The 70,975-nt window shown below is 36.7% G+C and overlaps 4 protein-coding genes across 4 annotated transcripts; 2 read left to right on the top strand and 2 right to left on the bottom strand.

Moving 5' to 3' along the window:
* Positions 1–7,290: 7,290 nt before the first annotated feature.
* FMO1 (flavin-dependent monooxygenase 1) lies at positions 7,291–10,610 on the bottom strand. The gene is made up of 5 exons (XM_089164231.1): positions 10,152–10,610; positions 9,231–9,474; positions 8,372–8,550; positions 7,873–8,231; positions 7,291–7,758 (listed from the first exon to the last, which is right to left on the bottom strand). Exons 1-5 carry the CDS (start codon positions 10,608–10,610, stop codon positions 7,416–7,418), a joined length of 1,584 nt encoding a protein of 527 aa, XP_089020357.1. The 3' UTR covers positions 7,291–7,415.
* A 24,191-nt stretch (positions 10,611–34,801) lies between these two features.
* LOC149011994 (uncharacterized) lies at positions 34,802–35,982 on the top strand. The gene is made up of 2 exons (XM_089162807.1): positions 34,802–35,368; positions 35,848–35,982. Exons 1-2 carry the CDS (start codon positions 34,802–34,804, stop codon positions 35,980–35,982), a joined length of 702 nt encoding a protein of 233 aa, XP_089018933.1.
* Positions 35,983–39,720: 3,738 nt separating this feature from the next.
* On the top strand, positions 39,721–40,756 carry LOC149011993 (Plant invertase/pectin methylesterase inhibitor superfamily protein). The gene has a single exon (XM_089163254.1). The coding sequence runs from the start codon at positions 39,970–39,972 to the stop codon at positions 40,567–40,569; it is 600 nt and encodes a 199-aa protein (XP_089019380.1). The 5' UTR covers positions 39,721–39,969; the 3' UTR covers positions 40,570–40,756.
* A 1,232-nt stretch (positions 40,757–41,988) lies between these two features.
* On the bottom strand, positions 41,989–62,660 carry LOC149011992 (3-oxoacyl-[acyl-carrier-protein] synthase II, chloroplastic-like). The gene is made up of 14 exons (XM_089161791.1): positions 61,836–62,660; positions 61,327–61,529; positions 61,047–61,250; positions 60,401–60,511; positions 60,203–60,298; positions 59,697–59,742; positions 59,517–59,596; positions 58,957–59,025; positions 58,754–58,838; positions 56,030–56,184; positions 55,858–55,938; positions 44,025–44,084; positions 43,206–43,337; positions 41,989–42,589 (listed from the first exon to the last, which is right to left on the bottom strand). The coding sequence occupies exons 1-13, from the start codon at positions 62,221–62,223 to the stop codon at positions 43,221–43,223; spliced, it is 1,695 nt and encodes a 564-aa protein (XP_089017917.1). The 5' UTR covers positions 62,224–62,660; the 3' UTR covers positions 41,989–42,589; positions 43,206–43,220.
* Between the last annotated feature and the right edge of the window lie 8,315 nt (positions 62,661–70,975).

Here is a 70,975-nt window from a genome sequence, read left to right as displayed (position 1 = left end):
CATTTTTGAGAAACGGAAGGTTGACTGTTCGCAGTACAATGCTACGCATTAAATGCATAGCATTAAAGTTGAGCTCCTAAGGAAACAGGGAAAAAAGATTTAGATGAAAGCACTTAAGAGCGGAAGAGAGGGGGCAGTTGAAAGGAAATCAAATACAAGAAAATTGCAATGGCAGAGCAAGAAGCACCATGATTTCTTAGATCAGAGGTTTGAAATGCTCTTTTGTCTTTATTGTACCTACTGTTTATATACACTTTGTTTTGTGTGTGGTAGAAACCTTATAAATGGGCTATCTATCTATAAATTGTTTATATACATTATTAGGTACAAACTAATGTCATTTAAAACTTTGTGAAACTGAGGAGAAAAAAGAAAAACCATACGGAAGATGCATTTTCACATGGTGTCAGAGCAATTAAGAATAAACATTATCCTTGATAAATCAATTTGAGTTTCGAATTAAGCTTCAAACGACTAATCTTCAATTCGAATTTTGAATTCTTTCGAACTCAATCGTTATAACAGTTCTTCAACTTTAAAAACAAATATTGACTCATATAATTTGTTAAGATCAATATTTGTATTTGATTAGGATTGTAACTAATCATAATTAAAAATACAATATCCTTTACATGAGTAATTCAATGGGAGAAGTTTTCTAAAAGGTCAAATTACATATAGGTCCCTTGGCTTTCTAATCAATTACATCTATTACCTTTGAAGGAAAAAAAATATCAATTACAAATGTCCCCCTACTATTAAAGGTTGAAGCTAAATGATGATATCATCACTTGATAAATATAAGAAATACCAATCCTACCCTCCATTGTGTTTTTTACAATTCCTATCTTGCCTCTTTAAACCTATTTTCTCTCCCCTGTTGATTGTTCCAACAACACCTCCCTCATCGCACCAATCAAATTCTTTTGTTTTTTCAGAAAGGCTGCAACAGAAGTGTTGAACTGTCGAGCAATGATAGAGAGATCTAAGAAACAAACTAGTGGCAGTGCGGAGCGGGATTGGCTAATGAAAAATGAAACAAAAATGGAGTGGAGAGCTCGAGCGAGAGTTTGTCAAAAGATGAGGAGAGGAGTTTGTCCAATCCTGAATTCGATGAGTCTTTTTACTCTTTAGTATCTAAATCCAAGGGCTTTCATAAGGAGAAACAATAAAATAAGAAGATAAAATGAACTTCCCTAGAAAAGGAGGGGAGAAGAGAAAAAGAGAGATCGCTTAGCAAAGAATATGATTTCTCTTAGAACATTTCTTCATTCAATATTCATCTGCATGTAAAGCTTTAACTAAAGGATGGAAGCATTCTATTTTTTATTATATTGTCATTGTCTTTGGCTCTTTGCGATTTACTTTGATAGAGGCGGAACGGACATTGTTGTTGAGGATTTGATCCTTTCAAAACTAAAGAGAGGAAAAATAGTCATCTCATCCAGGTTTTTTACTTTCAATTCATTTTTGATTACGTTTAATCTTTAATCCAAATTAAACAATTTCTCCCCTTCTCTTCCTTTGCAAATCATTTCATTAAATTTTCTTGTGAAGAAACATTTTTCTTTCAAAAGCATGAAATCAAAACTGTAAAACCCTAGAAAAATTAGGTAGAGAAAAATATACATAGAACCACCCCAAGGAAAACTTGTTAGGGAAAATTTAAAAGAAAAAAAAAAGTTGAAAGAGGAGAGAGAATTGAATAAGGGACGAGGGTAAAATTGAGAGTGTAAAAAATGTTTGAATAGAAAAGAATAAAATGAATGGTAAAATTAGTATTTCATACATTTAATTAGTGTTGATATCATCATTTATCTTCAACTCTTAACCATGGGGAGATATTTGTAATCAATTTTTTGCAGGGGTAATAGATGTAATTGCAAATCTAGGGTGCCTATATGTAATTTGTGCTTTCTAAAATTGAATCATATTTTCACATGGTATCAGAATTGTTAAGGATAACCAATATCCTTAATAAATCAATTTGAGTTTTGAATTTTAAAATTCAAAAGACTTATCTTTAATTCGAATTTTGAATTCTTTCAAACTCAATCATTGCAATAGTTTTTTAAATTAAAAAAAAAAAAAACCTTATTAATGAGCTATCTATCTATAAAGAAGCAACAACTGGCTGATCATACACCAAAAAAGCTGTTGGAAAAATGTCATGTTAGCATTGTCACGTTAGCTTCCATTAATTTTGTTGATACCAAACACAAAACACTAATGGCTAGTTCAATATAAGAGCAAGTTGATCAAATCCAACTCAACACCTGATGCCCAAGCCCAAATCAAGGTAAAGATCAAGCCAAGGTGGACACAAAGCTTAAGTCAATATGAACATAAAAAATGGAGTACAATAAGACTTAAGAATGTCAATAAAAATCAACTCAAGCTCATGCAATAAGACTTAGTAAACTAGGACCTAGGACTCTTTATTGCATAGAAAAATGTAATTGCACTCATTTACATTAAAATCATGTACATCATGTTACATCATGTTATTAGATTGACTTAAGACATGTTAGGAGAGTGTGTGTAGACATCGGATTGGCTATGTTTTAACCAAATTCCCTAAGAATTCCACTAGGCTTCAGATAATGAGCCATGTGATTGGATTTGATTATGTGGATCATGCATATATTGTTGAATTATTTGTTGAGTTTTTTGGAACTCATCCCTTGTGGAATTGTTGTTTTAGATTTTGTTGCAAATCATAAAATTTGTCTAAGACTACTTGCATTGGTGTCTCTAACCCTCACCCACTTCTTAAAATTCATACCAAGGAATTAAAGCAAGCTTGTGGAAGCTAGGTTGCGGTGATTGAAAGCTTTCGGGTCATACTTGTGGTGCATATAATTTCTACTTGAGCATACAACTTCATCGCATCACAGTCACACCCCTTATTAAGTAATATCCTTTCATCTCTTGTAACTCGTTGGTTCAATTCGAGTCTAGGTTTGATAAGAATTGGTTAGGAGTGCTTTTGCCTAATGTAAACAAATATTTGTAAAAGGTGCATTTGCCCTATTGAACATAGATTGTAAGTGTTTGATTCTCTACCCACCGTATTGAAATAAAATAATTAGTAGAATACTCTTTTGAGGCAACAAAGGAATGGATATAAAATTGTAAACTCAAATCACTATAAAATCTTTGTGTTAATGGTTTATTATAATTGTTTACTTTCATTTAATTTATAACTAATTTTGAATTTGCAATTATACCAAAAAATTAGGCTAATCCACTAGTTATAACATATTCACCCTCCTCTAGGTTGCATTAATAGAAACAACTGTGAATGTTAAATGAAATATATAGCTCAATCTCAGTGCCACATCCAATAGCCATGGACATGGAATATAATGCGCCGTTGTGCGTTTGCATGTAACTTTTCTTGCAAGATGTGGGAGCGAAAACTAGGTGCACCTTACATCTTATCTTCTAAAGAATAAATAACGGGGCTAACGCTATGTGGGGCCCTTGATTCTTGGTTAAGCCCTATCTTGTTGGGAATGAATGGGAAGATTGGAGTAGTATCTTCATTAGCCGGAAGGAATTAGTTTCCATTTGCATCATTTGAAGAATGAGCAATAAAAGAGTTACTATTTAGGTAAGATTAATGGATGTGGTCAAATGGCTAAAGCTTTGCTAGTTTCTTGTAGACTAGAAGTCTCCATGTTGTTTTTGGGTGGGATGGTAGAGTTTTTCTTTTCCATCTGGGGCAATGAAGTTCTTGGTAATTAGCAAAGGGGAAGGAAGATCTCCACTCATTCATTCAATGCTTGTGGTGTGGCATGACCCACAATAAACAAAGGGGGAAAGCTTGTGGTAGCCCTATTTTAATAGTATGGTAATTGTAGGCTATTGTTGTAGGCTCGCTACTTCACTTAGTAGAAAAGTATGCATGTTAGCTAGGTCAATGTCAGTAGAATGGAAGAAAACTAACATGGTCATAGATAAGGACTTGTTAAGATTAGTATTTCTATTTGATTGGGATTGTAACTATAGAAAAATATGAACAATATCCATCTACTTGAGCAATTCAACGGGAGAAATTTCCTAAAACATGATTCATTTTCACATGGTATCAGGGTTTTTAAGGATAAGCATTATGTTTTAAAAAAATCAATTTGAATTTTAAATTTTTAAAATTAAAACGACTAATCATCAATTAGACAAACTCATTCGTTGTAATAGTATGTGAATGATATTTTCCTAACTCCAATGAGCTATAGAGGCATAGAAGAATTTGGTATTATAGTCTCCCTCTTTCACATGGTTTAAAATTCAAATGACTAATCTTTAGTTTGAATTTTGGATTCTTTCAAACTCGTTAGTTGCAACAGTTTGTGAATGGTATTTTCCTGACTCCTATGAGCTATGGAGGCATGGAAGAATTTGGTATTCCGGTCCCCCTCTTTCACATGGCTATTTCTTCCAATAACAAAGATATCCCCTTCTTCCTCTTCTTCTTCTTCTTCTTCTTCTTCTTCTTCCTCTTCTTCTTCTTCTTCTTCTTCTTCTTCTTTTTTGGTAAAAAAAGATATCCTCTTAACGTAATCGTTCTTATAAAATTCTTCTTCTCTAAGGGTAAAAATTCTATAGCAGCAAAAAAGGTTGGGAATGCAGTTAGCCTATTCTAACCTGGGTTGGCATGCAGAGCATCCAACGTGTACCTTATTGCCATGTGGCTACATCTGTCTTCTCTTTAAGTATTTTCCTCCATGAAAGGCATAACAATGGGCAAAATATTACTGCAAACAATATTTGAAACTTTATCAAGGCAAGTTTTTCCAACTATGGGGAGGTCCCAAAATTCATCCAAGCCGGGTTCCTCTTCTATCTTCAGAATCGTGTCTAACAAGATGGGTACGAGTGAGTGATTGTCAATTCTCCCAAATAAATGAAAACTTCTAGGCTTGCCGATTCTTTCCCCAACCTCTTTGTTGTAAACGCACTTCCAAAGTTCAATTACTTAGAAGGCAACTCCTTCTTGTCATTCCTCACCACATTTGAAGTTAACTGAATGAGGCCGCCAATGTAAGGAGAAGCGCCCCATAGTAAGTTGACAAGATTTCTCTTGCTCTAGTCAAGAGGTAGAAAAGGCATTGAAGGGCTGCTTCTTGTCTCCTCAAATCCCTAGTCTCTATTCTCTCATCTGAGTTCTTATTCTTCTTCATTTCTCTTCCCCTAGTCAAGATTAATTCTCCCTAATAGCAATAAATGGCATTGAATTGAAGAGGCCTTATTGTCACACCCCGGGAGTTGGTCTCACCTAAAACATCAGATGACCACCCACGATTTATGTGTGCCACTAGTTCCATGAAGTGTTTTGGGAACATTAATTGCATATTATCTTCGTGATGAATCAGAACCTCTGACTAGCTGAAGAACACATGAGTCATTGATTTTCCTTAGTAGAAAACTCAATAAGCAATGCTTGGTTTCTTCCGCATAGTCTTTTGGAAACATATGTTTTATAGCTTTCCTGTGTCTTTCTTTCCTTCCCTGTGTTCTATTTTTTTTTTTTTTATGGGTGAAACATATGTTTTATAGCTTTGCACAAATCATGATGTCTTTTAATGAATACTAAGTCATGTTTGTACCATAGTGTAACATTTCGCCGAATTTTGGCCATTTCGGTTTGTGGGCAAAACGATATAGGGGGCGAAACTAAAATGGTCCAAAAAACGCCAAAAATGCGGCGAAATTTTGCAATATATCACTGAATCAACCAATATATCACAAATTTCGCGATATATCGTCAAAATCTTGATATTTTGGATATATCTCACGATTCTATAGCGGAATCTTCAAGGTCAATGGACAATCTTACCAATTTTGTCACAATGATTCAAGCCTCAAAAGGCAATGTGCCAAATGTGGTTAGAGAGGAAAATCTACATAGAATAATTCCTAGAAATAATTCAAATTAAGAAGATATTTTGTAGCAAAATATTCAAGATCAATAAAGAATCTTATCAATTATATCTCAATATTTTGTCCTCAAAAAGCAACATGTCAAATGTGGTTAGAGATGAGTATATACATAAAAAAATTTATGGAAACAATTTAAATTATAAAGGGATTCTGGAATCTTCAAGATCAACGGGTAATCTTTTCAATTATGGCCCAATGATTTAGGCCTTATAAGGTAACATGTTAAATGTGACTAAGAAGGAGAATTTTCATGAAAGAATTTATAGGAAATATTCAATTTTATTAAGTATTGGCATCAAATTAGGGTAGACACCAAATTTGAGCCCAAAATAACCAAAAATATCCCCTGAAATGGGGGATCGGAATCTATCAAAACAAGGGCCAAATCTCGTTGAAATTTTGGCTAGATTTTAGTAGTTCGCCCGGTTTGCTAGGTAGCAAACCGGAAAACTCTTGCGAAATTTCTTTCATTGGTTTGTACTAGGGATATAGAAATATACTTTTGTCTTTATTATACTTATTGCCTATATACATAGGCACAAACTAATATTATTTAAAACTTGGTGAAACTATAAAGGTAGGCATATGGAAGATGCATTTTCACAAGGTATCAGAGCTATTAAGGATAAACATCATTTTTGATAAATCAATTTGAATTTTGAATTCTTTTGAACTCTATCATTGCAACAGTTTTTCAAATTTAAAAATTGAACCTTATGTACTCACATAATAACTTATTTAATTTGTTAAGATCAATATTTGTATTTGATTGGGATTGTAACTAAACAGAATTAAAAGTATAATGACCTACCTGAGCAATTCAACGGGAGAAGTCTCCTAAAATTGAATTATACTTTCAACTACTCAATAAATCAGTTTGAGTTTTGAATTTTCTTAAATTCTAATGGTTGATTTTCAATTCGAATTTTAAATCCTTTCAAACTCAATCATGGATAACGGGTAATTTAGCATTTGGAAGAAGTGAGCAATTAGTAAATTTTCCCACGTAAGAGTGAAAACCACAAGTTGACGACAAGTAAAAAATTCTATTATATATCATAGTTGATTATTCATTAATAAATCATAAACATAAATTTAAGTTATGCCCAAATAAGCCTATGTCATCCCACAGATTTATTATTTTCAATAATAACCTTCGAAAGGGTTTAGGATGTCCTGAGCTTAGGAAGCCTTCTACCAATTAATCTTTCCCATCTCTCACTTTCACTTTGACGAATTGTGGTAATGGGGAAGCATAGAATTTGCATTCTTCCCTGCACAATTAAGTTTTGAGGAGAATCTGTGAAAAATAATCAAGCATTTCTCAAAGCTTAGGCGAATTGATGATAATGATTCTTATTAGTGTTTATAAATAATTAACAATAATGATAACAACTTACTTAAACATAGATTATCAAATATTAATATCTTAGTTATTACAAGGTGGTGATAGGGGGAATGAGTTTAGATCACTTTTCTTCTTCATAGTCTTGGCTATTGTAAGGACTGAAGGCTTCCAAGAACCAATTTTTCTTTCTCCATGAATGCCAACCCATCTCTTCACATATTTCATCACTGTGGTTTATACTGAAAGTGGAAATGCAGTGCCTCTTGTAAAACCTAGTGCTCTTCTTCATGATTTCTATCTCTTTAGTTGTTTGGTCCAACATCTTTTCCACGCTTGGGAGCTTGAATCGATCTTCCACGAGTCGAGCTAACCATTTACAACGTATCTCTGCTGTGTGTAGATTCGACACGCTCTCAATATATCCAACAAAGGCCATATGTGGAATCAAAGGATGGATGGTTCCCCTACAGTCATAAAGAACTCCTTGTTTAGATTGAAAGAAAAAAAAAAGGTTTACTGATGTTCAGGATAAATATATTAAATTGCACCAGATTTGGAAAATTGTTACCCTTAATTACCTGTATAAAGGCATGATGCCAGAGGAGTCTGTTACTAAACTACGGAAGGGTTCAGGGAGCAAAGACCTCAGTTTATGCTTGCCATCAAAACCAGTTGCAAGAAACACAACATCAGCATCAAGCTTGGTGCCATCCTCGAATTCAATCCCTTCATTCCTAAACCACCATTCATTGGAGGGTGATGTCCTCTTGAACTTGATCATTCCCTGATCAGCCAATGAAAAGAAGTTATCTGGCAAGATTGCCATCTGGCATGATGCGTAGTCCTCCTCAAAAGGGTGATCTGGTTTCAATCCATACTTGATTAATGGAAGTTTCCACACCAGATAGGATTCTATGAACTTCGAAATCCCTTTCCTCTGTTCCAACCATAAACATTAACACATGCATGCACCAGTCAAAACTCAGGTGTCATAATATAATCTCTAGCTAGGTTCTTGTTGGAGATATTTGAAATATGATGTTGTAAAGATGGAGTGGTTAGGGAAAGATAATTTACCAATGGCGACAGAAGAGTGCAAAGGAGAGCCCTAAGCAGACTTAGGTTTGGCCTTTCATGTAGAAACTGTGAAGATCTTGTTGAATAGAACAAGAAAAAGGGTAACCCCCAAACCCAATATGAAGGAACCGTCCAATGAAGTGTCCTTATCACCATAGTGCATGGCTGCTGATCTGGTCCTGTCAACAAATTAAACTTCTAGCCATCATCACCACTATCAAATAAAAATCAATTAAAAACATAAAAAAAAAATTAGCAAATTGCTATCAATTTAAATACAATTAAACATGCAAATTGGTCTTTTGGAGAAGTTCCATAAGAGGAAGACAGTTTTTTTTTTTTCCTCAGTTGACAGTGAAGTTGAAAAGTTGTTTTAAAAACAGGAAGACCATGAAGTTATATGTGACTTGACTTCTTCAAAGCCAACACATAAGTGATGGAAGCACCGCCACAAGAAAGAATTCACATATGCATGTTTTTCTATAGCCCCAATTCATTTAGTGCCTCTTGCATTCTTGGTTCACAAGCTTGAAACTTTATTTAACTGGCAATTAATTTTTCTGGGTAATTACCAAACACATACACCAAAACTTCTCCTTTCATTCTAGGAAGTAAAATCCATGGAATACTCTTCCTTTTGGACGTTCACGTATATAATAAAAATAATTTTTTTTTAAAGCTTTCCACCTTCCAACCCCCAAAATTGATCTAAGGAGAAAGAAGGACAATCATAATCTCCCTCGATTGTGAAATGCCTTGATGGCTAGTGTATATAAGTAATCACATTAGTAACAAACAAATTACTAACTCTTTCACTCTTTTTAATTATCAAAAGCAAGGAATTGAAAGAACTAAATACCTTGTTGGTTAGCTTCTGCACACTCAATAGCCAAGTCAATTGCAGACTTCTTGTAGCCTACCACAACCACCTTCTTCCCTTGGACTAGTTCAGTAGAGTTTTCCTTATCAAGCTTGCAGTAATCCAAGGAATGCAACACCTTTCCACGGAACACTTCAGGGCCTTTGTTTTCAGGAAAACTTGGCATCAATGGTACATCTCCATATTTTCCAGTGCATACCACCAAAAACTCAAAAGCATACCACTGAAAAGGGAGGAATACACATAACAAACCAAACATATCAGTAAGAATATACAGATCTACTAGTACTGTAACAAACATGTATATTTGTTATTAATCTTTTTTGTAAAACGCAATTAATTAGATGCAATTACTATGCTTAAACTTAGTTAGCCAGGTAATTTATACTGGAGGGCTCAGGTGAAGATTAAGACTACGATTATTAGAAGGGAAGGTGAGGGGAGGAGTGTTGAACTGAAAAGTAAGCAGATTTTTTCCTTCATCATCAAAGACTTATAAGAAGGGGAATGGATTTTTCCTTGCCTCTCAATGACTCATAAGGGGGTGAACAGTAAAAAGAGGTATTAGGGTTACAGTTCCAAAACAAATTAAAGCTTCATCAAATTTGTGAGGAGAGGATGGAAGAAGGAATATGTTACCATGATTTGTGTGCTGAAGAACAAACGAAAATGAATCTTTATCATCATCAGATAAAAGATTTGGTGAGAAAAAAGATATAAATCTTTTGAATCCACCAACCATGAAATTCAAAATAAACACTTCAAAATGAAACTAGGGTTTGAAGGTCAAGAAGATCCAGAGAAAGACAGCAGTGGATGAGAATTGGGAACCATTTCAATAGATGTATAGCCAACCCAAGAAGGTAAGTTTGTGGAGAAGAAGTGATCAAGAACTACAACCTGAAGGGTCTCGGAGTGAATTGTCTGCACAGCAACCTCCCAAACTGGGCGACCACTCAGAAGGCTACCATATTCCCCTGGTCTCCGATCAGGATTGGTGGCTTCCTGATGACCAGTAAACCTGATCTCTACCACCTTTGAATTGAAGTTCACGTACTTGAGTACGTCAAAGTGCTTGGCATAGGCATGCAAGTAATCTAATATCTCAAGATAAGAAGGGAAACTAGAGTTATCTCTCTCTGGCCAAGGGAAGTCAGAGAACTCATAATCACACCGAGGGGTCTGAAGTTTGGTTGATCTGTAAGAACAATGTTTCCAAACACCCCCGATTGAATCTGAGGCCTCAAAGATTACAGGCTCGTAAGCTGAAAGCTGTTTGGCAGCTGCTAAGCCACTTATGCCAGCCCCAATGATACCCACTTTGAAGACTCTCAAATAATCATTCTGACTGGTAGCCATTAGAGATGGCTGGAGTTTTGGAGCTTCTCTCTGCAAATTAGCTTTTGCAAGATGAGATGCCTTTGAAGAACTGGCTTGGGATTCATTGCTATTTATACACACTGACATCACATTTGGGCCGTTGGAAAATCTTTGCACCATAAATTAAGAAAAGGTCATTTTGAAAATATCACGTGACTTAGACCTGTGGACGAAGGGCCTGCAGTGACAAAAACCAGTCTTTGAACGTAAGTACATGACACACATCTACCTTATTGTCTCATAAACAACTTCCTTCTGCCCAAAAAAAAAAAAAAAAATTTCTTTAATAACTAAACATGGCCATTTTAAATACATTTGAACTCATGAATATAAATCTCTCTCCCATCAAACTAAAGAATAAATGTAATTTTTGCATATGGTGAACAAGAGAGATAAGACTGGCAGCCATACTTCTACACAGAATTTCTTTTCATATATTAATGTGTAGAGTTTTTGTAGAGTTTTTAATGCATGTTAAGATAGTGTTATTCACTTTTTCTTTTTTCCTTTTGAAATGGCCATATACTATTCTTGTTGATGTCCATTGAATGCCTTCATTAGTGCTGTTTATTAGTTTATTACAAATAGTTGATAGTGTGGTAAACTGTTTTCTTTTTCCTTAGCGTGCAGACCAAGTTACTATTCTCTTAATAGTAATCTAATTCTACCCAATAAATCTAAAAGGAAAATCTGACAATTGAGTATGTATAATAGTTGGTTTTCATAGATCAAATTTTCTCTTCTTTTTTTTAAAGTGAAAATGGTTTATATTTTCTCACATGTCAAATTTTAAACAAAAATTAATTATTTATCCAACTTTTATACTTCCCCCTGTAGACCACCAACCACATTTCTTCATATACTCGTCAAGTTCAAGGATATGTTTGACATATGACTGAGTTATTTGGTAAAAGTAAGCATAAGTAGCTACCAGTTTTTTCATGTGTACTGTGAGATCAGAAACCTTCTACCATGATGGTTATTAGTCAACTATAACTTTGATTATTTTCGTCTATTTGACACCAATTACCATGAATTTTCAAAGTAGAGACCAATATCAAAATCTTCTATCGAGTTTGATTCTTGATATTATTTAATTGAACCGTTATCATTTGACCATTTTATAATTATTTATCTTACAAATTGGTTCTCCATTACCTCCCAAAGACGTCTAAAATGCTTTCTTATAACGCAGTAATGAATTCTCCTTGGATTGAGCTTAGATATTCTTATAAACTTGGCTTTGAACCATTTGTTTATTTATTTATTTAGTTATTTAATACCAATATATACTTAAAAAAATTTGTGTACTAGTTTAACTAAATAAATAGAAGGTATGAACAAGAATGCTTGTCTTCATGTGTGCCTGCGTTCATAAGTAGGTATATAACTCAACAATAAAATAAGGAAGGTGGTATTTTTCTATTTAGGTCAAGGGTTAGTAAGTGATCTTAACGGCCATTTGCTTTACAAAAGCTGATTCAAACCTATGATTTAATGAGAAATGGTTCACATCTGATATATAATTGAAGTCTAAAATTCTTTTATCATAGAATTTGGTCTATATTATTACCCAAAAAAAAAAAATTGGTTTATATCAGCACATCCTTGAGTCCCTCTCTGTCTCTTTACCAGGTAGACCAAATAAAGTTATAATTTTTGTCTGGAAGTTTGATCAAATGAACCCCCACCAACTCAGCTAGATATACATACGTAAGTACATGAATTTGCAGTTTTCCAAATTCACAGTTCACATATGTGGGCATATATGGTTCTCTGTCCTTTGCAAGACCACACAGAAGCTTTAATGATCGAGTTTTACTTCCTAAGAAAATCAAACTAGGAAAGTTTTACGTAGTGCTTCATGGAATATGCAATGGAAACTACAGAACGCTTACGTCATGAGTGAGAGTTAAATAAGAAGAGGGCATCTTTACGACTGTGGAGGAGAAAAATCGTACAAGGCCCGCCATGGAAGGATCCGAGAAATAAACAAGAAGGTGAAGAGAGAAAGAAGATTTGAAATGATTTCCAAACAATCAAACGTTCTCATGTTGGAAATCAGAGTCTCTCCCATGACTACACCTTCAACATGAATAAATCACGGGAGAATTTATAAATTAGTTGGCAGTTGACACACAATGTTTTTATGTATTTGGTTGCTTTAACGTATATTTCTGAGTTCGTACCAAAATAGAAGTTTATAATTCTGAGCTTAATACAAGACTTTGTGACCTTTTCAACACTTCAAACTTCAAGACTATTTAAGAGGACATGACTATCACCAATTCACCATTATGTTTGTAGCTTTGTAGCTTAGCGTGAGGAGTCTGGTTTGGCAACTAGAAATTGGTTGGGTAGTCCTCCATTAAGATGTCCCAAGAATGGAATTCCTTAATAGATGATTCTTCCTCGATCTTTCTTCCCCCTTTAAGTTTTGACTGTAAAAGGCCGAGTTGAAACACACCCATAAATGCATATCAGTTGGAATTCAATATATGTTACTTCGCTAACATCTATTGGTTCATAACCTAAGTACCTAGACAGGCAACACTAGGATCCATTTGTAATAATAAAGCAAATTGTTATTTTTTTGTAAAAGGAAAACAAGTAGACAGATTATATACAGGTTGAAGGCCCATAGATTTATGATATATAGGCTTCTTAATTAACCTTAGGACAAAAATGTTTACTTCCTAGAAATTGTTGGGAGTTTCTCTTCGTCGAAATTGATTTATTCAAATAGTCTTTAATTATTTTCTTTGTATTTGAAGAACTATACCAAAAAGAGGTATTTGAAGAAGTCATACTATTCCAAATAGGGAATGATTGTTAGTAAAATATATATTTGCCAGCTTAAACGTGTTTAGCTAGTTGTTTTCAGTCTTAATTATTTTGTTTAGGATCCAGTTGCAGACTTGCTTTATTTAGACAATGTATGTAGTCTAGGGCTGTTTCACCTTCCTAAATTTCAAATGAATTAATGAAGTTGCACTTCTTGACTGTAGATAAATGTATAATTTATGGGAATTTCTTTCAGGCATGTTAGGTCATTTAGAAATTTGTGTACATTATCGAGAAATGGGATACATTCTCCACTTGGTCCGAAGTCTAGATCCTCGCCGTCAAGGGCACGAAGGGTGAAATCTAGACCATACATAAGTTATAGGCTTCTTAATAGGTGTAGTATTCATGTCCTAAAGTGAAGGTACAAGTCCTTAATTTGTATGATCCAGATCTATTTTCTCACTTTCCAGGCATCAAAGATAGCAAATCCAAGTTCCTTCGCCTGCTCGTTTCAAGTGAGAACCAACTTGGTTCTACATTTCTTCTGGTCACTTTATAATTCTTTTAAAAGTGAAAAATCTTTTGGGCTCTATAAAGGCCTGCTATTGTAAAAGTAGTAGAATCCTTTAGCTTATCGCGTGATTATATTTCTCCCTTTCAAATAAGATTGATTAAGAAATTACTTTAAAAAAAATTCAAATGAAATTCTCTATATAAAACATGATGAAGTGAACAACATGTTCATGACATTGTTAATGAAAAAACTTGTCCCAAATCATAATTTTGTACTCCTGACTCTCTTTTTTTTCTTGTATAAATATATTCAGAGCGTATTCCTTTAGATCATAACATGGCAGTTGATTAATGGATGCAATGACAAATCAATTAAAATTAATTTAGAAAATATATCTAAGTAGAAATTAGAATTAATGACATTAGAATTAATGACACTTTTTTTCCAACAACATTTCATTAGAAATTCATCAAATTTTTTTTTTTTGGGGGGGGGGGGTTAAAAATGCATCATTTTCATGGTGAAAAGATGTTTAACCAAAGTGCATCAATTCATCTTCTTCAAACCTTACTAAAGTAATCACCTCATATGCATTCACAACAAGGTATAATGTTTGACAACTTCGGGGAAGGTTCTATTTTTTGGCATGGAAATTGAAAAATAATTCACCCTAGATCAAAGAAGCTTCTAAATGGGCATGTGTCTTGCATGGATGTCAAGTATGCCTTTGAAGATGGAATATTGAATGTCAAAAATAACCTATCACAAGTCAAGGATCTTGGAACATGCGTGAACAAAGATGCAATATTTTGACAATTAAGATTGAAGGAGAGCAATGTTTGAATAGTATAATATTATGGCTTAGGATCCAATTTGTGTAGCGTTCTCAAATGAAAATGGAAAGAGAAAAAACAAAATTTTGGCTGATAAAGAGAACAGTTTGAAGCAAAACTAAATTATATTACATACACATAAGTCACTATTGAGATGATTACCATCTCTAATTAAGATTGTACGTAGCTTGCGTCGCGAGCTTGGCCATCCATTGATTTCTTGATCTGGGCATGAATGAATTTCCGTATTTTTTAGCAATGGACTGAAGGTAAGTAGATCAGATGCCAAGTCCTAAGGCCAGGTACTCTTTGGTGTTGGCAAATAAGGTTCGATTCCCATTATCGTTGGGACAGGCTTTTGTTGTTGTTGTTTCTCTTCATTATCCAACTAATTTATCTGCTGTATGGGATGTATCATGCCACCCAAAAACAACAGCAGATAAATTTAGTTTAAGATCCCCCAACCATATAGCAACAAAGTACATAACCTAGTTGGGGTCAGCTTCAGCCTGGTTAAACACAACATTATTAGAGGTTAACCAAATACCATAACAGGTTATCATAAGAATAGAAACTATCCGTTGTAAAGTTGGTTTATACAGTCAAGCATCAAGGAATAGAAAGAAACATAACTATGACTAGTCTGTTTGAGTGAAAATTTGGGATCTTATCCCTAGTGGTCTTGTTGCCTAAATACGTTTGGCCTATTCATAACCCATAAAAAGATGCCAACTTGATTCAACGCTTCCATCACCACAAAACACACAATGGCATGGAGTTATATTCCATCTAAAAATCGCCTCCTTAACTCGTAACCCTGCATTAATAAGAGGCCAGAAAATATTTTAAACTTTGGATGAATCTGTATTTTGCAGAAAAATTTCCACCAAGCAGAGCAGTTATCATGCATTACTGAAAGTTGTCTACACAATATAGATTTGTAAACAAGTTTAGTAGAAAAGCCTCCATTACTAGAAAGAAGGGATTGTCGGGAATCACCATCATTAGAGAGATTGATAATCTAGATAGCAGATACAACCGAATGTTGGAAAGTTGAAGAGAGACTCCCACAGTGCACACATTTGTTAATCACCACATCAACAAGCGTGGTTTCCCTTGGCTAGAGCAGGAAGTTAACCTCCCCAACCCTGTGTCCATAGTCGAAGGGACCCAAAGGTGAAACCAAAAAGAAGTATCATGGCCATTCCCCACCTTTCTAGGTACCATACCTACACGAGAATGTACGGTCTTCCAGACACTATTCCAGGCATGGGAGCCCGAGATTTGACTCACCTTTGGATCGAAGATTGAAGTTTTTGGGAAGTATTTGGCCTTGATACATTTTTCCCAAATAGAATGTGGTGCAATGATGAGTCTCCAACCTTGTTTTAACAGAAGAGATTGACTGACCAATTCCAATTTCTTAAAGCCCAAGCCTCGATCCCATATCCCTGAGATGACAACACTTATCCCAGGCAATAAGGGTGAGATGTTTACCTGAATCATAGTGTCCCAGCAAGAATTGTTGGCACAGGGAGTCCATCTTTTTGCATATCAGTTTTAGTAATAAAGTATATTGCATATGGTAAATTAGAAGAGCCTGAAGTACAGATTCTAACAGTATAGCTCTACCTCCAAAAGGATAAAGATTTGGTTTTCCGGCCTGCTAATTTGGAAGCCATTCTAGATAAAAGAGGTTGAAATTTTTTTGTTATGGCTTTAAAGGAAAGAGCCTAGAACCTAGTAGATGGCATTGATATTCATTTTCTCAATACCCAAGACTTCAATAATTATGAGCTTACAAGGTTTAGGGACATTCCTACTGAAAAAAGCCTCACTTCCTCAAAACTAATGACTTAGCTAGTGAAGCTGCGAAAAATATCCAACACAGTATTGATAGCACAGGTATCCTCGAGAGTTGCATGACAGAACATAAAAACTATCATCAGCAAAAAACAAGTGAGAAATTTTAGGGGCACTCCTAGCAATCTTGATACCTCTAAAAACATTCTCATTTCGAAAAAAAAACTAGTAAACTTGACAAAATTTTCATTGCAAACAAAAATAGGTAGGGGCTAATGGGACATCCCTATCTAAGTCCCCAAGAGCCCCGAAACCAGCCATAGGGTACACCATTCATTTTAATTGAGAAAGAAGAGGTGGAGATAAGACAGTTGACAAGCTCCCACCATTTTGAATCAAAAGCAAGACATTCCAAAACTCTCAAGGGAATGTTCCATTGAAATCTATCATATGCTTTGGCCAAGTCCAATTTGAGGGCCACAAAGCCTTGTTTGGCTTGGTTTTGGTCATGAAGTGAAAGATTTCATGGGCAATAAAGATATTATCAAAATATTGTCTGGAGGGGACAAAGGCCCCATTGAAGGGGGAAATAATATCCAATAGAAGTGGTTTAAGTCTTGATGCAAGAATTTTAGTCAGGATTTTATAAGAAACATTACATAAGCTAAAAGGTCGAAACAACCATGGCATCTTTTTTTGTGACAAAACATAACAAAGTGTGATTGATGCAAAATGGGAGTGAAGTAGTCCTAAAGAAATCATGTTCAAAGGCAATAACATCATTTTTTAGGCAGATTCCAATAGTTTTGGTAAAAACAAGCTTGAAAACCATCAAAACCAAGTGCCATAAAGGCCCCCAAGGCAAAGACAACATCCTTGATGTCAGATTCAGAAGGAAAACCGACAAAAAATGATTTTTAGCAATGACATTCATCATAGGGAACAAATTGCAATCCAATGGGGAGATGGGTGGGAAGACACATACAATTGCTACATAAATTAAGCAAAACAACTAGCAATTTTAGCACGCTCAACTAAACAATCATTACCATCATGTAAAAACTCAATCTTCCTCTTCTTCACATTAATTTTAGAGGCCAAATGGTAAAACCTTGTGTTGCAATCACCATCCCTAATGTAGGTGGTCCTCAATTTCTGGAACCAGAAAAGCTCTTGGGCACTATAAAGCCAGCTTAATGAGTTAGGTTTCTCCTTATAAATGTTCCAGTCAGGATTAAAGGAATTCTCAATGGTCTAGAGTTTCAGGTCAATTCTAGAACAAAGGGAGTTCACATTCCCATATTTCTCAGAATTCCAAATCCTAAGAATTCTAGATGGGTTGGACAATCTAGAGTTAAGAGGTTCACCCATAGAAATAGACAACTGTTTCCCTAAATCACATAAGAAGTTGGTTGTGCCAAGAAATTTGGTAGTGAAATAGCTTCCTCCTTGAGATTAGGAGTAATAGTGTTAATGAGTAGTGGGGTATGGTCAAAAATAGTAGCAAGTAATTTAAAGAGCTTCAAATTTGGAAAGAGTGCCAACAAGGAAGGGGATCCAAAAGCTTTGTCTAGATTTTCCATTGTCAAATGCGGTGGGGATTTATGGTTATTCCAAGTAAATTGAGGGTCATCCCCATGAGTTTCAAAGAAATCAAAGCTATGGAGTATGAGAGTGAGGTCATGAAGAGCAAGCAAGGGTCTAAATCTTCCACCCAATTTATCAGAGGAGCTCATGACTTCATTAATATCCCCTACCAGAAGAAAAATATCGTGTGCTCAGGTCCTGCACAAATGAATTCCATAGGTTTCCTTATAGCATGTTGAGGTGAGAGTAGATGAAAGTAAATACAAAGGGGGCTACATTGAAAGACCATTTGAACAAAGGGGGCTACATTGTAAGACCATTTGAGGGTCACGTAGAAAGGTGAAGAGAATTTTCTTTTTCTTTTTCTTTTTTTTTTTTTTTTTTGGGGGGTTGGGGCAAGGAAGGGAAGAAAGCACCCAAAAACCACCCTAAAATCCTTTTAATCTAGAGCTAGGGACCTCAAAGATTGAGATGAAAACATTAAAAGATCTACTAAACTTTTTCCTTCCATCATTAAAATTCTTACAACGGGATTTACAGAGATAAAGGACATCATGGTGATACTCTTACAAAGCTTCTCTAGCCTGTTAATAGTAAACCTTCCATTAAGGCCTCTTGCGTTCCAACATAAAAAAAAATCATATTGGTAGCAGACTTTCACCACTGTAAGCGTAAGAAGAACAAGGAGGAGAACAACAACTACAAACAGAGTACAATCCTTAACCCATACAAAAAGTGGGATATAGGGTAGTTTAGGATAGGCTCTGAAGCACATTGAGGGAACTAGAAAACACCTAATTAATAACAACAATGTGAGAGACAAAGTACACCTAGTTAGCATAAAAAACCTTCTGAAATAAAAAGAATAGGAAACCAGGGATTTTATGTTATGTTGTGACTCGAATTCTTTTACCCGATTTGGAAGATAGACCAGCACCGACATATTCTAGTGGGCAACTCAAATGACATGTTTATGCAGATCTGTGGCGGAAGCGGAATGCTTGAGCGTTCGAGCCCACCATTTGATCTTGGTTTATGGAGGGGGTGTAGAGGCTATGCCCCCATGGTACAGTACAACCCAACCCGTGGGTCGACCCTTTTACCCGATTAGAACATTTATATATGTATCTTATGTTCGCCTACCACATTATTGAGAGATTTTGGATTTTCTATTAGGGTTTTGGGTGAGAGTTCTTGTAACGTCATTCTTGGCGATTGGTTGTGTGATCTCCTTCTATTCTTCTTTTACATAGAGAGAAACTCTTCATCTTCACCCGTGGACTTAGCATACAACATTGGTGTGTGAACCACATTAAATTCTCTGTATGCGTGTGTGTGTGTGTGTGTGTGTGTGTGTGTGTGTGTGTTTTTCTTTTTTTTTTTTTCGATTCACTATTTCATGTGTTAGTTTTAACATTTTACTCAATCAGAAACCCGCTAGAGAACAAGCAACAAGAGTTAAAACACAAAGTAAGGAACCATAGAAATGAAGAGGTCAGTGTCACCTGGGTGTTCAGTGTCTAGTCCATTACAAGGGCTTGGTAGAAAGCTACAGAAAAAGGGTTAAAAATAGGCTAAGAAGAACCATTAAGGATTCTAACTAGAATCCCATCACACCTTTTCTCTAGCAAGGAGCTATCAGACTTGTTTTGAAGGAGTGAATCAACTAAGGTTTTGAAAGAATCAAGAGGATCTAGAGGTTGGACAAATGGGGTGTTGGAGGGCTTCCTCTTATGCACAGGGTGCCAATGGTATGATTCCAACCCACACACTCTTCTAGATTAGCACCACCCAAATTGTTCACTTGATTTTTGACATGGCAAGAGCTTCCAACTTTTGAGTTGCAGCAGTAACATGGTACATATTGACAGTGTTAGCCTCAGAGATGACCTCTTTCTCCATCATAAATTGGGAGGTGACATCCTAGACATCTTTCCCTTCATCAACCAAAATGGACTTCCCTTTAAGAGTTATTGAGATCCTCAATTTTTTGTGTAACATCAAACAAAGAAGAGATGTGGAAATCCTCAACTTGGCCCTCTTCGCCCATTTTTTTCACCCACCATTCTCATTGCATTCCATTTCGCACAAGTTCAACTAAGCATGGTAATTAGGTCCTCCAATACCAGTGCCTATGACATTCAAAATTTTTTATAATTTTTTCTTCTTGATTGCAAGGAACTTCTACAGACACCAGGTGGAGAAGATTTTAGAAGAACTAGAGAGTAAATGGTTGGTTTGGACCTTCGAGAAGAACCCTCCCAGGGGAAAATCCAGATTGGCACTCCCATCTTTTAATCTTCTTCTTGGGCAATACCCATTAGAGTGGGTAATACAACCATAATGAGGACAGAGCAAACGAATTTTAAACAAGCACTTTAGTTGGAACACCTTGTCCCTTGAGTTGTTGAAACTTCAGATTCAACTTGGTTATCGAGATCAAACATGATTTTAACACGGACGACGTCACATGGGAGGCCAAGAGACCTAAGCTCCAAACGGACATCAACGACTTTGCCAGTGGTGGGCTACAGCTTCCACAATCCTACTATCGAAGTAGCAATCCTAAACTTGATGTAACTAAATCCACACAGCCATGGGAGGAGCCAAATTTCGGGGTTTGTAGCTATTGGGGAAGGGGGCAATGTTGAGGTGAAGAATCCTGTTGTCCACCCACCAGGGTGCCTAAGAAAGCACCTGGTTTATGTGTTCTTCAAAGATGAAATTGGCAGCAGGAGTACGTTCGTTGTAGCAGATGATATAGGAAACTCTGCAGAACTCCCACAAAGAGGCAACTATTTCAATTAGGTTTGAAGCAATCATTTTTTAGTACCCCATGGCACAACCAAAGAGGACCTTCTTGCTTCGGCAATTAGGGAGGTATCCAGTTATGGAGGCTTCAATAGGAGTCGTAGTTGAGTTACCCGCCCTCTAAATCACAGCATCCAACTTTCCAGAAGGCCCATTGGGTGGAGGAGCTTGCTTGGAAAGTGGCGAGCATCCTAGTGGATCCAATTGAGAAGTGGTTATGGGACTCTAATCATGTGAAGATGTAGTCGAACCCAAGTGTGCCATCTGGAAGCAAAATCACCCAAAAAGGAGATAGGAGAGGAGAAGAGGGGAAAAAAGCAAGGAGAGAGAGAAAGAGACAGAAAAGAGAGGTCTTTTTAGCGAAATCACATGAGAGAGAAGAATAAAGAGACCATATATGTCAAAAGGAAAAGTTAACTTTAAGGGAAATAAACCCGAATGAGTGGAGGGGTTTCATTTTCATCCTATAGAAAGGAGTAGAAAAATTAAAGGCACCAATAACAGTAAATAGGAGTAAATACAGTAGACAAATGACAGTACATGATGAGACTCCAGGCGGTGAAAGAGACGAAATGTAGTTTGAAAAAACTAGCTTCTGTTGATAGATGTCCACTGGATCCCACCAGGCAATCTCTCGAAATTATAAATAGAGAAGAAAAAAAGAGAAAAGGTAGAAGGACGAAAGACAAAAGAGAGCAGAGCAAATTAGACAGGAGAGGGGAAAGGTGATCGCAGCGGTGGAAAGCCACTAGATGACTTCTTTTTTCTTTCAAACAGTTTATGGGGGGGAAAATAGGTTAAGCAACACCCCCCCCCCCTGCTACCCCACCAGAAAAAGAAGAAGAAAAATTTTACATGAGCCCCCTCCGTTTCAATTGAAAACTCGGCACCCCCCCCCCTCTCAAAATTGAATTGAACCTCACAAAGCCCCCCTTCACGCTTAATACCATCAGATTTTTGTTAGTTTCAAATTTACTTTTACAATTTTACCCCTCACTTGATAAATTTATTTGAAATCTTAAATATTATTTTTAATAATTTTTTTGCATGAGCTCCCTTTGTTTTCATCGAAAACATGACTCACCCCCTCCCAAATCAAAACCTCACAAAGGCGCCGTTCACACTTCACACCTTTAGTGAAAGCGTAGTTAACTAATTTAAAATCAAACTAATTTATTGATTTTTAAATACGATGATGTTGCCTCATGCCCCAACTGCGATAGCAAATTTTGGCTATTTTGGGAAGACTCAAAATTGATGTATGAATGCTATGTTGTGACCTAAATTTTTGTACTTGATTTCAAAGATAGATCTACATCGACATGTTTTGGTGGACGACCTAAATAATCCAGTTTGGAGATTTTGTGGTTGAAGTGGAGGGCCCACCATTAATCTTGGTTTATGGAGGGGATGCCCCCAGGGGGTAGACGGTACAATACAACCCAACTCAATGGATTGACCATTTTACCCAATTAAAATCTATATGTATATATCTTATGTTCGTCTACCACATTATTAAGAGATTTTGAATATTTGGTTAGTGTTTTGAATGAGAGTTCTTATAATGTCATTCTTGGCAAATGGTTGTGAGATCCCTTTATGAACTTCTATATAGTGAAAAGCTCTTCTTCTCTTGTGGATGTAGCATGCTGCATTAGTCTGTGAACCACATTAAAATCTTTTTTTTATTATTTTATTTGCTATTTCTCGGCGTTCGCTTGAACAATGAATTTTATATTGACACCTTATATGCCTAATCAACAAATAATTATGAAAAAAATATAGAGCGAATCAAAATAGATTATCTGTAGTGTTCATACTTACGAAATATAATAATTGATTCATCATCTTATCATTTTATAGATATGCAGTGCTTAAATTTGCTATATATAACTGGTAAAAAAGAATAATCAAAAATTTTTCAAAGATGAATTTCAAGTTTGATTATAAGAATAAATTTATTTATTTATTAGAAATTATAAGAATAAAAGTAAAGTTTTACAATTCCTTGGATTTTGTTTGGCTAGTGCCGTTGACATAGTGGCGCCTATGATACCCACTGTTGGATGAACACCGTGTGAATTTCATTAACTCTTTTTTTTTTTTTTTTTTTGGTAAATTCCAATCACTTAAAACACTATGGCACATATAATCAACTTCACTTAAGTGTTAACAAAAAATCGGTTTTTCTTTAAAAACAGAACCATATTTTGGACGATTGGGATTAAATCGATCTACATAACGCGCATTTAATGATGAACACCATAGACACCACCACGTCAATGACACTAGCCTTAGCCTTGCAAGATCCCAATTCCGTTAATCCAGATTGTAGATTATGTGTAGCATTCATACTTACAAAATTTAATAAGTGATCTATCTTGTCGTTTTATAGATATCAAATGGTTAAATTTTCTATATATAACAGGCTGACAAGAATGATCAAAGACTGCTCATGCTGAATTTCGAATTTGATCATAATAATAAAAATTAAGGTTTACAATTTCATTTATTCATGACGTACCATAAATTTATCTAGTCCATTTCCTTGTCAGAAATTGACCATCTGGTTCCTTATAGAAATACAACATGTGTCCTAACATTACATCAAATTGTTGAAATCTATTTATAAATCACATCGTAGAGTTGTACCAGTTGCCCTGTGTGTTTTTTCTTCAATTCATGCATGTCTTGGGTATATTTGCTTTAGTCATTATCAATCTCTTTCTACAGTGGGAATTCTAGAATGTCGATTCCACACTCGTCACCTATAAATAACACCATTGACTTTTTCTCAAGAAAATCTTGTTAGAGCTCTTGGGTTTTTCAGATACACAAGAGTTCCCATCAAAAACTGCCATCTTGCCTACTTACTTTTGCCATTGTTGAACGTATTTTCAGCTTCACACACTTTCAAAACGTTTTATCTTTCCTTTCTTCTCTATTTTCTATGCTCGTGTGGAAGTTGGCGTCTGCTTTCATATAGTGATCCAAAAGCCTAACGAAAGAGACCTAAAGTTTTATTTTTATTTTAAAAGCATTTTTGTCTTTCTATTATGGATGCATGGTTCTGACCTTAAAAAGACTTTGAGAGCTACATGAACCGAATTGGCAGCTTGTTCTAATAGAACAGATTCAATGCATGAACAGGGAAAAACGAAAATCTGCACTCATTGCTGTTTCAGCTTTCTTTAATTATCAGTGCAGCAGTAGCAACAACTTCAACTTTAACTTCAACTTCATTCCAGTTAGCCTTTCGTCCTACCTCCACATACTTTCAAACTACAAGGTTAATATTTTTTATTAGAAAAAAAAGAGTTTTTCATTTGTGCCCCACTAATTGTGGAATTCAAACAAAAATTAGGTCAAGTCCACAACAGTCTCAGTAAGTGAGTTAACTCTTAACATGAAATGGTCAAAATATCCTTCCAAAGTTATATTACTAATTAAAATACGCTTATTTCTCATACTTCACACAATCTTAAAGTTCTTCCTATACTTCCCCGAAACTTACCCACTACTGCCCGAAGCCACTCCTCGCCCTAGAAACCACCACTGCCCCCACCTTCCACATCATTTAATCCCAGTTTATTTCTGTGATCCTTTACATCTTTTGGTCAACAAGTATTCTTGTGAACAAATGTAGAGGTGTTAAATCATTAAGAACACATAAAGTCACCACATTGCTCACCTACCATTGAAATCATTTAATTATTTGTGCAACCATCCACATCTTTGTTGGGGAGTTAAAAAACCTGGAAAGATCATATGATGCCTGATACCATATGGAAAGTAATGCAATGCTTTATTAATTATGATATGGTGTATACATATAGAAGAGATAATATAACACGTGACATAATCATAGCTCCCTAACAATTTTTTGGTCAAGAAGTATTCTTATGAACCAGTGTAGAAGTGTTTAAGAACACTAACTTAACCGTTGCCAACCTACCTATGAAATCATTTAATCCGAGTTTATTTGTGTGGTCCTCTACATCTTTTGGTCAAGAAGTACTCTTGCAAGCAAGTGTAGAGGTGTTGAATCATGAACTGCCCATTTAAGAACTTACAACTACCATGAAATCATTTAATCCTAGTTTATTTGTGTGATCCTCCACATCTTTTGGTCAGAAAAATATACTTGTGAACATGTGTAGAAGCATTGAATCATGAACTGCCCATTTAAGAACACATTGTGCAAGGCCTAACACCTGCTCTAAGGCAAGTAAAACGTGGCACAAATTCTATTTACATGTACACTCTAATATATCTTTCTCACATATTAATGGAGTTAGGCTATGTTACGTTTTTAGTTAGGAAAATTTTTTCAAAATAAATAAATTAGTAAAGACAGACACATAAATCCATAATTGTTCCCTCATTTTTTGTTATAATAGTAATGACAATATTTCTTTTTCTTGTCCTTCAAACATAATCATTCTATGTACCATCACACAAAAATACTTACTCAAAACCGATTATCAGAGTTCTCTTTAAAATTTTAAACTACGTATGCAAAGCAATTATTGTGTGGCTCTAAATCGACGGCTTCCTGGGCTCGAGTGGTGTGGGCAGCAAAGGGTCAAAACCACTTTTCTTTTATTTCATGGTTAGCTATCCTCAAAAGACTTTCAACTAAGGACTGTTTAATAGGTTGGGGTATTCAAGTGAACCCCACCTGTATGCTTTGCAAGGTTGGTAATGAGAGTTGTGATCACTTGTTCTTTGAATGTGGCTTCTCCAAAAAGGTTTGTTCAAACATATTGATTTTAAATGGCCATCCTAATCACCATATTAGTTGGTGGAGTGAAGAATTACAATGGGTTACGTCCCATTTCACAGGTGACTCAGTTATGAAGTGTGTGAAATGTCTCAGTTTTAATGCCACTGTGTACTGCATTTGGAAAGAAAGAAATGACTGTCTCCACAACCAAGGTGGCAGGAAACAGTCGGCGGGTGACTCACCGGATCGTGAGGCTGGTTCAGTTACAGTTCATGGAAGAGCAGCCCATAGTAAATGATTCAGCTGCCAATCGAGCATTCTTTGACAGATGGAATATTGATTGTAGCTTTGTGTTTGTCACGGCATCGGTACATCATTGATTGAGACCCCCAGAGGGATGGTTGGCATTTAACAGTGATGGTTCGGTGGCTGCTAGTAAAAGCGGATACGGGGCAATTGGGAGAGACCACAAAGGGAAGGTTATATTTGCTATTGCTCCTGGTTCTTTGGAGGACAATATTCTCATTTGTGAGTTACTTGGCATCCGAGCTGAGCTTCAAGAAGCAATACAGAGTGGGTTCCATAGTGTGGAGGTTCGATCTGACTCTCTCAATGCTGTCCAAATTGTGAATGGTGATCTCAAGATTCCATGGTATGTTATGGGTGTTGTTGAGGATATTTGGGAATTGAAGGGTTCATTAGTTCAATTTATTGTGCTTCACCAAGTCCGTTGAGCGAATCGGAGCGTTGACCTTTTCGCGAGCTTGATTTCAGTGCCTATGGAGATTCGGTTGGATACGAACGGTTTACCTTACAAGCTTCACATATTGGTCTGTGAAGAGATGCAAGGTAGATGGTTCTTTCGCTATTAATATTGTAATCCCTTGATTATTATATTTATATTATTCTCGCTATATATATATATATATATATATATATATATATATATATATATATATATATATATATATATATATATATATATATATATACTTACTCAAAAAATTTATCATTTCTTCACATCATTTTAAACTTTTATTTTATCGATTTAAAAATTATTGAGGAGTTTAAATGCATCTATCCCCATTCACTCATTGACTAGGATTCTTGTTGAGTTATCTCAACCATGAGCTTTGCTTATCTTTCGAATAAAGTCATCTTCTTAATTACCAAAAATCCAAAAAATGACATGTTGGTGTTGATTACAGACTGTTTCAGGTTAGTTCAAATTCTTTTGTTACTTTTGGAAATTATTTGAATTTATATTTTGCTTTTCATTGTTTTGTTTTTTCAGTTAAAGGTAAAGATATACATATTAAGCAATAAGAAAACAATCAAGTTCAAATATATTCCATAGAAATAAAGGGGAAACCCACGTGTTAAGGTGAAAAATGTACTCTTAGGCTCTTAGCTCCCTGGTTCATCTCTGACCTGGACCTGGTTCCTGAGTCTAAAACAATGGTGAGAATGAGTCGCCTCTGAGGAAGGTAAGCCACCTCCAATGATTAAGTTAATTCATGTACAGAAAACTAGAGACTCCTTCTTGAGGAATAAGTGCTCAAAAATATGAATAAGAGATCGTTCCTCAAGAGTTAAAATGCAGGAAAATGAGGAGTGGAGTGTTCAAGTCTTACCATTGCTCAAGCATAGTGGTGATTTATATAGCAAGTCCATACCTAAAGAGATAGTGGATGTTTTTTGGCCCTTAGATGTGCATCTGACCTGATGGAGGGCAAAGGTGACTTCGAGTTGAGGCTTGAGAGATAAGCTAGATTGCCAGATAATCCTGTTGTCGGAAAATCTCGTCAATGGATAAAGTGTCAACGTCATTCTGATATTGATGTGACAGCCACCTTCTATTGAGGGGACAAATGAATTGCCGACTCTGGGCACGAGGAAAACCTTGAATGAAGCAGAAGCTTCCTTATTCACAATGAAATATCGAAGATCCTTTTCGCATTAAGTGCTGAAGTGATTGTCATGTGGGACCCATCTCTCTCACCCTGCCTACCGAGAAGTCCCATGAGGGTAAAAATGCCTCCTTGCTATGTCATTCGCCTTTCGGATTCTCTAAGAGAGAATTCCCTGAGAAATGCCTTATCCAAGAAGCGTCTGCTGAACCTATCTCGTCCAAACTTTGTCCTTAGGTACCGGTTCAAACAACTATTTTCTGGTTCAGGGTTTGTTGTTTGAAATATCAATAACACCACCTATTTATAAGGAGAACAAACTACACAAAAACTATTAAAAAAATGTAAATTTTCTTACTTAAAATATAAATAGGGATAAAGATGATTTAAGTAATAAATTCACCAGCTAAACAGGTATATTGCAAGGCAAATCTCGTTGGAGAAAGAGCAAACACCAATAGCAGCTAAATCTTGTTTAGAAATCCAACTAACTGTTGGGGGTTGGCAGGGGCGGACCTAGGATGCAATATTGGGGGGGGGGGGGGGGGCGGAACCGCCAAAGAATAAAAGCCATATAACCTTCCTGTTGGGGAAGCACTAATGTTTTTTTGCCACACATATTGTGTGGGCCCTTATAAGACCTATTTGGGATCCCACCTCTAAATTATTTTATTATATTAAAGAATAGATCTACATATATTTTGTGGGGCCCACAGGTATTTGAAAAAAAGAGGTAAATTAATAATAATTGTATTTTTTTTCCAACAAAATATAGGTAAAATTAAAACAACAATATAAAAAATATATATACACATAACTTCAACCCTAAAAACTTAGATGCAAGCCAAAATTTTCTTTAGTAAGAAATGTAAACCAAATTTTTTTTTTATAGAGAAGATGCAAACTAATAGTAATTAGTTACCTACTAATATAGACATTTTATTTACAATACAAAATCAAATAACGAAGATTGTAAAAGAATTAAAGAAACACAGAATATAAAATCAAATAAAAAGAATAACAAAAAAAAAAGGATAAAAAGATAAACCATAAATAAATTGAGAAAGAGAATGAGTACCTAATTGTGGATTAGATTTTTTTTCAAATTTTCTTAACCCATGCTTATAGAAAGGGAAGAGAATAAATAGGAATCACAATACAAAATCCAAAATTGCACAAGAAATAAAGAATCATATAATATAAAATCAAATAAATAAATAAAAGATAAGCGATAAATAAATTGAGAAAGAGTACCTAATTGTCGAGTTGATTTTTTTTCAAATTTTCTTAATCCAAGAGAGGGAAGAGAATAAATAGGAAGAGAAGAGGAGAGAGGAGAGAAGAGATAGGAAAGAATAAATAGTGTAAATAGGGAATGAAGAGTTAATTTTTTATTAAGAATAACATTTTGATTTTTGAATACCTAATAAGATTTTTTTTTCTTCTAAATTTTACTTTAACCCACATTTATAGAAACATAAGAGAATAAATAGGAAGAAAATATGAGAGAAAAAAGAAAGAAGAATAAATAGGGATTGAGGAGTTAGTTTTAATTAGAAATGACATTTATACCTATTATTTTATCTTAAAAACTTGTTCTCAATATGGGGGGCCAAATAGTAACATTTCATATCTGGGAAGAGAAAAAACTGAAAAAATTAAGGAAATTAAAAGAACTGTTTAAGATTTTTTAAAATCCGGCGGGGGGGTTGGAAAATCCAACTACCTGTTGGGGACTTTCCAACCGAAGATATAGAAAGTCATCTTTATGAAGAACAATTTTTTACTGAAAAACTGACAAGAGACTATGATGGAGAATTCTAATTCTTTGTAATTCATCATGCTTTAGTATAATTAATAAAACCCTTGGTTGATTTTTCTCTTTAAAAAAACTTAGAGAAGGTACGACACATATTTACCCATGGATTTTATATTAATGAATGATTCTTCATACTTCCCTCTAATGTTATAATACCACACTCTACATCGTATGAAACATTTTTTTCTGGTACAAGTATGAACCATTTTAAAAATATTAAACAAAAAACATCTTTTGAATTTCACATTACTTTTTTATTATCAAGTCTGATATATTTCAATCTGAATTTATCAAATTAGATTAATTCATTGAACTTAGACCCCAAGATTGAGAGTTAAGACTTCTGAGGGTCTGAAGGTACCACTATTTGATTCTTGGTCTCTAAGAACAATTAATTCTTGACCATCGAAGCAACCAAAGGTATTTGGTTGACAACTGACAATCCAATATTTGAATGTGCATGGCGGCTTAACATTTAAAAAAAAGGTTAAATTGTAACTAAACGGATGTGTAGTCGTGTAGATTGATTTTATTGAACACTCGTTGAGATCTTACCGTTAAATCAATAGAATTAAGTTTGAACGGTTCATTAAAGTTTAAGATTTTTCCTACTACTTACGGGTAATTTTCATCACCAGTTATCGTCAGTTTTTTTTTTATTGGATAAAGTTGAATAACCTCCGCCCCCTTGGAAAAGAGGTTTTCTAGGGTTCTTTGGCGTGTTTCAGGCGCGTTCTTGATTGGTTCAAACATATTTAATGGGGTTTTGAAAGTTTGAGTTGAAGGTTCTTTGTTGATTTCATACTTTTTGAAAGCCAACCCCTACTCGATGTTAGCAGAAGAGATCATTGATTTTCATAAGAGAAGAAAAATGAATCCTCCACAACAAATAGTTTGAACTAGTAAGTTTCAGCGATTCATTGATCATTTCCAAAGAGACGATGATAGAAGTTTAACGTTAAAGGCTCTGTTTGTTTTTTTTTTTTTAATTAATTTAATTTAATTTAATTTAATTTAATTTCATTTAATTTCATTTAAATGACAACAAACAATAGAAAGTTAAGAAAACTAAGCCATAAATAAAAGAGAAAAATTAAAAATATTGTTCGACGATTAGATTTAGTTTACCAAATCTGATAGTAGATATTTAGAAACGTTCAGCTAAGAGATTCACACATCCGTTCAGCTACCACCTTCCCCGAAAACAATACATCATCTTTATGATAATAATAAATTTTTATTTTTCTTTTCTTTTCTTTCAACTGATGGAGAAAAAAAAAAGAATACTCTCATTTTACAACATATGTTTAGTGAAGCTCCAGCAATCCATGATAAGAATCTTCAATGTTATATTTATAAAAGTAAATATTGATTTTGCAGTCGGTTTTTACTTATTTTTTTTTGGGCACTTAGAGGTGCACCATACTGGTTGGGAATGATGCTCATCTCAATATCTCAAAAAAATATCATCAAACATCTCATTTCCAATCTTTTCATGGTTATAGCCTTATCAAGCGCTTGCACACAACTCTTTTCTTTGTATGTTTTTCTAACACTACGTGCACTTTTTCACATTGTTGAGCTAGGAGCTCTCCTGTGTGGGGATTTTTTTTTTTTTTTTTTTGGGTTTATTTTTCCTGTTCTATTATGTTTTTAGCTTCACTATATCGATGCATAATACATAAAGTGTTAGATAACACAAGGGTATCAATCTGAAGTTAAACAAAAAACATTTTTCTTCAAGCAAAAGTCATTGGCTTGAATCTAAAGATTCTGACTTCCTCGCCCGTCTGAATTTATTGGTCTCCACCTAGTAAGGAATGGATGAAACTCAACAGATGGTAGCTCTATTGAGAACCCTGGAAATGCAAATGCTAGCTGCTAGTGTATTCAGAAACGAGCAAGCTACAGTTATCAAATCATATAGACTATTCTTGATTGTTTGGACAAACTTCGAAGTAGAAATAGAAGCCATCATCCTTGGCTTGAATGATCCAGGCGTTAGGGAATAGATAAGCTCTGGATCGAAACAGATTCAATTGATGTTGTAGTAATTTTTTAGAAGAAGAATCTTCGAATGGTGGATTCTTTGTGATCGAGATGGCTACAAGGCTTCATTGACAGCATCCAATGGAAATTTTCACGTTTTTATAGGCAAACAAATGTGGCTGCTGATTATCAAGCCAAATTATCAGTAAGTTGGCATCTTCAAAAGTTGATACACAGTGATACGGGAAAAATCATTGTCGAACCAGGTCCGCCCTTGGTTCGACCCTCGACCCCGGTCGAGAAGAAAAGGAGCGACTCACATCCGAGCGAGCCGGGTTTAAAGATAGCTTGTTGAGGAAGAAACCTAACTCAGTCAACAAGCACGCCCAAGTCCGTAATTATCGGAGTGGACGAATCGCCAAGGAGATGGTTAACGGCACTTACGGGAGTAAGCGATCGTGCCTACTCTGATAACTGTCACGCTATGATCGTGCTAACAAAAGGAGTTATCCATTATCCCACCAACAAACAAATCTATTGTCAACGGATCTAATCGTTAAGATCAGACGGCCACCCGAAGAAGGCTCAAATAAATCCAATGAAGGAGATTCGAAGGTAAACACTATATAAGACATGACCTACGTACAAAAAATGTAATTGAATCGAATTCCCAATATTCGTATTCATACTTCTACTATGTGCTCAAGCATAGCCTTTGTGATCAATTCATCAACTGACTTAGCCTTCGGAGGTGGACTCTCGACCCCCATAGTCGGGCCACATCTGACGATTGTTTTTGCAAGTCATTTTTCGGTGATCTAAGGGCTAAGCAGATTTTGGACGCATCACATAGCAATCCAGTTTGATGAATAGAGATTTAGAGTGGGATGCCTCTAGTCATCCTAAATATTGATTTTAAGTCTTCCATTGTTTGTTCTAATTGGTGTTAGTTAGGGGTGTTAATTTGCAATCCAAATTGGCTCATTATAGCCCGAACTGGCCCAAACTAAACCTTAATGGGTTGTGTTTGGGCTGAGGGCTCAAAGCTCAAACTATTTCATGCTGGTTCAAGTCAACTCACGCACTACCTATTATGGCCCAAACGAGTCCATAACCGAAACGTATTGGATTTCAACCCGTTACAACCTACTTGATTTTACTCATTTTAGTTTTAATGCTTTAACTTTTAGAGTTTTAGGTTTTACGTTTCAGCCTTCGCCATTATAACATGTAAGTCTTAGCATTCCTTCAGTAAGAGTATTTAACATTCTATCTTTTATATTGTTTTTATTTCTATCTCTATGGATAGAGGAGAAAGACAGGTGGGGTGGCAGGCCTAATGAATAATGGTGTTACCATTCTTCTCTTTTGTTGTTAGAGTATATGTATCATAAGATATAGTTTTGGAGAGGTTTTAGTGGACTAGTTTTCCATTCAATAGCATTTATAAAACATCTATAGATTTAATTTTGAGCTTCAGTTCTCTAATATATGTTATGTATAACTTACACCCAGTTCCGTTAAATTACATTTTGCTTTAGATGCTCCCTATTTGCTACTCAAAATATATTGTTGAGCGTGAATTGTAATATTTTGTGAATGGCTATAATGATTTGATAGTGGGTTGGTAAAAGTCTCAAAACCGCCCCAACCCGAATCCAAACCATACCAAACTAAAACCGATCCGAAACAATTATTTTGGAAATGGGTTGTGTTTGGGCTTGGTGTTTTTTAGCCCGAAATTGCCCCAAACCAAACCGTCGACACCCCTAGTGATAGTGGAGTTACCTTTCTCTCCCTAGTCTTTCTATATCACTATTAAGAGTGGAACCAGTGAGATTGGGTGTATTGGGTACAACTGATATTGTGGGCTGAACAATATGGTTCCTAATATCTTATGAAGATGTATAGTTGTTCCACACCAACCCGAAACCGAACCGCAACCCGTTATAACCTGTTTTACACCCCGTTTTACAATTTTACATTAAATAATATTTGAATTATTATATTACCATTAAGTAGTTGGCATAGACAATTTAAAAAATTAAGCATGAATTCAAATATCAAAATGTCATTTTACTACTTAATATCTAGGTTCTTGATTTTTATAAAATGGATGGATTTTTTTTAATGGAAACCGTTATTTTGCTAATGGGCTTTGTTTGTGCTAGGTGTTTTTCAACCCGAAACCGTTAAGTCCAGCCCAAAGCCGCTCCAAACCATACCATTGACACCCCTAGTAATTACTATGGTTTGAGCCTTTATCGGTGATATTCAAGATACTCAAATTGAATCCACTGGAAGAAAAAAAATCAAAGATCCAGCAAGATGGGTTCCACAAGGCCCATTTTCACATCCTCTATAACATGTTCAAAGCCCAACATCATAATGGGCTGAAGCGAAGCCCATTATAGGCCACCATCCCAAAGATCTAGTGAAAAGACTCCACATCAGAGCTCATCTGATTTATGATTTAGAGCCCAGAAAGGTGTACTTGTGACTTGTGAGACTGTTTAAGCATGGATGCTCAGTTAGGTAGAGTGTCCAATCGACTAAATATATAGAGAGAAAATTAGGTTTTGGTAGAATAATTAACTATGACGATTAATTAAAATAATTAACCAGTGTTACTATGCATTCCAATAATTTGTAAGATAATAATGATTAGAGAAGACCGATAGGGTCAATTAGCTAGATAATTAGAAGACTAATCTCTAAGCAAACAGTTATATCTCTCCAGATATTATATTCTAATTAGCAAATCAAGAGAAAAGAATCTTTATAATATAAATAAAAAAATTAAAAAAACACTACTGAGAGAATATCTTCAAGGAGCAATTCGAATATTCTATTGGATCTTCACATGCCATATACCTAACCGGGTCATAGTAAGGGAAGAAGGGATGTAAAAGGTCCACCCGATCCAGATTAGCCTCGGCCAATTCGGATCTTGATTAACCCTGATCCGGCCCATCTGTTTTTACACCCGCTTCGTTTCTTAAAAAAGGGTAAAAAATCATATGAGAATCTGATTTTTCAACCCATGATTGCAAGAGCAAGACTTACGACGAAGACCACCCATTTATTTTTGGTGAAATTCGGCATAAGTTTTGGATCTACCTTAAGCATCTGGCTCGATTCCCAGCATCTCTAGCAGATTCCCCCAACCCAACCCATGCAAGGAAATCTGACGGTCCACATCTTTCGTTCTTCCTCCATAAATTACACTTGGAATCCCCCTCTCTTTTCTCCATAAACTGAAACTATAGCCACTACTACACATAAAAGAAGCAGAAACCGGAGGGAAAGAAAGAAGAAAAAAAGATATAGAGAGATAAAGAGCAGAATTATTTCCTCTTTTGAGTCTCTTGCGGCTAATTCGCTCGTCGCCATGGATGTCTTTCAATCTCAGGTGGAAGCTCTTGCCTTCAACTACGTGAGCTTTGAATACTTAGCCAGCCTGCAGAGTCTCTTGACATGTATCGCCATTTTCACCGCTGCAATCAGTTTCTGGAGAATCAGAACCCTAGGCTCCAATTCCTTACATCGAACCAAATCATCAGATGATGATTCTCCTTCTTCTTTGGACAGAAGTTGTTGTTTCACTCCAAATACATCTTCTCCAATGCAACCAGTCTCCACCTGGTCTGAGAAGGAATCAGAAGAGCAGGTGGAGGAGGTAGAGGTGTATCATCAAGAACAGATCGCCTGCTCTTCTTACATCGGCGTCGGAGACATCGAATATGACGACAAGGAAGATAACGGCAACGGAATCAGCATCATGGAAGACAAATTCGCGTTCTATTTTCAAGGTGAACAAAGCGAATGCGACGGCGACGGCGACCGATGGAGCGTTGATGTGGTTTGCTCGTATTACAGAAAGGAGCTTTACTGCGACGGAATCAAAATGATGGGAAGAGGACGTGAGCTTGGCTGGTACGACTCTCAAGATTTAACGGTGTTTAACGGTAGCGTCGTTAGGTTGTGGGACTGTCATAGACGGAGATGCTAAGCGCCGTCCGGTGGTGGTGGTGGTGGTGGTGCTCTTATCATTTTTAATGATTAGTGATTAGAGAACCGGACTCTGAGAACCGGAGAGGATAATTAATTTATCCTGTAAACTGTAAATACTTATTTTTGCAAGGTTGAGAAATTCGACCTCACTCATCTCGAATATATTAGACCTTCCTTTTCTCAAGAACTTGAATAATCAGGACCGTCAATTGACTTGATGAGTTGATCACCACCGCATAAATAGTGATGCTGCGTGGGTCTGTAATCTGTATAATATCACATCCATTAATTTAACCCGTGAGGGTGAGGGTGAGGGTGAGGGTGGTGATTGATGAGGAGTGAGGAGTGAGGAGTGAGGAGTGAGTGGTGAGTGGAGCCCATCCATTAATTGGCATTTAAGAATATATGGGGACCACACCACAGACACAGTCTGAGGTTTGCAGGGTCCAGTCGCAGGAGGTAACTGGTGGTGGTGGCTATATCGTACAAATGCAAGCAATGACAGCATATGACAGCATAAGGACATGCAGCACGTCATTGCTTGCTGGCGAGCGTTAGGTGAGCAACTCAATGCCTGGGGAATCCCCAAGAGAAGGCTGGGCCACTTATATTATATATTATTTCTTTCTTATTTTATATTCAACACCATAGGCCATAGCCAACCACACAAGCTTATTCGACTTGGTCCCCCTGCCTCTTCCCCCCAGCAAAGTTGAATATGTGGAAATGGTTTGTTTTTGTGGCATTACGTGACTCTAGATCCTCTACCCATTCAAAAAACAAAAAATTCACCTGCAATAGGGTGGGTCCCACCTTTGGATGCTGATGGAGTGATTTAGAAATCGAACCCCTCCCTCCCATGGGGAGGAATATTATACAAGAGACATATCAGAGTAATTTTATGTTATAATTCATCAATACATTTTAATAAACATAACTTAGGATTCATATCTTCTACAATTATCACCCCTACAATTCTATATAAAATTATGTCATATGATATTTAATAATTCAGCTGTCACAATTAAAACCCAACTAAGAATTGAATTTAATGAAGGGTTAAAAAAAGATGAGAGATGTATTAAATTGGATCTTCTCTCACTGCCCCAAAAGCCAATATCAAAAGCAATGTAAAATCCTTTGCATACAGAGAAACTATTCATTGCATTTGGTATGCTAGAAACAATTGTATCCACAAGGCTACAGTAGTGGCTGTTCTTGCACACTCGTCGACGATTCAATAACTCACAAGAATATATCAAAGACAACAGTGTAACCAAAGTTTCTTTGAAACATGTGGAATCAGAGTGAAGATGAAACACAAACAAAGCACTTCATATCATTGAATAAAACCTCCCGATGACTGGATGGCAGTAAACTGTGACGGCTTTGTAAAGGGTAATCAAGGTGGGTGTGGAATTATTGGAAGAAGCTCAACTAGCCAATTAATATTTGTCGCTGCATGCGGGTTAGCTAAAGCTAATGTTCTGAAGATGGAATTAAAAGCAATTCTCTGTAACCTTACTCAAGCCGATCACCATAGTGTGTCGAAGCTACAAATTCAATATGACTCCCAAATGGCCATTTGAATCGTTACGGAATCACTAAGCACTCCTTGTGCAGTGTAGGATGTTTTTTATGATAACCAGGCGATCAAACAAAGATTCTACAGGGTTGTGTTTCTCCATCATGTTCGTGAATCTAACGTGTGTGTTGATTTTCTTGCTAGCTTTGCTATGGTTTCTTCAGAAACCCTCTTGGACCCCTATAACCTCTCACGTGGCTTGTCCGATCTAGTTTTTGAACAAACTCGCGGGAAACATTATCAAAGGATGTAATCTCTCTTTTCTTTCCAGTTTCTAATTCAAAGCACCTTTTACTATTAGGCGTGCTAAGGATGATTTTTCATCATTTCCTTAATTGTCTCTCATTTGAATTCTTTCTATATTATTTACTCCTCTCATTTGAATTCTTTCCATTCATTATTCCTTCAATTCGAATTCTTTCCATACCATCTCATTCCTTCAATTCATCAGTATCCTAATTTGGTTTTGGCTTGATGGGTATCTCTATTAAATCATTTCCATACATTGTATTTCCATACAAACATTTCCATGTATTATATTGCTATACAAACATTTCCATCTATTATATTTCCATACAAACATTTCCTTGTATTGTATTGTATTTTCATGTTTATAACTTTCTTTTATTGTTCATAATTACCTACTAGCATGGGATGTATGCTACCTATATATTTGAGGTTCTCTCATATGAAATTATTCAACCATTTCTACTATTGAGGTTGTGTCTTAATATGGTATCAGCCTAAACACGATTCTACATTTTTATTCGCCACGTCTTCTTCTTCTTCTTCTTTCTACCTCTTCTTCAATGGCTACCAATACTAAATCTGTTGATTTGGATTCCTCCTCTCCATTTTTCCTTCATCACTCGGACAATCCAAGTGCCATTTTGATCACCCAACCATTGAAGGGTGATAATTATCCGACTTGGTGACGTGCTATGCTATGCATATGGCTCTTGAAGTGAAAAACAAACTTCAATTCATTGACGGCTCTCTTTCGAAACTTGTTTCTGATTCAGTTTTGCTTCCTCAATGGATTTGCTGTAACAGCTAGTATGGTCATTTCTTGACTCTTCAATGCTCTTGTTCCAGATATTGCTCATGAGGTTTGGGACGACCTTGAGGCTCATTATTCTCAACAAAATGCACCTCACATTTTTTAAATTCGTCATGCCATTTCCACCCATCATATTGAGTTTGTGTCTTAATATTTACAACAAAAAAAAAAAAAAAGATGAGAGATGAAATTGGGCAAAATTTTAGGAATTTATTAGATTCAATTCTTAGTTGGGTTTTAACTATGATGGTTGGATAATTATCTACCACATGTCACAATCTTAGATAGTAATTACAGAGAAAAAATCATCTATTTTCTATTGTGCACAACAAGGCACATTTATACCAAATAACTGGTTGAGATAGCAAAGAAATTACAAGGCTATTTTGAAATTTTCAAATTTGAAATCAATATTTAAATCTCAGTCAGTTATTGGCATAAATGTACACAACAAAGAATTTTTTTTTTTTTTTTTTTTCCGAGATTGTAGGAAGTGAGAATTGTAAAAAATGTGAACACACATACCTAAACCGAGTGATTGTCTAAGCCCAGTTAGACTTATCAAAAGAAAATATAAGCCCAGTTAAGCCTATCAAAAGAAAATAAATCTAAGCCCAGTTAGGAGTTTTTATCAGTTATAACCAGTTAGCCCAATTATTTGATAGCCTGGGCTCAGCTAGGAAGCCCAGATTCCTTTTCCCGTTTGTAAGATCAAAAACCATTAACAATGAAATAAGGAACAAGATCATTCTACAGGAATGAAAACAACCAGGGAAAGTAAAGAAAAAAGGAATTTGGCAATTGGCAATGTCCAATGGTTGTAAAGCATCCATCACCTATATATTTACTGGTTTCTTGGGTAAAAATATTTACTGGTTTTTATCATCCCATACATGATAGGAAAGTCATAAAGAAGAAGAAGAGTGCAATATAATCTCCATTTCGAGACATGCTCCAAAAAAAAATGTTTGCACCATAAAAGGCCAAAGTGGGCCAGTATTATTTAAGGTCTCCAAATTTGTTTCTTTACATCTCCAGTAGGGAATAGCCCTATCAAAGCCCAGAACATAACTTCAAGGAGGATCCAAAGCTTCCTTCTGTTACCCAAAAAGGAAAATGCTTACACCTAAAAAGAAGAAGAGATGGGTGTGATCAAGGCAAGCTATCAAGTGAAGAAGACAAAATCCTTAATTGCTGTTTTTTTTTTTTTTGGCCAAAACCTAAATGAAATTTTATAAAATATTTTTCTTCACTCTATATACAAAATGGTAATTTCAAAGTTAAAGTTAATGAAAAATAAACATTGGGTTTTTGTAATATTCAAAATTTACAGGATTGACAAAATAAAATTTAAAAAATAATAATGAAAAAATAAAACTCTTATCTTTTATGTATTATTGAAACACATGTACGTGAAATATCTTATTTTTGATGATATTCATGTGGCAAGTAGCTGAGAGAAGTTTTTACTAGTGTATTTATTTTAAAGATAGCAGCAGCTTTTGGTTGTGAAAAAACAAACACAACAGCGTCACTGTGGACCCCAATCCACATGTCCCCAAGAAGATGGAGATTGGAGAAGGCAACATGAAATTGGTAATGCTGATCAATAATCATAAAGAATAAATAAGATCTCAATGGGAAACAAGATGCCAGGTTTGGTTTGCAGCAAGGTTTTAACACTGGCTGTTCATTCTTAAATTTACTGCTCAACCAACCAATCCCAGTTACCTTACCTAATCCCTATTTATATAGATACTCAGAACCCTAGCTAGTAAGCTACCACACAGCTGCTCACTTCACTTCACTACCAAATACCAACTACACATTACTTCAAATCTCTTCTTCTCTGTGTTTCTCAGATTTCAGAACTTGGAAGGGAAGGAAGAAAGCCAAAAACATGAAAATCTGGTTCTGGGTTTGCACCTTATTCTTCTTCTGCTGCTTCTTCCTTAATGTTTCCAGTGCAGGGAAGTCCGGTGGATCAGAAGATCTGGTCCGTACATCTTGCGTACACGCCAGTTACCCAGAGCTCTGCTTTCGAACACTCTCCACCTACAGTAGCCAAGCCAAGACACCCAACGACCTAGCCCAAGCTGCCGTCACCGTCAGCCTCTCTCGTGCCGGAAAGGTCTCTCAGTATCTAACGCGCCTGGCCAGCAGTTTTGGTGGTGAAGGAAGCAGCAATAAGAAGCAACGACTCGCTGTGACGGACTGTGTCGAGCAGCTGTCTGACTCGATGGACGAGTTGCGGAAGACTCTGTCGGAGCTCCGATACATTAGTAACCGGACTGGAAAGTTCCGGTGGCATATGAGTAACGCCGAAACTTGGGTGAGTGCTGCACTCACAGACGAGGACACGTGTCTTGATGGGTTTCACGATGTAGGTGAGTCCGGTGGGAATGCAAAGGATGTGAAGCGCAAGATGAGCAATGTTGCCAAGGTTACGAGTAATGCGCTCTACCTTATCAATCGCCTTGATGATGCTCGTGGCCGTTGATGAAATGCTCAAATTCACTGTATTTGGGCATTTCATATATATATTTATGAATACTTTATTAAGAGGGCTGTTAAGTTAAGTTAGTCTTTCGTTTATTTTTTTGTGCTTTTTAATAGCCAATTTAAATATATTACTTCTGATCTAATAGTTCCTCAAAATCTCATAGTTCCAGTTTATTAATTACTGAAAAGATTTTATAATTTTTCTACCAAAAAATAAAAAGGAAAAAAATAAAGAATTTATAATTTTTGATTAAGTTGCCTTTGTTTGCAAAGGTAAAAATGTGAACTCCATGTGTAGTGAGGTGCGGAGAAAGAAATAATGGATTTTATAGAAAATGTTAATTATGGGTCTTATTTTAATTTTTCTTTCACAAATCTCAACTTTATGGGTTTGAAAACTAGGCCAGTTTCTTTAATTGGCTTTTGTTTGCGGTGGTTAGGAAAAATGGATGAGAAAAAAGGGGTCCCTGTTCGTGGGTGGAGTGATGTTTTGGAAATGTTTTGGTAGGTTATTGTATAGCGCGTCTGTACAGCTGTGTTGGTCGCCATCTTTAAAGAATTTGGTGATAAATTAATACGAGTATCACCGCTTTATTATGGAAGCATGGTTTTGCACTTAAAAACTTTTCTTAAACGAGTTTGTCTTCTAGTCTCGTTGCTTTACATCCCGTGTTTTCACTTTTCTGTGAGGAAATTCATTAAACAAAAATCAAGAAAGAGAAAAAAAGGGGAGAAATATCAGGGCCAGTCTCTAAACCCCAAAAGGGCAAAATCAAATCCGCCCACGTGAGAGTGGGGGCCCTGTGCAACCAAATCCTTGAGGAACGGTTAATGGGCATTATCTGACTGGTCCCCGGGACCCACCAGACCTAGACCTGCTCATAAATCATTGGCTCACTCACCAATCACCATACCTTCTCCGGTGTTCTATTATTTATTCAACGAGAAGATAAATAAGGTTGAACCAATCACCATACCCTCTACTATGATTGGATATATGTCAACTTAGTTTCTATTTAGAGGTGAAGGCTTGCTTGGGTGTTGCTTAATTAATACGCAACATTGCACAGCATACGCTTGAGATCGAAACGAGGCTCAAAATTTCAATTTCAACCATTCATTTTGCACAAGCATTGAAAATAACTTTTACACGACGAAATCTCAATTTTAGTTTTGAACTCGACCGCACGCAACACGGAACGGAACTGCATATTTAATGCACAACATCCAAGCAATTTAAAAAAAAAAAAAATAATAATAATGATCTTGTGGCCTTCAGAATTAGGAGAGCAGGAATTCACCATTTCACAATTAAATTACCATTCTTAATATTTTCATTTTTCTTTGTGGGGAGTGGGTAGTTGGGAATTGTGATGGATTGTATTCCTCTCACACATCTAAGTGACATCTCCAACATATAGTTAAGAAAGAGTCCTATATCTAACAAACCTTATCAATGCAGAATATGGATTCCCTTTTGAAACTAGCTACTTGGCCTGTAGTGGACCATGTAGCATGGCCTGAATTCTGTGACTTTTATGGTTAAATGTCAAATGGCTTGAGCAATGTCAAGCCCTAGATAAGCAAACAAACAAACAAACAAACAAAACCCATGGTCCATGATGTGAGGAGAACCTTAAGATTCACCTCCACAGAAACTAGGTCATACCAAGCCACCACACTGCCATCACAAAATTAATTCTGCAGATTCAGGGTCTAGATTAAAAAAAAAAACATAAACTGAAATAGAAAACTTTTCTTTACATTTACAAACCATTCAGACCCTCTACCTTCCCCCCCTCTCCTCTCTCCTCTTTCCTCTCTCCCAAACGAAGAAAAATATTTTCCAAGACAGGCTGTTTACTGTTATTTAACATTTGTAAAGCTTGCCGGAAGAGCAATGTATGTGAAGTTCGTTCCCAGACACAGAAAACCAGTGATCATGTACGGCTGCAGATTCGATGTTTAAGAAAAGCCAGTAGCACTGGTTATTGCAACAAAGACCATCTCCAGGTGCTCTGCTCAAATACACCATAAACACTTCCATTAGTCATCCATTAAACCACTCAAAAGTAGACAGTTCATTCTCACAAGACTTTAATACAAGTGCTGTGCAGATTAGAGAAGATGCAGATATCTGCCTATGAAATTATCATAAACCTCAGAAGAGAAAAAATGCAGCATCTCAGATGACTCATAAAACCCATAGCAATCAATAAACCATCGTGTTCACATCTTCCAACAGTGTTGTTGATTAGATGCTCGGCAAATTGCACTTTCCAGACTGGTTACAAAATTCCATATATTGGAAAAGTTTATGGGTACCAGAGTCAAAGGCAGAAAACTTCAAATCCACAACAAAGAACCAATTATGACAATAGATCAGGCATTAGTTGTATATGATAGGTCTAACATTCAGCTTTCTGCACAATTTCATTCCTTTCTAGTTCTTACGAATTTAAAGCAAACGTTACCAGGAACTAGCCACTACCCATTCTCACACAAAGAACTATCAGACAGTCATAGGGAGATAACCTCATAAACTCTCCAGACCACCTAGAATACCGAGAGTGTTCCTCAAATCTTCAAAAAAAAAAATAATAATAATAATAAGCCAACGTGAGAGAAACATACCTACACCTCCCAAAGTTACTTGTAGGGAGCAAATATGATGGAGGAATTGTGACCTCCAAAGCCAAATGAATTAGATAGTGCGACCTTTATGTCCAGTCGTTCCTTCTTGGGGCCCACCAGCACATTTGTATCCTAATTAAATTTTTTTCATGTCAGACAAATACATGTGACATAACACTGCAATGGAATGTTAAACATGGTTAACAATGTGATGCTAATGTGGTACTCCTTACACATCAATTGCAAATCTCCAACCAAACAGAAGATAAATTTCCTCTTTGTTGCTAGCTATTAATGGACCCGTGAGGGAACAAGGAAAGTTAATTGTACCAAATCATAGACCGATCTGGCATTTTACAGTTAAATGATCAGTTGCACAGTTGCACTTACATGTTACAGCGCCCTCCAAAGGCTATCTTCAGTTGTCCACATTGAAGGAAAAAAACAAAACAAAACAAAACAAAACAATAGGTGCAGAACTAAGACCCCTACCCCACAAAACCTCTGATTTGAAATTAAAGTCCCATCGTAGAAATTTTTTCACTGCCTCTAATGTCATGTATCATTTACTACAAGAGTTGAAAGGTGAACTAGGATTCATATAATTGAACCTGTTAGTTTGGAACAAGGCATGGTTGGGTTGAGTACAGAAAATCAATTGACAGTTTCATCACAGATTTCTTGATGAGTCAAATGTACATCTGAAATAAGTGCCAGAAAATATAGCTACAAAAACAGTTTCTTTATGGTGTGGGGTTGGATAGGGGGGTCGGTTAGGGTACAGTTTTTTATTAATATGACCAGGATAAAGAACCATACCACTCCTTTATCAGGATTTTCGAGATTGATATTTGGATGCACCCACCCCGTTTTTATTGCCTGAAAATTATGAACAGAGAGAAAAATGGTAGGATCACATTAGCTTTCACAGGATAACAAAGAGAGTACAAGCTGTCAAAAACAAAGGAGACAAAGAAGCATATTGCATATCATTTTCCATCAACTATGGCATCAGCATTACCCACAGCAAGAAGTATATTTAAAGGATTCTCTGGATAATTATGTACAACAATCCCAACAGAACATGAATATAGCCGTAAAAGTAACAGGCCTTAAAATGGGCTTTTGTGGCCTAATTGCAATCAAGTTCCCTAACTAAAATAGTGTGCAAAGCCTCAAAGAGGACGATTAGTCTCTGGAATAATTTCAATTTCAATTTTTTTCCAAATTTGTTAACATAATTTACCAGGAAAAAGCCCAAGGAGCATGAGGAAATCAATGGACGAAAGGCCCAGGAAACCACATGTATACTATAGAAGAGGAACAGCCCCAAAAATTGGTCAAACGAAAAAGGCCATGAATAAATCAGACTGGGCTAAGAAGATGCCCAAAACTAAGACTCCCTGGGGTTTGTTAGAGCCAGATCACTTTACCCTTCCTTTCTAGCCAGAGCTCCCTGTGGCCTCTATCATCTAGGTGTGTGGTCACCCTTCCCTCCACCCCAACCCAAACCCTAGTGTCCCCCTCAACCATTTCCTCCATCTGATCCTACCTCACAGGCTGGTCTTGGTAGTCATTTGGTCCCATTCTCCCTCCAGCAGGTTCAACTCCTCTGCCTGGGATCTAATCTATTTTAGAAGGTCCCTCCATCCCTTGGCACAAGCGTATTTGGTTCCCTGGTCGCTTTCTCCACCAGTCCTCCAGTTACCTCCCACTCAGGGATTATTTATCACCATGTACAGGTCTTCCCTCCTTGTTGGTTTGTATGGAGTCGAAGACAGATCACCTTTTTATTTCAGTCCCTTTTTCTACCAGGATTGGAAAGGGATCCGCAGCTTCTGACCAGCCAGAAGTAGGCTTCTCTCCCTTCAGAGAGAGTGGATTAGGAATTAGGATGGACATGACTTTACTCATAACATTGCAGAGCAGCATCCTATATCAGTACTGCCAGTCTGCCACCAGTCACATTCAGATGTAGCATCCCCTTTGTGGATGGACTTCCAATCTTAGTGCTTTGACTCAATTTCGAATGCCATCTTTTTTATGTTATCTCTACACTGGCCTTGCCCTCCCCTCGAAACCCCCCCCCTAAGGGATACCCTGATGAACAGGCTCGTCATTGTTTCCTGAGGGGTCTTCCCCTACCCTTTTCCCCGAGGCAGGATCAGTTTCTCATACACATTTGATCCACACAAATGGAATTCAACAAGTGGGATGCACTACCCAACACTTGAGTACCATTTGTGTCGCTCTCAGTTGTGAGAATTTCTCCTATGAGAACCTCATCGCCCAGCCCTACTCTCCAACTATTCTCTCTTCTTTTTACCAGTTACTGGTTACAAATTCTGGGATATTTTACATTTAGTATGTAAAACTTACAATACAACAACAACAAACCTTGTCCGAACTAAATGATGTTGGCTAGATGGATTCTTCCCTTCCAATCAGCTCTGTTTGAGGCAAAGGTCCAAGGTAGATAGAAGGTCTCAGCTATGCATATCCTTTCTCACCACTTCTCTTAAGATTATCTTAGGCCTGCCCCTAGTTCTTAAGCTATACAATATACACCTCATATCATTGAAATCAACAGTAAGTCATCCCAGTTATCAAAAATCAACATTAAGTCATACCAAGTCATCAAAAATCAACATTAAGCCATATGAAGTCATCAAAATCAATGTTATGGGACATCTAGTCATCAAAAATCAACATAGAGCTAGAAGACAGCAGAACAAGAAAAGCAACCAATAGGAAGTTTGAAACAACTAAAACACACAGTAGGTTTATACAGTTCTTGGAATTGGTCATTGTCATGATATACCTACTCTCACAATTGATTCATATTTTTTTTAGTAAAAAAAATCTTATGATCTTATCTATGAGTAACTAAATTGCTCTCTATTTAGAGAGATGTCCTTGTTCTCAAAGAATTTGACTAGCCAAATGGTTTTATTATGAAAAGACTTTTTGTGTTAGGAAGATCACAAAAGCAGCTTTCCAACAAATCCAAAATTGCTGAAATCTGATTTATACTGAAAGGAGTTTGTTCCGTCAAACTTTTATTTGGTGTGCATGAATGTTCTCAAAATCTCTATGGAAATATATAAATATAGATATAGATATAGATATATTTCACTCTTATTATCAAAATAAGTAATATATGGCACTTCCAATTTTTAGAATGTTTTACCATCTTAAGTAATGTAAGGTGTTTAGGTCAAATCAGCATAGGGTTGGTAAGATTTAGGTTTGATGGTCAGGTTATGTCAAGTCAGTGTAGAGGAGTCTATCAATGAAGGTTTGGAGTTCAGCGGATGGTTTAATTGTTGGAATTAAAGTTTCAGCAACGTAGGGCCAGCTTTCAGCTTCTAAAAGTAGAATCTTGGGTGAGTTTATTGTTTTCAGCAGGAACTAGGGCTCCACCAAGGACCTAATTTCTAGTTGAGGCTTGAGGGTGAGGATGGTTTGATCCAAACTTGAGAGCAAACTGATGGTTGGTTAGGGCTGGGTGAATTTTAGGGTTTCCTGGGAAGACCATGAGATTAAATTGTCACTTTGGCCTTCATCAATTAACAATTAGAATGCTTTCTATTGGGTGCAGACTCTAAACTTAAACAGTTAAACATGAAGGAGCCAATGGCAAAGTTTGGTCAGATACCACTTGGCACAAAACACCTTATTGGGGTCACCTGTGTGCCCGCCAATGATACTAAAGGCTCAATACTGAACATATGGCACTCCTATAAATTTATAAAAAAAATTATTGCCAACTCCCAAGCCACTGAATCATCATTGGAGAGCTGCTTGTTAGGGGCACGTATCGGAGAGGTACCAAACCAATTGCCACTGCATAAGGGCAACCTAAGAACAAGTGAACTTCTGACTCAATAGAGAAGCCACAATGCCTACATGATGGCCGACATTGAACTTGAGCTAAGGATGCTGCTTCCAGTTGCGAGGCCGTCATTGCAAATCCTCTAGAAAAGAGATCTTACTTTTGGAAGCATTTTCGCTGACCAAATCCAATCCCAGGTTGAAGCCTAAATGCCTTCCCATTTCCAGTTTCTTGGTGATGAAGCCTGCAGAGACGTGCTTGCTTCCTCCTCTGTTGCCACCAATCTGTTATATGCTGATTTATTGAGAAAACACCAATAGCCCATGCACCCTAATATAAATAGTCCTCTTTAATTCAAAGCAACTACGTGATATCTTTAAGATTGCTTCAACATCAATTGGTACAAGCCAAGAGTAAAGAGTTGGAAGTTTACATGCTTGTGTGTCTTGATCGATGATCTAAGACACGATAAATAGTGCAGCTCTGTGGTCTAGGAGACTACATCTTCTGATCATGAGCTGATGGGATCCATTTGTAACGCAGATACCGAATTTGATTGATCAAAACAGTACCCAAATAGGACCTTTTCACAGGGAGTCAATTGCAAATTTGATGGACTTAAGGTGAAACAAAGTTTAGATGGAAAAGAGGGCTAAAACCAGAATGATATTATAACGGGCTGAATAAATCTTCAAATAGGGGCAGAACTATAATGAAGAAAGTGACAATAACAATGTAACATGTGACACCCGGGCTTCACACAGCAAGGTGGATCGATTGGATCAAACACCAACCTACATTGATCAAACACAAGGGTTCTCCAAAGAGGAGGAATGCTAGCAAGCAATTTGATTTCAATTCATAAGTTGTGTCTTCACCACTTACATTAGTCTCTTTATATAGCATTCTAAAGAGACAAACATTAATGGTAACATCCAACCACTAGCTAACACAACCTACTACAAACATTAATGGAAACATCCAACTACTACCCAAGACCACTAGTCAAAACAATAATTGAAACATCCAACTACCACCCAACACCACTAGTCAAAACAATAATAGAAATATCCACCTACTATACCCCACCACTAACCAACACCACCTACTAGCTCCTTTTGTTGACTTTTCAAAGCTAGACTTGGGCTTAGTTCAAAATAGTGGGTTGATATTCTCCCACTAAAGTAATCCAAGCCCATGAAACCATGGGCTCATTTTATCCCACTACAATAGTCCTAGCCCATGCAAGCCATGGGCTGTTTTGGATCATATCCATAGGCTTTGATGGGCTTGACCATTGGGTTTTTCTCTTCCTTGTATATGCTGCCAATTCTGCATCAATTTGTCTTGCCAAAGGTTTATTTGTTTCCCGTTCCCACCATCACACTAGGTGTTGATTGTCTCTAATATTCAGACCTTGCGTTGGTTGAGTTCTACTAGGAATCCAATTCTATTAGAGTTTTTATTCATGTAAATTTCTATTTCTTGTTACCCAAGTAAGGGTATTTATGTAATAATGTATTTTTCACTTAATTATAAATAGAGGGCTTGAGATCACATTGATCAATAAGCCATTCTACCAAAATTGTGTTTCTCAACACCTTGTAACCTAATTTGCTTGTATTTCCTTTTCTTATGTTCCATGGGACGCAAATACCGTCATGGATACCCCAGCTTGGAAGGCCATGGTCACTTGTCTCTGTGACAGCTTGGCCAAGCTATGTGGCTTCAAAAGAAAGGAAAAAAGCTGAAGTGAAGGAATAAAACTTACATAAATGATGAACGGGTAAACTGAAAAGGAACTAAAAGACAAGAGCAAGATTATGAGTGGATGTTAAATTGGAAATGCAGAAGATGATAGTAACAATGGAGGTGGATTGAATAAACAAAAGAAGATGGCTAATGTGGAGCTGGATTACCAATGACTATCCTCAAGCAGGATCATAAACATGATTAATAAATCTAATAATAAACTTTTAAGATGCTCAGATGACTCAAATCTTCCAATCAAGTAAGATTCATTAGGTACTTAACTGATTCCCAAAATTTAATATTCAATTGCAGGATACACTAGGAGATTGAACACCTTGTTTAGAAGAAGATTTACTCTTTTAAATAATTCTCAGATCACCAACATATTTCATGCAGAGATTGAAAAGGAAAACAAAAATAAGTAAGATAGAATGGGATAAGATAAATCAGATGGAGCTTATCACCCTCTCCTTTGTGTCTCACCTCTCATAGCATGGACATCTTACTGTCTCAGCAGTATCTCAAAACCTTTGATGGTTTTAATCAAACTCATTTTTATCCTCAAAGTCTCAAACTCGACTTGGCTTGTTTAAGCTTTGCCTCATATTTATTGAAACAATTGATTAATAGTAACAAATTTCTAGAAAGAAATAGAACTCAATATTTTTACTTGGAAATTAATTCCTAAATTTTCCCTGACTCAAATTGCATCAAATAACAGGAAAAAAAAAGTCAAATAGAAAAAAACTAAAAATATACCCAAAAGAGTCCTCTACCACACATTGGGTGTTGTACACGACCTCATAAGAAAAAACCCTCATAAAAATGGATCCATGGAGGCCTCAAACTCGGCCACAAATTCTTTTACTGTTCCAAAATTTGGATTCCTAAGGGCTCGCTGAGCCTGCACTATCTGGCGGGAGTTCTTCTCAGACAAAAAGATTTCAGACAACCATGTTACGTGATCAGGATCCTCCACACAAATGTTTTTTTCCTTAACTTAATAAGTCCCTAAAATCTAGGAATAACAAAGCCGTCAATTCTCTTCCCTATCCTCCACCACATTGACCACGTTGCCCACTCAAAATCTGGGTCAAAATAATCTCCTAAAAATCATCTCCTGCAACTCTCCTGAAATGTCTCCTCTCAAGCAGCAGCAAGACCTAATACATCTCCACAAGTGGTGGGTATGGAGCCCACCAAACTGGAAGAAATCTCCTAAGTATATTGATTCAATTTGGGGAAGGGGAGCATGAACCTGAAAAGGTTCTTGCTGAGTTTTCTCAAACACCCATTGATCTACAACATGAGGCCTATCGTGGGAGGGAGAAGGAAGGTTGTCTTCAACCTTCAGCCAAAGAAAGGAGGCAGAAGAGCCAGGACTGAAGAAATTGACAGAACTACTCTGCCAAGCCTCCAAATCAAGTTAAACTTTGAGGCTGCATTTATGAACTTAAAGCGTCTTAGCAGAAGCCAAGCAGCACTCCAACAGGTAAGCATTACCTTTATAAGATAGGCTCCAACAGGATTGTGCAGTGTTTTCAGAAACAGATGGTTTCTGGCTTAAATCTTACAACAACAACAACAACAACAACAACAACAACACTAAGCCTTGTCCCAACTAAATGGGGTCGGCTACATGGATTCTTGCCCTCCAATCAGTTCTGTTCGAGGCCATGCTAGATACAAGGCCTAAGCTATACATATCCTTTCTCACCACTTCTCCTAAGGTTATCTTAGGTCTACCCCTAACTCTTCTAGTTCCTTCAATATGGATTATATCACTTCTCTGTCCAGGAGCATTTATAGGTCTCCGTTGAACGTGGCCGTGCCACCTCAAACGACTTTCTCTAAGCTTATCACTTATGGGAGCAACTCCCAGCCCAACTCTAATATGATCGTTTCTTATCTTATCCATCCTAGTTTTGCCACTCATCCATCTTAGCATCCTCATTTCTGCTATACTGAGTTTATCTATATGATTCTTTTTAACAGCCCAACACTCTGCACCGTACATCATAGCTGGCTTAAATCTTACAATGGGAAGAAAATCAGGAACAAGGAACCCAGGATTAGGATGCCTGATATAGGAGTTTGCATACCCAATGTATATTGTTCTTACAAACCATCAACATAATATACTACAGCAGCAGCCGATCTTGCAAACATCTGGTTAAGAAAAAGAGAAGAAAAATGAGCAAATACTAAGATTTTTACCTTTACAAGTGGGGTTGCAGAGTTACTTCAAAACGACGAACGAATAGATGCAAGGATGATTATAAATTATGTTGCCATTTGGAGAGGTGGTTAAATCAACAGACCTACTCACTCAAAGTGGAAGGCTACAAGAGTCGTATGCTGGGGAAAAATCAATGGAGGCAAATCACCTCATCCCATAAAAATTGCCAGTAATTGCATCTAAGATAAGTAGATTTTTGGAGCATCCTCAAAGATAAACTGTGAAGCTGGCACGTAATGCAGATCAAAAGAAAGACCTTTTGTAGCAGCCTTAAGAAAAAGGAAAAGAGAGGAGATGGAGGTTACCGGGGGGGGGGGGAGGATCAAAGATAAACTGTTACGCAGACATGCAATGCAGATCAAAAGAAAGATCTGCTGTGGGGGACTTAAGAAAGAGGATAAGGGGCATCAAGGAGGGAGAGAAAGGAAAGGCACTTCTTTACAGAGCTCACAAAGTAGAAAAATCCCTAATTCCTAAAACTGTGAACCAAGGAATCTGAAATTAGAATTCCTGGAACTAATGGAGTTTCCAAAACCAGATTGAGCAGTCCTTTAACAAAATTAAGTATTCCAAATTAGTACCTAAAATCTAACCTAAATCCATTTGAAAATTAAAACTTGAAAATAATCCAAAATAGTAACATATCGAAAGAATTATCATAACCAAAAGGAAACTGACCAAAACCATACTGAAAAGACTCTTTCTAGAATAAAATAACTTAACAGCACATGGGACCCACACAAGCTTGTGTATATAATTAATCCAATGCATCCCCTTAAATAAAGATCTTGGGCTCAGGAAAATGCACATCATAATCATGGCACTAAATTACACAAAATTTTGGTCATCTTGAGCCTACCTAAACTGATTGAATTTCGACAATTTTGGCATTTCGGGGAAATTTCAAGAATTTCATGGGGTTTAAATTGTAATTGTATATTGTACTTGGCTACTGCTCATTATTTGTTCTTGCATTTAACGGAAGTTTCAATGTTTTCTTGTATACCCATGTTTAAATTTATGAAAATACATGATCCAGTTTTGTCTGCATATAGACGCAAGCATCTGCAAATCTAGAAGATCAGTTTGTGTTAGGTTTTTGTCAAAAATAACATTGACAGTGTTTATTGGCCTCAAATTAAGCTCTACAAAAAAAAAGTCCCAAAAAACACCTAAAACCCACCAAAATATGCAACCAAAGCAAGGTATATAGGGTGTACCACGTTTCGCCCCAATTTTGGCAAAATTTTAACATCTCGCTGTCAAGTCGAGAAATCGAGATGAGACGAGATTTTAAACATTGATTACAATAATAATACAAAAATAACAATCTCACTGCCCTTAGAATACAACCATAGGCCAAAAAAAGAGTCTTCCACTAAACAATGGCCCAATTGGACACCCTTAGCTACATGAGTTGATGAGGCATGTGACATTGTTTTGTGCTATGTTTAGTTGGGTTGGTTTATAGGGTGTCTCAAGTTTGTGATAAAGTGTCAGTCACCTTTTGCAGACTTCTGGTAGGGATTTAGGGCCAATGAAGAAGAATAGGGTAATAGGGAAGAATGATGAAAGGAGCTCATGGGATTGTGCTCTTAAGTCTTGCCCGCTCACCTTTTGGAAGGGTTTTGTAGGTTCTTGAGAAGCTTGAAGGATCTGTGGATGGCAATTCCACGTTTGATTTATCAATTGAGGTGAACTTTGAAGAATGTAGGTATCTGAGATAGAAATGATTGAAAACACAAAGGCAAGTAAAAATGTTGATATGATCATCAACCAAGGATGAACCAGACTGGCCAGATCTTGGTCGGACCATGAACGAACTAAATCATATAGCGTGTACACTAAGCAACATACACTGTTTGAACTATAACAAACCTCCTTAACATTCAAGATAAGCACTTGGACGAATCAAGGAGTTTGAACTGGTTAAGGAGTCCAGATTGAACTCAATTACTATTAACCTTACATCTGACGGACAACAAGTGTTTGGGAAACGGATCACACGGTCAAGGTAACTATGTAAAATCTATATAAACCTACACCTTTGCTAGTAACAGGTACGCATTCTTCTACTACTCCACCTAGCATTGACAGATCTGCAACTTGTGTTCTACTTCTAAGGCTGTGTGCATTCACTAACTTGCTTGTCGGAGGCATTACTCGACCAACATGGTCGAGCGCATGTTTTGCAAGTCAGTTCGCCTGCACTGACAAACAGGATTTTAGAGCAACATAGGTTACAACTGATCAATTTCTATAGTCAAAGCATAACAGTTATAAAGAAGGGAGCAGATATGAGGAGCCCTAGAAGACAACCAGTAGTTTTTAAGAGTCCTCCACCTTCACCACCATGGCTTCATACAACTGAACGCAGTTGAAGCCAAATTCTAAAGATTTTACCATACAAGCTATACTAGCTATACATCACAGTGCCCTTCATATAATCAATGAACATAACTGACTCCAAACAACAGAAAATACAAAACACCTCATTATCCAGACCTCTTAAATAATTTATAGCTAAATGCCAAAAAGATAACATCTTAGGCAATCCAGAACAAAAGGATACCACTTGCCCTCTTCCCCTAGCAATTGGATTTTGTTCGTTGTTCAGACCTAAGGTTCTATAGTAAAAAATCTGTGACCCAAAAAAAAAGGTCCACAATCCCAAATCAACCACGTGGTCCAATGCAGGTCAAACCCTATCCAAAATAGATAAATGCCGGAGAAGTTACCTCTATCCAAGTAAAAACAAAGGGGGGGGCTTCCAAGGGGCCATTGTACCTTCCCTCCCACACCCACACCCCAACCTCCCCACCCCAATTCATAAAAATAAAATAAAGGGGTTTTTTCATGCACCCCCACCCCCATTTAAAAAATTCAGTTTTCATGCACCCCGTCCACAAAAGGTATAAGTTACAAATGAATCAAAAACCATCCATTCCGTTAAGCCGTGGGTCCATTAGATCTCAATTTTTTTACAAAATAGCCGAATTGCTCCTCAAGGTGTGTCTAATGTGACAAAATGTCCTTTGACCTCAAACCTTTTCTCACCCCCTCTCTCCATCTAGTTTCTCCCCACTCTTCTCTGGTACCAGCACCTTCAGAATAATCATCAAATCAAAAAATCCTTACATCGGTAGAAATGCCCTTGTTCTGAGGTTTACTTGAAATTGAAGAGAAATTGACAATAATTGGATTCGATGGTGAAGAAGATGATGATGACAGAGAAAAAGTAAGACAGAAGGTGATTCAAACAAAGAGGCAGGGGGGGAGGTGAAGAAGAATGGAAAGTCTTCAAGACCCCTTTAACATATTAAGGTTGAAACTGAGTATGAGTAGAAAATATTTGCTCATGAGGAAAACTGATGTAGTAAACATGGAATATGAGGTTTCTAAAAAAGAGAGGAGCTTGTTGCCTTGAGCAAGTCAAATTCTATGAACCCATTGAATAAACCCTCTTCATTTTAGGGTCCACAATCTTGTTTCCAATTCCAAACTCTCAAGCCTCTGATTGAATTGAGTTCATAGAAACCCTACACCAGCACATAATTCGATTCCCACTGCCTTCTCCCCCCCTCAGTTTTCTCCTCTGTGCACTGATTGAAATTTTCATAGAATGATTAGAGAGTAGAAACCCTTGACTTATAATACATCAGTGACAGTATGTTACAACATGGAGAAGGAAAGGCAGAAGCGTAGGAAACATATAAATTTTAAAGCTTATAGAGGCAGCTGCAGAAGAAGATTTCCTCTCTACAATCTTTCATCAAGCAAGGGACTATGGATTTTACCTTCCCCGGCCATAAACAAGAACAAAGAGTGAGGGTTCTGGAGTTGGTAGTGATGCAAGATGACACTGGAGAGCTGCCAGGTGAGGATTGTAGCAGTGGCAATGTCGACTTGAGATAGAAGGAAGGAAGAAGAAAGAAGGTCGCGGGCAAAAAGGCAATTTCACAATTACCTCCACTTAAGCAAGGGTAGTTAGTCATTTCACACATATTTTATTCTGAGCATTAACAGTGTTAGGTTTGGAGTGTGTGAATGTGAGTTGCACTTTACTGGGGGTTCCATAAAAACAGCCTTTTTTCTGAGGGGGTGCATGCAAAGCCCCAAAATTACTAGTAAACATATAAACAAAATCTAATAATAAAGGTACAACCAGATACAAGCAAAGAATGCCTCTACTTGAATCCGAAGAGGGCCCTCAATCCATCACAAATAACCAAAACCTCCAGGTTGAGAGACTGTAGCATTCCCCATGAAGCCTGAAATCTTCAAGGGAGTCTCTGGGTCAGCCAAATCTTCAATATCTATTGCCAAATAGCCAGCAACTATCAGAGGTATTCTTCAGCATTCTGTGGACAAAATGTGATCATGGACAATTGAATTGCCGACTAAATATCAATTCATTTTCATAAAGATAAGCAACAACCCCCAAAACTACCAAAAATAGATTGAGAACTGCTAGAATTTTGTGCAGCATCTGATGACCAAGAGAAGTCAACATTCCTGGTCTTGGTGATTATACTCAGGAACAAAAATAAATTCTTTCCACATAAGTACAAAACCATAAAAAACAGATCAAATCACTTGTTCAAAACAGAGATAATAAACATTATGTAAGCAGCTATCCACTTCAATCATGAACATAATGAGCTATGGAAACCATTCCCCAGGCCAGATGCAACAACAGTTAAACATGGATAATCAAAGCCTTCCTCATAAAATAGAAGTATGAAATTCCAACTCATCCATACATCTGACAAATATAAGATGCTTTTACCAAATTTATTTAAATAAGAAAGCAACAAGCTGGTTACCTGCACTGTTGCAACAGCTTCAATAGCACCAGCTGCTCCTAATAGGTGACCCGTCATGGATTTTGTAGAGTTCACTCTCAGCTGCAGAAATTAGAAACACGGCCAAGCATGCCACATGCTCATAATATGCAAACATCATTATTTAAATTATTGCATTCATATTATATATTACCTCGGGATTTCGCCCAAAACAACGAATGAGAGCTTGGTACTCTTTCAGGTCACCAGCAGGGGTAGATGTAGCATGTGCATTGATGTAATTGACATCTTCTCTGGCTACCCCAGATTGAGCCAAGGCTTTCTCCATGCAAAGAAATATCCCAGTCCCTGTAGGTTCAAATGATAAAACTGAAAATGAATGTTCGTCCATCTGCAATCACTAGGCATTAAATACAGCATCTTAAAGGTACATTCCTTTTAAATGCAAGATACACACGTCCTAATAGTTGACTTCATAAGGGGACTACCACCACACAGCTTCCAATTTAATCCAGCTGACAATAGAATGTAATATACAAAAGGACCTAGAAATGTTGGAGCATGATAAGGACATATCCAGTGCACGAGGCTACCACCACAGCATGTTCTGGAGGTCCTAATGTGAGAACATACTCTGTTATTATAATTAAAGCTTTTTGTATTAGACTTCTGTGTCCCACATTTACTTACAGAGGTAACCCCAATATTTATTGATAAAAGGTAAGTCGGACGGCCAACCCCATTAGGTCTCCACTTCTTTGTTTCTTTGTTTCTTTTTTTTTTCTCCTACTTTTTCTCTTTTTTTGTTCCTCAACTTTTTGGAACATCTTCAGACAAACTCCTGCTACACAACTTGGTATCAGAACTTCCCCCAGATTAGAGAAAGCTTGCAATACAGATTTTGATATAAACAAATGCTTACGGACATCATCCATATATAAGATATTGGCTTACAGAAGCAAATACATTTATACAGTTACGAGGTCAAGTGAAGAAGCATATTCAGATCTAATACTAATCTTTTTTCCTTTTTTAAGAAAAAGGGGGTGGGGGTTTGCATCTATGATTCAGACCATATATGGGGATATTGAAGCTACAAATTCTTCAGGAGTTACCTTTCCCCATTGTCCATTCATGCCCATGTTTTCTGTATTGTGGAAACAAAGCCCATTAGCGTTAATCCCAATGAATTGGAGTTCACGTTACTCCATAAGAATTTCAACCTAGGTTGGTACAAACAAAGTATGGGAGAACCAGCTACCAACTTATGGAGATTCATAAGGACCAGTTCTTATTGGCATTATATATTGAGCAACTAGGAATTTGTAACTAATGGATAATAAGGATACTACTGTCGTTTTGTCGGCATTGGGTTAAGTAGTCCAATTGTGCAATACAACAAAAACGACAAGCCTAATCCCAACTAAATGAGGTTGGCTACATGCCTACATGGATCCCTGCCTTCCAGTCAGCTGTATTTGAGGTCATACTAGTTACAACGCCTAATTCATGCATAACCTTTCTCACCACTTCTCACAAGGTCATTTTAGGTCTGCCCCTAGCTCTTTTAGTTCCATCAATCTGAACTAAATCACTCCTGCATAGGAAGGCATTAAAAATTCTCCGTTAGACATGGTCGTACCCACCTCAAATGACTTTATCGTAGCATATCATTTGTTGAATCTACTCACAAACCAGCTCCAATATGATTATTCCTTACTTTATCCTTCCTAGTTTGCCACTCATCCAATTTAGCACCCCTATTTCTACTACACTGAGTTTATTTATATGAAGTTTTTTAACAGCCCAACATTATACACCACACATCATAACTAGTCGAACGACGATCATATAAAATTATCCTTTGAGCTTAAAAGAAATACATCGATCACAAAAAGCCTCAAACGCACCTCTCCACTTCATCCCCAGTATTTTAGTTCTTTGGGAAGCATCACCCTCTATATGACATTCTTCGATGATTGAGCAAAGGTACCTATAATAATAGCTTTACAGAATCTCTTACTCATCAATTTTTCACCACTTCATTATTTGTCATTCCCAACCGAAGTTACACACTAGATATTCCATCTTCATTCTATTGAGTTTAAAATATTTTGATTCCAAAGTTGACCTACATAATAAATTGGTAGTTATCCCTACTTGTGCCTCAAATTTTGCAATAAGGGTATCATTGACATTTCAATAAGGAAAGAGGATCGTGAAGCATATAAAATCAAATAAGGGAAGCGGATCATGGAGAATATGAAATCAAATAAGGAAAGTGGATCGTGGAGCATATAAAATCAAATAAGGCAATAGGATCACGGAAATATAAAATCAAGTGGTCAAGCTGGTTGATTTGGTGGAATATTGTCTTTCCTTTTTAGTTGATTTTATTTTTTTATGTATCCCATCAGATATTGGGATCTAATCTTAAGCTTGTACCAGTTATAAATAAAGTGCAAACTAGAAGGGAGAGGCTTGCTAGAGTCGTCCCTCTCCCCATCTCTTTTTTTTGTTTTCTTCTCTCTTTCTCTCGTCTTCTCTCTACTCTATCTTCGATTGATCTTCAATAGAGGTTTTGGTTTCATTACAGGTATAATTATTAAACTTAATATTATCAACAAAAAGAATGACAGATGGAAAGAAGCCCAATGAGATTCCTCTCTTTTTTCCCCTTGCTATTGTTTCTTTCACTACGTCTTCCTCACCTGTGCGCAAATTGAAGACACTGTCTCTTGCTGCGTAACTATAAGAATTTTGTAAATTGCAAATAGAAAGAGTGAGAGAGAATAATATATATATAGAAACAAAATCCCAATAAGAGGATCAGCTACTGTTACACAGCCCTGTCCACACAACAAATTTTAGGTAATGGTCGTGGCCCGTGCCATACCTACAAGGTTTGATTACATACCATCAGGATGAGGCTCAGTCATGTGATAGGCATCACAGGTAAAGCTTCCACCAAGAAACTCTGCATAAATCTTTGCACCCCTTTCCTATAGAATAAATAAAAATGAAAGCATTTAAAACAAAACCATTTGTAGCCGCATGTTACAAACCCTCATGCGACTTTTATTATGCACTGACTACAAAAATGAATTGATGAGACTGTACCTTAGCATGCTCTAGTTCTTCTAAAAGCAGAACCCCAGCTCCTTCTCCCATAACAAATCCATCACGATTCTGGCAATGAACACATTACATTCTGTTTCAAAAATGACAATATCCAAGTAACTGAAATGAAGCACCAGAAGTAAACCCCAGAACAATTAGCTCAATATCTAATTAGGTGATCGTAAATATTTTTGATGTAATGCAAGCCCAGGGACAGCAAGTATATTACGGATGCCAGTTCATCATATAGGGGGCCCACATGGTAATTAAGAAAAGAGACGGAAAAGAATTTCAGTGATTTTTAGAGGGTCACACCGTGAGCAGCATGCCCACTCTTTCTACTGGTTTTAGCTCTCATTATCGCTTTTATACACGATCAGAACCTTACTAAACTCTAATGAGATCAATAACTATAAGCCAAGAGTTACATTTATATTTGATGAATTATCATATATTTCTAATCAATGAAATCATTACTTGTCAAAGTCAATCATTTATATTTTGGCCCAACTTCCATTCTAAGCTGAAGTCTTGTAAAGTTTTTAAATTATTTATCTTACAATATCCCAAGGGCGTGAAGCTTTAGTAGGATCACTGTTCCTCTTAGAAAGTGCTCTGCATGCCACAAAACCTCCCAAGCCTGCAGTTACAGTTAGTTACAGTCGATCAAAACAGTCAGATGCTCAAAGAGATTGACGACTCCAAACACTTCAAGGAGGAGAAAGGAAGAAGCTTAATACCAATAGGTATGACTGCCGCTTCAGAGCCACCACAAAGCATCATATCCTACAAGCATTCAACGAATTAGAAAACGATCCTCCAACCCACGCAACCCCCAACCAAAAGAAAAAGGAAGGGAAAAAAGGAGAGAAAAAAAAAAAAAAAAAAAAACCAAAATGGAAAAGAAAAAAGGGAGGAACAATGATTTTAGTTGATGATTAAGGTAGCAAAATGTGCACATATTGTGATGATGGCAAAGATTCCTGTCATACAGTGGGCTCAAACCCCCCGCCCGAATTCATCTGGGGCCCACTGTACATCTGGAACCCAAAGTGCTGTCACACTATGCACAAGGCTGGGAAAGCAATCCCCTGCCTGATTTCACTATTAGATAATTTTAATTGACAGTGAAAATATGAAGAATGGCAAACAAACTACAGTAGACCGGTACAGAGAGAGTGAGAGATAGAGAGTCCTAGCATAAATCATAGTCAACAACTAGGCAAAACCAAAGTGAGGCACTTACAGCTTCGCCTCTAATAATATGATTCGCTGCATTCAGTATACAAAAGTTACTTGTTGCACAGGCAGTTGAGATTGAATAGTTTGGGCCCATCCATCCCTGAACCCAAGTATTGAATAAGTAGCCGCAGAGGATTCATTCAAAATCTACAAATCCATCAAAGTGCAACTTAATTTCCAGCAAATATTAAGCTATGCTTACTATATCCATCGCAAGCACTGCAGATCCCATGTTTGTTGTAGCAAAAGGGACACAAAAAGGATTCATTTTCTTATATGAAACCCTCAAAGCTTCGAGTCCATCATTAAACACCTGGTCATAATTGCTAACCAATTAGAGGAAGAAAGTGATTTGCAGAATAAAACAACTAATGTACGGTTTACTTTTAACATGGCATGCCTCTAGGAGGCTAAGAAATTTTGTTTCTACTAGGGAAGTTTCTGAGTCCCACTCATGAAGTCGGGAAATAAAAACAGGGAACCGCCATGAAGCACTGGCTACAGATACAACAAATCCTGCCAAACGTATAGGTAACAGAAGCAGACTGACCTTTGTTTCCTCCTCTATCTAAGCTTCAAAAATTAACAAGATTTATGAAGGACGCACAAGCCCTTTGCAAACACATATAGCAGACTTGTTCAGGGGTGTTACCCGTTATATAAAGGTAAAACTCAGAAGGCCAAACATTTCTCGTTTCAAAGATGAACAATTAATGGGGGGGGAAATGTGAAGGGGTTAAGAATTAAGTATACAACAACAATCCAATCCTTCACATGGTTTGCTCCATATTAGAGCCTGTTACTGGGATACTAAACCCAGTGGATAATGCAGATGATTTACAAATTACCTTCATACCACCCATCGCAGAGCCAACTAAAACCCCGCATTTATCTTTTCTTAAATCATGCATTACTTCTTCAGTAACTCCCCCATGCGCCAAAGCCTTCTTGCCAGCTGTTAGCATGTAAATCATAAACTTGTCTGCCCTTTTGGATAGTTTAGGAGCAACCCATCCATCTGATGTGAAAGATTTGATTTCTCCAGCAATTCTCTAGGAAAACTATAATGTGTCAAAATCCAAGAAAGCTAAAGGTGTTGCTATGGAAGAGATCAATGAGAAGATTTACCGTAGGAAACTCGGCACAGTCAAATGCCTCAATCTCACTTATGCCACTAACACCCTCAAGGAGATTTCTATAGAAGGTATCAGGATCATGACCAATTGGAGTCACCACACCCATTCCCGTCACGACAACCCTTCTTTGTGTTGTGACAATCTTTTTTCTTACAACTTCCTTTACAGGTTGCACAGCTACGGCCATGGTCTTCCCTGCAACAAGAAGAATAATCACAACTCCCACCATAAATGGGCAAAAGAAAAAGGAATTAAATAAAACGCTATTCAATTGAATTGCACAGTAGTAATACTAGTAGTTGCAGTAGTTCATAAACACACGCATGTGCAGCGACTATACAACGTAAACAAACGCAAGCAGAAAGGAAAGAGAAACTACTGAAAGCTGGCTGATGCATATGAAACGAAAAAGTAAAAGAAGAATTCATTAAAGTTAATCAACTGAAGAGATAACATAATCATAACACAATAAATCGTACTAAAAGCAAAAAAATAAATCACCTGAGTGGGCTGCACGATTCATCCGTCTCTGCTTTCGAATCATCTGTCCATCACTCGACCCGAACATTGAAAACCCATTGTCACCGAAGAAGCCCAAAGAAGACAACCCTTTGGAGCTGTAATACTCGTCGCACGGTTCAAATGCCAAACAAGAACTCACGAGACATCGTATACTCGATCCACCAATGGCCGAAATCGAACCCCCTTGGAAATGGTGACCGCCAGCACTGCATTTCGATGCAATTATCTTTCTGCGAGCCCTCCTACTCAATCTCTCTGAAGACTGAAAAGCAGAAGGCTTGAACGGTTGCCCTTTGTCGCCAGAAACGGACATGCAAGCGGCGACAAGCCATGTGCAGAGAGGAGAAGAAACAGAGGAAGTCGCCATTGAAGAACAGAAAAGAAAAACCCAGCTACACAACCGATAAACAGTGCAAGAAGCTAACACCAACTTATATAGAGAAACTGATAATGAAGAAGACTGGGCGCAAACGTCACAGGTTTGGGGGAAAAAAGCAATCTATAACAAACACAAGATGGTCACCTTCATTGATAAGGATTTGATGCGACTTCAAACAGTTTCGTGGTTACAAGCTTCAATCCGGAGGAAGCCCACGATAGAGATCGTTTAAATCATAGTTCCCATCGATCTTAACAGAGTGCCAGACGACGGGTATACGCGAATCTGAGTTTTCTTGGCACAATGACGCCAAGTGCTCTTAAACTCTTAAACTCTGAAAAATCAGTGAAAATACAGAAGGGAAATACAGGAAACATTTAACAAAAAAAAAAAAAAACGTGTAAAAATTAAGCCACGTAACGTAAAAAACATCCTCTACAATTCTCACTTCTACAATTTTCTATGATTTTATGACAAGTATAGTTAATTATCTAAGGAACACAATTAGAACTCAATTAAAAACTGAACTTAAACCCAAGGAGAAAAAAAAACAAAATAAAAAAATTATCAGAACCTTTTATGAATTTATTTAGAATAATTAAATAAAAAAAATAAAAAACAGAAAACAATCAAATAACCCTGGGCAGTTTTAATCAAATTCGCCGTTAGGAAAACCCTAAATTGGCTGTTATTTAATCTAAAAATACTCTCTGATTGAAGGAAATCTTGTTTTGCCATCTACCATGTCCAGTTGGTCTTAACTAATTTCAGTCAATATATTCAAAAAATAATGACACTAATATCTCGGCCAGGATTTAGCAATAAGAATCTGTATTCAACCCTAATTATTCCGGGCCATACATCACCTGAAATGACTTTGATATGAAATATTAGAACAATTTTATGTAATTTAATTTTACTTTCTGTTTTTTTTCGATAAGATTGATCAATACCCACATTAGTCAAACTGAATTCCTCTCTTTCTTGATTTTGAATCTTGAGGTCTAGTATTAATTGCTAGATTAATAAATTTAGTGATGTCATATATCTATTTTTTCGGCTGAAGATTTGATATCTATAAATGTGAGATGCACTCAAAATCAAATAGAAAATAAATTAAGATTCTATAAGGTCATAATAATCTTAAGATTAATGAATCAAAATTTTTCTGATATACTTTTTTCTTTTCATTTATCTTACCATCTTTTCTAAGTTGGCATAATTGAGGTTTAAAGTTATAACCAATATGGATTACCAACCAAAACGAAGTCATGTATGAGTGTGAGAAATCTACTAAGATATTTATATTTTATTTTTCATGTCCTTGGTTTCTTTATAGGTAAACTGCTCAGTAGACTTTGTTACTCACTAGGGTTTATTTTGGGCTAATGAAAGTATTTCCAGCTTACCAACTACCTAGTTGTTTTAGTGATGGGAAACATGTGGCTGTAATTTTCTCCCAAGTAAACACAAAAGAAAGTTGCTATTGAATATGACAGTGATTAGATCACCATTGTACATCTGGTCATAATTGCCATTAAAGTCGAAGACAGCCATTTAAGAAGAAAAAAACATCCATTGTGGTTTGGTTTTCTTCAGATTCAATTTATATAATTGAAGAATGGAAGAAAAAAAATTATAAAATTGAACCAAATAAAATAAGGCATAGTTGTGAGAATATTTTAGTTTTGATATATTGGTGAGAATATATTAAAGAGATGTTTACGGATGAATCACTTATTATGAGCTGAAACTCGTATTTAGTCACTTTTTGAGTCTGTGACTCGGACGCTTCGAGACCACAAAAGACAGGATGACTCATCTATTTATGTTTATTTTCTACTTGGGAATGAAGGTTTTATCTTGGTGAAACAGAACCTTAATTTCCTCTCTCCACACCGCTGAAGCGAAGAAACCCTAGTGAAAACGCCGTTGAAGGTCTCCGTGCTTTGAGGTGGAGAGACATGACTCTGTCTCGCCACCTCCACCCCTGTTTTTACTTCCTTGCCTCCTCTCTCCCTCTCTCCGCCTTCTATTCTTTCTTTCTCTGGTTTTTTTTCCCCTCTATTCTCCGTCTGTCTCACGCCTCTCTCTCTCTCTCTGTTATTTCCCCTTCGTTCCTCTTCGCCTCTTTCTCTCCGATCCTCTCCTTTCTCAGTTTCTCTCTCTCTCTCTTGCCGTTTCTCTCTATTTTCTGTGAAGTTCCGGTTGGAAAAATAAAAAATATGTTCTCAATTTCTCATTCTCTCCGTCTCTCTCTGTTCCCTTTTTCCACAACCAGTGGAAGTTTCAGGTTAAAAAAAACCCAGGTAGATGCGAGCTCCAGTAGTGCATCCGAATATCTGAAAGTTTTACGCCGTAGCTAAAAGTGTCTCACATGGATCTGGAAGCTTTGTTGCTGCGAGAGTCTTGTGTTGCTGGTCGCCGTCGGTGTGTCTTTGTCGTGGCCATCATTTCCGCCCTTGTGATGTGTTGTATTTCCATCCTTGTGGCGTGTCTATGTGCGCTTTTGTAGCCTGTCACCTCTTTGGGTGTTTGTGATAGAGGATACGTACATCGTATTCCTTGTGCTTAATTGTTGTTGTAGTTGTTACAACCATTATTCTTAGGGCTTATTGGACTCGACCCATTCCTTAGCTTGGATAACATTGTCTAATGCATGTATGACATTTGGTCAATTTCCATTTCTTTGTTCGGACAGAACCTTGTGTTTTCATGCAGTTATCTTTTGTATTTATTTCTTTTCAAGTTCATAAATGAAGTTTTTCAGCTTCGTGCAAAAAACAAAAACTCATATTTAGTCACTTAAATTTTCAAAAATATGTTTAAGTCACAACTTAATGGTTGGAGTTAGAGACTGTTTATAGAATTCAAATTTTGAATTTAATAGGGCGAAACTATCCCTTGAATCTCAGCCAAGCCTCACCTCTTATATTCTCCATCCTCCTGAAAATTACTCCCCATTACCTCACTCTGTTAGAAGTCACCCGCCAAAAAGGAGGGCAGGGACACACACCACCACCCCTAGCTTGTTAGAATTCACCTACCATAATAAGTGGCTCAAATGTAAATAACTCTAGGGAGAATTGCAAGTTTTTGCTTATTCTCTCTTCTTCTTTTATACGTTGGAAGGAAATTTTTAAGGACAGGTATTTTAGTTGGAATATATTTTTCAATAAAGGAAGAAAAAAAAACTAAAAATCAATAAGACAAAGTTTTTAGTGGTTTCCCTCTGTGAAAGTGCCTAGAAACTGGATTCCTCCGATTGAAGGGCTGCTGAAGATGAACACTGACTTCTCTATGGCGGATGATGAAAGCACAGCTGGATTGGGGTTTGTACTCAGGGATTCAAACGGCTGCTACCTCTCTGCTATCTCGATCCCTATTGAATGCTCCAACATCTTCACGGGCGAAGCTTTGGCTTTAAGGGAGGCAATCTCGTGGAGCTTAAGTGCAGGGATTAAGAATGTCATGTTTGAATGTGATTTACAGAGGCTTACTCATTGCTTTGTGGACCCTTTCATCCCTGTGGAGTCAGATTCTTATCGGGTGGTGGAGGACATTTGCCAACTTCTTTCCTTTGAACTCTCTTGGTCGGTTCATTTTGTTTCTAAATGAGCTAATTCGGTAGTCGATTATCTAGCTAGGAAAGCCTTGTCCTTGGCAAGTAGGACGGTCTGGTCTAATTCCATTCCTTGGCTTCTTGAAGCTTGTACTCAGGATGTCTTGACTTTTTCTCGCCACTCTTCTAATTAAAGCTTCGTTTACCAAAAAAAAAATTGCACAAAAAATAGGTTGATTTATTTCATTGACGCGTAAACAAGCTTGTACTTTTCAATAATTGATTTGACATTAAATGTTGTAAATTAAAATGAATATGACTCTAGATCGATAGAGTTTGTATTTGGAATATATTTCTTGATTGAACATTGCATTAAAAATATATAAAGATGAATTTTCAATTAATATAGTGTAAATTAAATTGACTAACTAAATTATAGATGATTTGGAAATTGTGACACTATTATATTAGATGGTTATCACAAACTCTTTTTAGATTATACCATAAAGGGAAAAGAAAAAAAAATCTTTTTAGATTGAAATTTAATTTATTTTCCAAGAAGAAAGTCCTAAATGATTTGAGGCGACACCCATATAAATAAATGATGGGACATCTAACACAAAAATGATAACAATAATAGATGAATCATCATTCATGTACCAAAGGTATTTGGCTAATATTCGGGTCAAAGACTCTATCATAACCAAACTTGATATTGTCTTGTAACTGTCTTTGATCTAATCCATTAAACATTGAGATGTCAAAGTGAGTTGTACAAACATATCATTTAAACTTCATTAATTCATACTATGGAATTCTACCCAAAAAAAATTCATACTATGGAACATTTTTTGACCTAGTCCATTAAACATTGAGTTGTACGAACATATCATTCAAACTTCTTTAATTAGTCTTACCCCAAAAAAAAAAATTCTTTACTTAGTATTGCGTAACATTTGCAATGAAAGGGGTTTTAGTGATTCAATGCTAGCACCCCCACATAAAATGGTCCCATGCATATTAATGAATAGATACGTACTATATCATCGAACCAGGATTTCGTCGACAAGTAGTTCAACCATGTTGGACGTTTCAAAGTAATGATGATGTGATATTAGCATGGTACCTCGTGTCGGTGCTTTATCGCCGACACAGGGCGATATGTCGAGGTGTCACTGGGGGCGACACGACACCCCCTGGCAACATCAACTTAACAATTGGTAGAATATATCGCCATATCGCTAACTTCTAGCGATAAATAGGGGGATTCGGGCGAATTTGCTGAATTTCCCACTTGATTTTTTTACATTTTCTCTCTCCCTTCTCCAGAGCTTCTCTCTCTCATTTTTCACACTTTTCACCATATTTTGGTCCGATCTTTGACATCTATGAGTACATCTTGCTTCATTATTGCCGGATATCACGTTGTTTCTGTCGATCAGGCGGTGTTTTTCACAGATCTGGGAGTTTTTTCATCAAACAAGTAACCATTCTTGGGGTGGAAGATCACCGCTATAGAGGTGCAGTTAATCATTATCTTGAACACTATCAGTATCGTATGACATGGGATCATTATGTAAGATTGTTGGGAGAGCATCACTGGAGGCAGTTTGAGTCATAGGAGTTCGATCCACCTAGGCACAGTACTTGGTATTGAGAGTTCGAGATTTTATATAGTTGGATCATTGGATGACTCTATGTATTTGTACTTTATATGGTTGGATGATTCTATGTATTTGTACAATGAATTGTAGACTTTAGATGATTTGGTTTTTATGAGTTTTTAAATTTTTAGTTTTGGGGCTTTCGTTCGCATATAGTAGGACATGGGTCAATTAAGAACATTAGTTTAGGTGATGTTTTAGGTCAAAATGACACTCCCATTGTGTTTATTGGCTTCAAATTAGACTATACGTCAAATTTTAGGTCAAAATGACCTAAATACCCTTCAAAACAGGGGTTCGATTTTTCATCGAACCCCAACCAAAAGTCGCCAGGGTCCGAGACGGCGACATGGGCCAACATGTCGAACCTTGGATATTAGTGAGGATAAAAGATAAACAAATCATTTATGGCTATAAAAGAAAATTTTATTAAAATTTTAGGAGAGATCTAAGTTTTTGTCATGTATCTAACATATGTGCACCTACATAATTGAATGCTCAAGATCTAGGCAAAACTTCAGATCATAATAATATTTTGTGGGTTCTCTTACTTGATGAGATGATTTTAATATATTATTTTTATTTTATTTGTATATATATATTTCCCTTGGATTCTTGGAAGATCCGAGGATTCTAAATGGAAAAGAAAAATTATCGCCTAGACTTGGAAGTCAAAGGTTAGCTTACCCTCAAAAGTTTCAAGGTTCTCACTTTCCAGCCAACTTTAACAAAGTAATGAGAAATGTCACTCTTTAGCAAAAATTTATTTAATGATAATGATATATAAATAATTGCTCACTCATTTGTTATTATTTCTTTTTATATGCAAAGCACAAACAGAGTTTTTTTTTTTTTTTTTTGGGTAGAAAACAAAACTATATTGATGGAGACAAGCTCTGGCGGAGGAGCAGACTCCTTCAACCAAACAGTGGAATTTTGCCAAACCAATACAGTCTCAAGCACTAGGGCTTCCTGGACCAAGGAATTAGCCACAAAATTGGCTTCCCTTGGAGTAAAACAAAAAACACATGAAAGGGGGCTGTTGCCAGATATCTAATATCAGATATCACATATCACATTTTGAAGCTGAAATGGGACAGGGATATTTGGGTGTAAGAGTAGCCTCACCACTGAGAGACAATCAAACTCCAATATTACATGAAGCCATCCTTCTTCAACAGCTAACTAGAGCCCTTGTCTAATCCCCATCGCCTCACCAACCTCGGCTTCACCGAACACTGCTGGGATTGATTTTGCCACTAGTGGATTTCCATTCCAATCTCGTGCTACAATACCTATATCACTTGATGTCCTATTCGCTCGTAATGTAGCATCAGAATTGATCTTGATCACTCCTCTTAGAGGTGGGCTGCCAACAGAGTTGATGACTGCAAGTAGTGCTTTTGCAGATGATAAAATTATTAGGAGAGAAAGGAAATTACATACCACATCAATGAAGACATAAATATAATGAAAATGCTAAAAAAAACATAAAAATGTATTGATTTCCAAAAATAGATGACCATCCCCAGTTAAAGATTAAATATGATTGAAGAAAAGCTGTTGGACTAACATACCATACCTATCATGCTTTTCCACATTAAACACGCTAGGAAATAGTCAATATATTCAATATCGTTCACACAATATAAGATTTGCATATGGAGAATTATGTTGCTCACTCCCTAGTCGGAAGGGCATTGTCTCTTTCAAGCATGACTTTTTGGCCCATTTTCAATTCTTGGGATCCTTGTTCTGTTGATCAAGACCCAACGTGCTATGCTTGTTCTTCTAATTAAATGAATTTCTACACAACCCCATAATTTCCTAATCCCCATGTAGTAGGACTAATTCAAACTTAGACCTAAACCCAATTAATGCAAATTTGATTCAATTGCAGCCTAAGTAAAGGCAGTCTTTGGCATGATTTTCATTTTTTATTTTTAGCCAAATAAATAGAAATTATAGTATTTTGTATAATTTGTACAGCCTATTTCTATTTAAAAATGGCTGGAAAAAAAATCAAAAGTTAAAAATAGGTCTCAACCAGTTTTTTTTTTTCTTCATGAAAATTAGTTTAATATTAGAATTTTTTCTCCTAATATTCCAAAATGATCAAAATATTATTTAATATTAGAATAATCACTATTGTCCCTTTGTACCATAGCTTACTTGAGGAACCATTTTCTTTATGAAATTACTGCCTCCCTTCACTTTAACAGTGTTAAGAAACTATTGTTGTGGTGAGAGATTCCATGGGACTCTGCCTATTTACGATCTCCATCATTGCTTCGATTTCTTCCATTCTCTCTGGGGAAGCAGCGGCTCTCAGGGAAGCTGTGCTTTGGGCGTACAATGGAGGCTTAAAGAACGTCTATTTCGAGAGTGACTCCAAATGCCTTATTAATCTTTGTGAGGACCCTTTCATACCGGTGGAATTGGATGCTCTGCTTGTTGTTGATGATATTTGCCACTTTTTCTTCCTTGAACCATCCTAGTCGGTTCACTTTGTGTCTAGATGGGCTAATTTTGTAGCCGATTCTCTAGCTAGGAAGGCCCAGTCTGTTGCAAGTAGGACTGTTTGGCCTAATTCCACTCATTGGCTTCTTTTTTTTTATGCTAAATAACCTTTATATTATATTAGTTAAGACAACAATTACAAAGTTTTGTTGTATCTATTACAACCAAGTTCTTGTGATAGTCTAGGGCAGATTCATCTGCTATATGACTGAACCATTGTTGGAGCGTTGGCGAAGTGCAGCCACAGAGCCTAATGTTTTTAATATTACATATTATTTTTACCAAAATTGGGACATATACTATAGGCCAGTTGTTGTGATGCCGTGATGATATTAGGTTGATCACCTCTTGCTCTTCGCACCATATTTCATCCAGTGAGATTTTCCTTTTGTTTGCTTGGTCCATACCATCATTGATCCTAACAAGTATAGCCTCTTCTATCTTCCCTTTCCCTATGCCTCCAGTGCTAACATATTGCAGTTTTCCTTACGCAAAAAGACCAATGCTCCATCCTGCATTGTTTAAGTTTGAGTTATGTACCCCTGCACATATCAAAAAAGAGGAGTGACCCCCATGTTAGTCCAACTCTTACAAAAGCAAGTATTTGGTTTATTGGAAATTGCAAAGGTCTCTCTATTTAAGGGCTTATGCATCTCTGAGGCAAATAGATTTAGGTCTTTGATCCACCTGGCTGTGTTAAGTAACACTTTGGTAGGATTGGGGTTGACTTTATTAAAGACTTTGTTATTTCTTTCTTTCCAGACAAAATAGCATGTTATTATAAAAATCGATGCCATCCACTGCTGGTTTTCTTTCTTTATTCTAAGGTCTAGAAAAAAAGAATTACAAAGATTCATTGTAGAACCATGTACCACCCTTTCAGTTCTTAGCCCCAGGAGTCCTGCAGCCCATATACGTTTTGTCCAGTCACAGGAGAGGAAAACATGCCATATAGACTCCACATTTTTTTCACACATCTCACATATTGAATTAA

The sequence above is a fragment of the Hakea prostrata genome, chromosome 7 (assembly GCF_041222555.1).
Source record: "Hakea prostrata isolate BN-2017 chromosome 7, UWA_Hpros_2, whole genome shotgun sequence".
Lineage (NCBI taxonomy): Eukaryota > Viridiplantae > Streptophyta > Magnoliopsida > Proteales > Proteaceae > Hakea > Hakea prostrata.
This window is presented reverse-complemented; position numbering and strand designations above follow the sequence as displayed.

Coding starts and splice junctions, on each gene's coding strand:
- LOC149011992 (XM_089161791.1), bottom strand. CDS start 62,223: ATGGCGACTTCCTCTGTTTCTTCTCCTCTCTGCACATGGCTTGTCGCC. Junction 59,743..60,202: donor ATATTATTAGAGGCGAAGCT/GTAAGTGCCTCA, acceptor GAATGCTTGTAG/GATATGATGCTTTGTGGTGG. Junction 44,085..55,857: donor AAGCTGTTGCAACAGTGCAG/GTAACCAGCTTG, acceptor CATAATTTTCAG/GCAATAAAAACGGGGTGGGT.
- FMO1 (XM_089164231.1), bottom strand. CDS start 10,610: ATGGCTACCAGTCAGAATGATTATTTGAGAGTCTTCAAAGTGGGTATC. Junction 8,551..9,230: donor TGCAGAAGCTAACCAACAAG/GTATTTAGTTCT, acceptor ATTTGTTGACAG/GACCAGATCAGCAGCCATGC. Junction 7,759..7,872: donor GGCATCATGCCTTTATACAG/GTAATTAAGGGT, acceptor TTATGACTGTAG/GGGAACCATCCATCCTTTGA.
- LOC149011993 (XM_089163254.1), top strand. CDS start 39,970: ATGAAAATCTGGTTCTGGGTTTGCACCTTATTCTTCTTCTGCTGCTTC.
- LOC149011994 (XM_089162807.1), top strand. CDS start 34,802: ATGGATGTCTTTCAATCTCAGGTGGAAGCTCTTGCCTTCAACTACGTG. Junction 35,369..35,847: donor ACGACTCTCAAGATTTAACG/GTGTTTAACGGT, acceptor ACCACACCACAG/ACACAGTCTGAGGTTTGCAG.